Source organism: Galendromus occidentalis, unplaced genomic scaffold (genome assembly GCF_000255335.2).
Source record: "Galendromus occidentalis unplaced genomic scaffold, Mocc_1.1 scf7180000077527, whole genome shotgun sequence".
NCBI classification, from domain to species: Eukaryota; Metazoa; Arthropoda; class Arachnida; order Mesostigmata; family Phytoseiidae; genus Galendromus; species Galendromus occidentalis.
This window is the reverse complement of record NW_003805515.1, coordinates 986,706-1,058,481: the sequence shown is the minus strand read 5'-3', so window position 1 is coordinate 1,058,481 and position 71,776 is coordinate 986,706. Positions and strand designations below refer to the sequence as shown.

At 52.0% G+C, this 71,776-nt stretch overlaps 1 protein-coding gene across 1 annotated transcript; it reads right to left on the bottom strand.

The window, feature by feature from the left end:
- Positions 1–15,769: 15,769 nt before the first annotated feature.
- Duox (dual oxidase) lies at positions 15,770–61,675 on the bottom strand. Its single transcript, XM_003748004.2, has 25 exons — positions 61,556–61,675; positions 35,491–35,589; positions 32,685–32,846; positions 32,233–32,420; positions 31,254–31,455; positions 29,389–29,555; positions 28,183–28,340; positions 27,082–27,257; positions 26,056–26,228; positions 25,309–25,609; positions 24,392–24,529; positions 23,643–23,747; positions 23,160–23,365; positions 22,464–22,567; positions 22,091–22,172; positions 21,518–21,738; positions 19,538–19,812; positions 18,936–19,142; positions 18,550–18,780; positions 18,121–18,425; positions 17,669–17,848; positions 17,142–17,353; positions 16,808–16,931; positions 16,566–16,721; positions 15,770–16,192 (listed from the first exon to the last, which is right to left on the bottom strand). The coding sequence occupies exons 1-25, from the start codon at positions 61,662–61,664 to the stop codon at positions 15,938–15,940; spliced, it is 4,536 nt and encodes a 1,511-aa protein (XP_003748052.1). The 5' UTR covers positions 61,665–61,675; the 3' UTR covers positions 15,770–15,937.
- Between the last annotated feature and the right edge of the window lie 10,101 nt (positions 61,676–71,776).

The window sequence follows — 71,776 nt, the reverse complement described above, 5'->3', positions numbered from 1 at the left end:
CAATTCGAGACGAAGGAATATTGAGGTAAGGGATCTTCTAACGGTACTCCCTCCTTGGACCTGATTAACGACTAACGACTGGAATAGTGAATTGTCAAAGAGCCGACCGGGATTCCACCGGTACCCCCTCTCATTTCTCTCCAGCGAAGGGTCTCCCAAGGGAAGACGGGATCCGTATCTGAAGGTCGCGCGACAGATATAGTTTCGGAGCTCCCGTAATTTTCCTCACGTCTTCTTCTCCGGTACGTCATCCCCGGGAAACCCATATGAGACACAGCGGCTCCGGTACGAATGCGATCCTCATTAGCATATGGATTTCCGACGCTCGCCATGCGACCTCTCGTTCATTTCCCGCCTCGTATGTAAGTACGTGTATATATATTCAGAGATTCGCACGGATAATAATTTACCCCAATGAAATGTTTGCCAGTGAACCTCGCCTTGAGGGCCTTCGACGAGTATCGGAAGTCGCTGTGGCTCAGATAAGGTACGGACTGAACGAATTTGCGAAGGGTTTGTTCTACTCCAGAGTTAGTGAGCTCCAGAGACCTCTGAAGTAACGCATTGCGAGTCATAGGAATTCAAAACATACCCTCCTCTTGAGAGTTCATGTCCACCTCGGCAGGCAGAAGAGCAGCGAGCGTGCCAACGAACGACCAGCCGACCGACCGACCCACCGAACTTACGTCTGACCGACAGAGCGGGCGACCAGGGAATTTACTTTGAGTATATCTCGGTTTTCCTGGAGGAAGCGAGCTCTGGGCGTTCGTTTCTCCATGAAGATAAATTCGGAGTTTGTCGAAGTCTGCTCGGCTGGCCTATGAGCCCTGTTCTATATCATGGAAATCCAGTGGGATCCGCAGCGTTAGGAGCGTGCGGTGAGCGTGAAGAGCTCCGAGCCCTGTACCCACTTCTACCGCTCAAATTCAGTTTTTGGGGAAGAGAGATTATCGGAGCATGCCCCATCGGGATCTGATACCGGAAGATGAAGATGGCGCGTAGGTCATTCGAACCAGGTCTTCAGGAGAACTTTGACTCCAGAAGCGAAACCGTCAGATGTGCTCTGGGGATACAGGTGAGGAGGGAGTTCGATTTCCAAAGTCACCTTTGAAGTTGATACAGCACATCTCGGGTGCCTCATCGCTTTGAATGCGCATTCGCAACGGCGAGGGGACTCGGGTTGGCGCCGTCTATCACCGCGCGGGGAATTGATAGCTCTGAACCGGATCGCGGAGTGGACTTTTCACTTTGCCGCGTACGTGGAATTCGGGAACTCGCGCGCTATCATCGTTGGTTTCAATTACTTTCGACTAATGCAGCGCGAAAGGCATCCGTTCACGGGGTCACCCAGCAACCGATACATTTCCGTGAGGTTCCTAACAAACGATCAATGACTCCTGTGGCGGCCTGGGCCGACTCGATACTCGATATCACAGCATACGCGGTGTATAGCCCCCTCCCCCTCCGCTTTTTCTGGATTTCCATTTCCAGACATCCCCGATCCGCTGTCCGCGGATCTCTCCCGCGATCGATCCTACTCCTCAGCTTTCCGCAAGCTCAGACACCACCACGGATACATGGGCGTCGTATTACATCGCCACAGAGGCGGCCTATAGAGTGGCGGAATTGGAGGGAACCCGCGATACAGGCGCGGAAAACACGACCAGCCACTGGGTCGATGAACCAAAGTTGTTATTCCGTTAATTACTGACTTAGTTGCGACCAGCTTTTCCCTCGCGCCATCTTGGCGGCTCCAGCGGGTTGTTCGCTCCGCTTATTCGCAACAACAGAGCTTCTTCCTGCCATCATCAATTTAGCTGTTCTGTTTGCGGACGCGAATAAAAACCCGAGTGTCTTCGAGTGTGTTCCAAACACACACCCATCGTGCGAAGAACTCGCAAGGAGAGACTTGCTCGCCCGCCGGAAGAAGTTCACGGCAGGGATTTCCGCGGTGGGACGCGCTGTCACCTCGACAGAATCCAGTTACGGTCATCGGAGGAGAAGAAACCAGAGAAGATACTTCCCCTGACGGGAGTTCCGCCAGAATCTCGCAGGTCCCCATCGCGGGAGTTCCGTGAGAATCGAGGGATGACATCGACTCTTTGGAGGCAGAAACGAATCCCTCGGTAAGCAGTACTGCCTCCCGTCCGATATTCGCTCAGACCCTCGGGGCCAGCGAGAGGAGAATCGAATTCGCATGGAACGGGCTCGCTTCGAAAATTCGGATAGTTTGGTCCTGGTTATTGCTGCCATCTCTCCCCATCGCTCCATCTCCGAGTAATTCCGGCTCTCGGAGCCCCACGGAATCGAAAGTCGAAAGAAATTATTCTCTGCCCGGCTCGACGAACTTCCAAATAGGAAGGACTCTCTCATTCCGATCGTGTTTTGTTAAACTCCCGAGCATCGACTGGAATCACCGGGTCGAGACGAGAGAGAGAGAAAACGAAGAAACTCGGACGAGGAGCTGGGCCGCGGCGCGCCGTCTCGGATATCCACAGCAGCAGAACGAGATCTGAATTTGCTAATTTTTCCAATTCGTACATCTAGCTTTCCCAATTTCGTCAGCAGCTCTTTTTTACGTCGAAAACTCGGAGCGAATCCACTGTCTGCCCTGTGGGACATCCTTATTCTCGACGAGTCAGCGGTTCTTCGCGTGGATCGTGAGAGTGATTCCCAGCGTCGCGAGAGTCCGAAATCGCAAGTTTCCCGCCGTTTGTTTCTCGAGGTCTGTGCCCGCGATGCGGAATGCCCGGTCTTTTGATATTCGCATTTATGATCGAGTCGCCTTCTTATTTTTCCATCCCTCGGCCGTTTGGTACACCGCCTGGAATCTTTGGAACACTGTGCGAACAGCTGCGTCGACCATTCTCTGGGAATCATACGCCATCACCGCAACAGGCGAGCCTAATGATTCCAGGAGCGGAGATGCAGCAGCCGTAGCGACTTCAGACGCTCCGGGAGCCTCGTCCGGATGCGCCGCGATGGGATCGCCATCGATGGTTGCGTGTTTGACGTGAGGGTTTCGGCGGTATCATTGGGAAACTTCACCGAATGTCGTCACGGGAGACACGGGAATCGCCATCGAGTTTGCGAGCTAGATACGTAGGCAATCATTTTCAGTTCTGCCGCACGAGCAGAACAGAAAATGCCTCAATCTTCGGATGTACATCCCATTCCGGGAAGAGTCAAGTTTGTTCGACTTTCTGACTCCGTTTTCGATCCGACGATAGGTGACACAAGAGGCAGGAGAAAGAGGCGATCAGATAAAGTAAGGATCAATGTTTACTGATGAGAGAGGCCACGCTATTCCCGAGGGAAATCTTCTTGCATTCGTCCTTCCTCTCAAACTCTGCTCCGATACTCTCCGACTTCCCCCTCCTGCTCTTTTTCCGAACTTCTCCTATGTTCCGGAAGAAGGCAATCGTGTCTTCACACCGAAATTTCCGTGCCACGCTCTCGCGCTTCACGTTCTCTCCTTCCATCCGTTGGTCCGCTTGTCCGTGGAGGGAGAAGGCTCCACGAGCCAAGAGAGCGCACAAGTCATTCGGAGTATTCACTCTTTTGTGGTGAGACTCATTTGGGAGAGAGTCAGCTTCGCTCTTGAAGTTTGTTGACTGCATTGTACGCAAAAGTCCAAAGTTTGAGAAATCAAGTTTCGGTCGGGGGCGGGTCGAAAGCAATAGAGAAGCCCGAGCGATTGTGGGACGAGGATAGCGTACCCACCGCGGCATCGCTCCAGCCGGCACGCTTCATAAATATTCCGCCTCCACGGCTTCATTCAAAGCCCATCTTGACTAGGCCGATTACGATTCCTCTCACTATTAACACAACGAGAGGGAGCCCGGGGACGGAGGCGAGGAGGAGGAAGAGCGTCGAGTCTTTCGTCACATCGCTGTCATGAATCATGAACAACGAGATATCGTGCGGTGTGCGATATGCGTGACTCAGCCGTCCGTCATTCATTCCCCTCGTCCATTCATTCATTTATTCATCAATCAGCTCGGCTCGTGTTCTAATCTCGACCGAGTTGACTTATACATGCAGTTTTCGCCCGCTGGCTCCGCTTTCGCCGGATATCTCTGTCAGTCTCTTAGTTAGTCAGAAATAGTAGTCTTCATTTGCCAACCAAATTAATGCTGATACTCCATCGGGCTCGAGTCCGCCGGAAACATTTGGTGTTGCTGTGTACGATGAGGACCGAATGGTAGGGACGTATTATGAAACACCGTCCGATCGCGGAGGCTTCGAGGCTAATAAATCTAAGTAAGCAGCCGTGACTAGTTCTGGATTGGATATTATAGCATCAATTGTTTAAGAGTCCTCCCACGCCAGGCGTGGAGCACTGATTTGCCCGATGAATGGATTGATGATTGACTGACTGGGTGAGGGCGGCGCGACGGACCTCATGTCGACGCGGAGGCGTGGGATGGTCTAAATGGGAAGCGGGACGAGAGCGTGCCGGATGAGGATGAAAGAGCCCGAACGCCATTCATGAGCCCGTGTTGACGTCAAACAAAAAGGAACGAACAGGAGAAGCCTCACTCGTGGGAATAACAAGGCTGAGAGGAAAAAAGAGGAGGAAAAGAATGAGGAATAAAAGAGGAAACCCGGACGGAGAGGCAAGCGGGCCGCGAGAGCGCCGAGAAGGAGTCATCCAATATCGGTTTATTGATATTAGGGTAAATTACAGACACAGACGAGAATGAAAAGAAGATAGGGCAAAGAGACGGAGGGTGAGGGGATTCGGAAAAACCGGAGGAGCGCCGACACGAGCGGAGAAACGAGCAGCAGAATATCTAGGGACCGATGATGACGCCGGAAAAGACGTGAAACGAGCTGAGCGTCGCCGTGTCCAACAATGTCATTCATGGTAAGCTCCAAGCATCGTCGTCGTGTTTCTCTTTCTGACTTCCGTTTCTCCTCGTCTGTCTGCCTGTCTGTCTACTCGCTCCCTCAACTCGCTAGCGATTCCTCCTCTGCCGGAGCCTTCCAATATCCCAACGATTTAGGGCGAGCTGTCTCCTCACCACTCATTGAGATATATCAGAATGGGGAATAAACCACGGACTGTCATTGCGTCAACGCGAAGCGGACCCGAGCCGACTGGGGAATCGAAAAACCCCGGATCAAAGAACAAAACACAGCTTGGAGTCGCTCCGGATGATAATAAAACTAATCGATCGAGACCGAATATTGGGAATCACGAATCTGAGAACCCACTCCGGAGAGGTTGTCTGTAGCTTCGGAACGACGTTCTTCTGGATCAATTCGCGCACACAAAAGGCTTCATTATGGAGGAAAATGAAGCCATGCTCCCTGATATGAACTCTGTGAGTCTCAAAGGAAAAACTCTGTTGACACAGGGAACACTGATTGGAGCCGAGCTCCACTCCCGATCTAGCTGTTGTCGCAGAGTGTCGTTGAGACCGGATCGTCGGAGTAGGTATTGAGCCTCGGGCACTTCTTCTACATACATACATGTTCCTCATCACGTTCTCTTCCCGGCCGATGCCGGCGCACTCCGCCCCCGGCGCGCATCCAACGAGAATCTCAGTCAAGGTACGGTAGCCCGTGATGTAGATAGCCACATCCATTTCTGATCGGCGGCGGATCATCCTGTCTTATCATCCGTGCTTCGATCCCCATATCCTCCAGGTCCCGAGGAAGCCGGAGACCTGCTGAATATCCGGGATAATCCTCCCTTGGAACTTGGAATTACGTCGTTCCTATCGTTCCTCTCCAACTCCCCTATCTAGTGGAGCCCACTCAAGAGGATGTACAAATGCTTGACGATAATTTATAGGCATCCCAAAGGAATTAGGAGTACGGAACACGAACTTTTACACGCGTCTGGAAAACTGCGCAGTCTACACTTCGCACGATGCAGCTCGGACCGACGCTGAATCTAACAAGGTTTCTCCGCTGTAGCCCCTCTCCTCAGCCTCTGTACCACACTCTATATCCCCTCGAGCTGCTGCCACAACTATCGCTGCTCACTTCTTATGCTTACGATGCGAATATTAATGACAGCGTCTCCCGCTCCGCGTTTTTCTCAAAGACTGCTTCTACGAGCTTTCCCGTCGACACCCGCTCCCGGTTCCACAGACCTCGAACCCCGGAGAAAAAAATCCCCAAGTTAGAATGGAGCGAGCAAACAAACGAAGCAAGAAAGCTGGCTGGCGAGTATCTGTGGAATTTTCCATTTGGCGGAGAAGCTTGACGATACTTTTTTCTGCATGGAAGGCAGGGAAACTCAGCCATCCGGACCTGACAGGTAGCAAGCTTAGGGCTCCGTGCGTCAACGAAAAACCTCCCGCATTCGGGTCTGAGAAGTTCTCGCTTTTATATACGACAAACTTCGAGCTGAGGGTTGCGCGGGAGGAGCCGAGCGGGGAAAGATACTAAGAGATTGGATTGATCGGCGGGCAGCCTTGTCCGACCGTTAAAGTTGCCCTGTGACTGTCACTCTGACCGATTCGAGTCGCTTCAGGGTTCCTGTGCCGCGAAGCAATCGGAGTTGGAGGGGAGGTGCCGATCCCGGACTGGAATTGATGGGAAGGTACATAGAAACCGGACCCGGTGCTTGGAAGAATTATTGGAGACCGTGACCAAGAGAGTCGAGTGGAGGAGCAGCTTTCCCACCAAGATGCAGACGCGGGAGTTCGATAAGAATAAAATCCGACCTACGGGTGGAATCCATCGAATCAAGAATCGTAATCGTCCGGTTCGCCCCCAGATCTTGGGAATAACATGAAAGGGAAATGAACTGCTTCCGGATATGGCGCGCGACGCGAATGACGCGAGCATCGAAGACTCAACGGTTTTGCAATCGCTGGGTACTGGGACGATCCCGTCAATCGCTCGAATCGTTCTGACGACCCACGACCTCCACGGACGCGAGAAAAGACGGATTCTCGTGGACGAAGGCGACGACTTGGGGCGAAGTTCTCGTTTCTGAAGGACTGGAATCCCTCCTATTCAGAGTGGGAACACAGAACTCTCTCAATCGGACGTTTCTGGGGCAAATCAGCTCCTACCAGAAAGAGCGATCGAGACGTGGCATGCGGGAAGCGAACGTGCCTCATAATCGAAGCTCAGCACTCAGGTCGGGCTCTTCTAGAAGTTGCGCTGATTTTCTCTTCTCATCTCGCGCTCGGATCCGCAACTCCTTGGTTAGGGAATCGAAGTCGAGCGAGTTGATGGAGCGTGGAAGAGTGAAGGCAGACGCCGAGAATTTATGGAGACCTCGCTTTGCTGAGCTGCGGAGCCTGTGCCCCATTCGTCTGCCTTGGAGGCTGAGAGTTTGCGCAGCGGCATAAGCAGCTGTGGTCGGTGTCGCAGTGTAGGTGGATGCGCGACGAGAAACGCGTTGGCAGATTCTCGATCCTTCATGATGCTCGTTGGGAATGATTCCTGAACGATTCCGAGCCAGAAGGGAGAGCTGCGAAGCGACTCCCGTGGAAATCATCCATCTGCATTCGATCATTGGCCTTCCCTCCGGTCCCTCCCCAATAGTGAGCATCTTACGCTCGAGTAGCATGTACACGTATCTCGGAGTACAGAGCTTATGGGTGGGAAATGTATGTGTTCTCGCCCACGTGAACGTTGTTTGCTGCTCCCTCAAGACCCGTCCGTTCATGCGGGCGGTGGCTCCGAGGGGGAATTTTGCTTTAAATTTAAGTATCATCTGCTTTGGTATGCACCCCTGTCTGTTGGTTGGTTCGGAGAACCTTCGTTCGTTTGCTCGTTCACTTACTTCACCTCACTCTTCTTCGTTCCTTTTCCCTCTCCCGCTCTTCTCTCTTTCTGTTCCTTTTGTATCATACGACGTCCGCTGCCCGCCGCCTGTCCGTCTTGGTCGCCATCATTCAAGAGATTGTTGCTATGACTATCGCTCATCTTAGAGCGTTTTTCTCTGTGGCATTAGCTCGTCCGGAGTAGTTCGAGACGGCCGACCCTCAGACAATAGCCGTAAATCATTTGTTCGCAATTCCCTCTCCACATTCTGTAAATCTATGGGACCTCCTTCATGGAACAGCACTCACGGGTTCCATACCATCTGGGCGTTGACTTTCGGTCGAGATGGGCGAGGTTGGAATCTACTCGTATCGAAGTTTCGGCAAAGAAGAACTCTCAAGAGCGTCCAAAGCGATCGTTCCATGGCGTCTATCGCAAGGGAAGTCGGATCTTTTCCCAGTCATCACTTCGTCCGGAACCAGGTCCGATGCCCGGGAACTAGGGGCAATCGCTCCTCCCAGCTGATGAATCCAAATCGGAGCTGAATACAACAAGATGTTGCTCGGTGTGCGTAATTCGTTGGGCTCGGTCGACTTGACAGCAAATGACAGGAAGTTCCCGCTGTGTTGGAGGCAGGGTAGTGCTCTGTTAGCAAGACAGAGCCGAGTCTCTCCTGCATCAGCGCATGGGATTGTCCGCCGGCATCTCGATCGCGACAATCGGCAGTGAAAACTTGAAAGATGGGAATGAGATCCTTGTCGTCTCATGCTGATAACGCAGGTCGAAAAACATTACAGACATCCGAAAGGAGCGAAGGAAACAACGTTCTTCGAGGCTACCATCAATAAAAACGATCCGAGGGAGCAACGCGGAAACGCAGGCGCATTCGTACTGCAATCGTATGCAGTGCGCATGTGAAGCACAGAAACGTGGTCAATCTGCTGCCGATGGTGTCATTGGTTGCCGGGGATACGGCACATTGCCAAGACAAACTGTGCCGAGTGAAGCCCGCGCAAAAGTTAATATAAGTCAAACTGCACTGTATTTATGGTATTGACAGCACTGAAGAGGAATAGGGGCGGATCTGAGCGCGGCTCGCCTCCCTCCGCGACGGTGGTGGAGATGGAGTCAGCGGCGGCGGCAGTGGCGGCTTGACAGCGAAATGAAATAAATATGTGTAGATGGTGAGCGTACCGAGCAATGGCGGGCGAACTGAGGAACCGGCTCTCGTAGACGCACAATCGCTACGGAGGAAATGCCACGTCGGCGTCTACGCCCGCGCTCTTTGTGACTCGTTTTCTTGGAGCGAGGAGCAAGATGGGATCGACGCCGACAACGGGTCCAGAGAGGACGATCACACCGGCTGCTCTCGACGGCGTTGAGGAGAGCAGCGCCCCATCTTCTCTCTATGGAACGGGGGGACAGATCCGACATCCGGGCCTGGACAAGTGGATGACTCGCATGAGAAAATCAGAAGACCATATTCATTGTGAAGTGAATTTTGCGAGCCCTAATTGATGGAGCCCACCGACCGGCCAGGGGCGAGGTGGGTGCGGATAACGAACGACGATCGCTTGAGACGGGACGAAACAGAGATTACGACGGGGCGGGGAACAGAGGAAACACGCCCACCGGTGATTAAAATCTCTGGTCATAGTTTTGCTTTGAGATTTCGAGTTTCCGCCACGTTCGACTCTCAGTGAGTGCAAGGGAATAACTTGGCTGGGAACACCGAGGCTGGCTGTTTAGGGCTAGGAGGAGGGTGTCAGAACCAATCTGGCGGAGCGTAGTTGAGACCGTGCGGCTGGGAGGCCGGGATGAAGGGGAGAGCTTTGCCTCCAATTTCTTCGAATGGAGAGAACGATTGAGAGCGTCTCACTCAGAGCAGAGAGTAGATGGTAAATGAACGAAGAGAGGACAATTTATTTTTGCGCGGCGAAAATCTTGTCGCCAGCCATGGGAAACGAGTTTCACTTGCGAGAGGATGGATTCACGCGAGAGATTCAGACGACCGACCGACGAATAAAAAGGGGAAAACGATCTCGGGGTCCCGAAGACCCTCACCGTCGAATACTAGCTAGCCAGCTCGCTAGCTAAGTTGCCAGCGAGCCAGTAAGTCGACCAGGAGCCTGACGGAGTCACTGGACTGGAAGCTCTGAGCCACGACAACCGACTTCGAAGCGACGGCGACGACTTCTCTCCCCATTCCTTCCCCGAGACTCGTAACTACGGGTCGGCTGCCGATTCGTACGGCGATGCTGATGGCAGCGCACTGGGGCAATGCTAGCTCGCCGACCAGTATTCTTTGGGTGGTGCTGTTCCCAAAGACGCAGACGACCGACGGCACGGCGGTGGTGGGAAGCGATGGTAATTTCACATCGAGTTCAATGAGGCTTCGGCGAAGAATCGTTTTCATTCTCGCCGACACTCGAATCATTTTTGATGTCACACGTATGTGGAGCTCCGACCGTCGATCGAGGCTTCCCCATCAACGCGCGACAGTCTTTCAGTAGAGCATCGGATAGTCTGACGCGACGGTCACGGGGAACGCGAATGTGGACCTTGACCGAAAGACCGATGATGCGATCTCGGGAGCGACCTCGACTTTCTCGGGAACAAACTCGAGAAATCGGGAAAATCCCACAATCTTCCCCACAAGGCTTCGCTTTGTAACCGCTAACCACGAATAGAACTCTCGGGCAGGAATTCTATTGCCGGAAACCATCGAAACACGCAATAATCGAAACCCACACCGTGAGAGGACAATGTAGCTCCCGAGCTCCACTAGAAGGCGGCAGCAAACAAACGAGGCGAGGAGCTGGCGAGTCCGATTGAAAAATGACATTGTGCTAGTGCGGTGCAGATTCTCATTTTCGGACGACATCTTCATTGAGGCACAGACATCTGAATAGAGAGCGCCGTGATTCCTGTCGTCGGCATCGGTCTCTGCCGGTTCGTTTGCCCCAAGGCCTGCTCTGCTGTTCTCGTCTGGCACACGGGAAGTACAGGGAAGAGTCGGTGGGTGGTCGGGTGAAATGGTGGGAGAGTCATTGCTTGGATAACAAAATCCATAATTCTCGACACCGCGAGCACTCCTTGTCTGTCAATCACACCGTCGGCGTCGAGAGTCGCCGCATGGCCGTGACTAAGACTGGAACGCCTCCATATTATTTCTTCCGGGGACCCAGCAGAATGAGAAGGGTGGGCGTCTATCGGGCGCACTTCGCGATTTTCCCGTTCGCTCCAGTCCGTTCTCTCCGTCCAAGCGCTAGCAGGGCGAAACGTGCGGACCCGATCCCCGCGCACAAAACCGGACCGATGATAGACAAACGAAAACATGAGCGGATGGATATCTACGCGTCAACTCAACGTTTCCGGCAGATGCTTGCACTACTTCAACCTGCCGTTGACAGCCACGGTCAGCTCGTCGTCCGAAAACACATCTTGCCATAAGCAAAGCGCTGTCGGCCTCAGGCAAGCGCAGCGTGCATCACCTTATTGGTATTTGCCCCTCCCCCGCCGAGCTTAACCAGAGGAACAAGCGGATACACTGTACGAGCGCCAAGTGGGCGGGAGGGAACGGGTGCGGAGCAGCAGGGACATTGTACACAGACCCCGCATTGATTCCAGGGAGGTGCGAGGTTAGCATCAGGAACCCACCTGCGGTCAGAAGGACAGAAGCCCTGTGGCCCTGGAGTTTATTTTCGAAATAATAGCCGACGTAGAGAGGATATGGCGAGTTTACCGAACGTGAATGCATTGAAGCATGCTCAGTGGCATTCTTCCCAACAATGCCGGTGGCAAAGCGATCTTCGTCCCTTTGTTTTCGTTCCTCATATTGGGGTTCCACCCATGTCCTGCATTCCTCCGGATCTTTTCCACTACATCGGACAGGATAGAGATGTTCGCTTGGATCGAGTCGCAGGACAGACGCTGAATATTCCACGGGCAACTTTCGCCCAAGCGATGCGGAGCCGAGAGCTCTCGCTCTCCGGATATCTGGTGGAACGTTCCTCAAGGGTGCACTCGGTCAAATGTTGATGAGCGACGTCGCTGAGCTGAGGAAACCGGCGCGGTCGCCGTCGTCGCAGTCATCGTCTACATGTAGAAATGGAGGGAGGTACGCAGGTCGGCGCTCGCTTAATATGATGGGGTGAGAAAGGCTGAGCCGACATGAGTGGTGCGGAGGAAGCTTCCAAGTAATTCAAGTTTACGGTGCTGGAGCCGAGACGGCTGCTCTCGTCCGTGTCGTCAAGGCTATCTGATGAGCGGGCTACTCCTCATAGCGAGGCTTGGGTGCCATGAAGTGAGGGGTCGGACGAAAAAAAAAACGAGGTCTACGGAGCGTGGGCTATCTACCCTGAAGGTCAGAACAATGTATCCTGGAGAGATACGAACTTTCCGAACCTCGCCGTACCTTGAGCATCGCTGCAAGTGGCCGAAGGAAACCTTCTCGCTCCTCTCGCCGGGGGGTAATTAGGAAGCTCTGACCATCCATTTCTTTCCTTCAGAGGGAAATTAGCGGAGTTGGCACAGGAGGATCCCTCCTAGTGTCCGAGACCCACTCAGTAGCCTTTCTGGTAAATCTAAAAAGCACAATGGACTTGGAAAATGTCTCGACTCGAGACCTTCGCCGATCGGATCCCCCTTGCTCCGAGCTGTCGAGGGGCGACGGTGGCATCGACGTCTCTTTCCTCTTCGTCCCGATCATTATATCCGGCGGGCCTTCCGATGCGGTGGGCACGGCCAGGGAATAAAGTATCCCTCGGTAATTTATTGGACGTTTATTTCTCGCTCGTCAGTCGTAAGCCTTCGGCTCGCTCCAGTTCGATCCGCTTTCAATTCATCGTCACTGTCTTCCCACGCGTTCGCCTCGTTAGGAAAGTCCTTTTATGACTCCTAAAAGACGAAGCGATGTAACGTCGGATCTTCGTCGTCATATGTTGCCTCCCGGAGGCAAACTGGCTTGCTGGTTGCTTTCGTTGTCGTGGGCCCTGTTGTTCTCAGTTCCGTTTTTGGGGTCTAATAAAATTATCCCTCAGGGATATCGCTCGCTTTTCAGCGTCGCGATCGCCCGCGAAAGCCAGAGGGGGTCGCCACTGCCGAGAATCAGTCTGCCGGAGAAGCGAAGAAGTCCGAGGAGTCCAGAATGCTAACCCAAGGACCTCTGCCAGGAGCGAAAAGGCCGGCGCTCCTGTCCCAAACCATCTTTCGACGGTAGGGGACGATTAAGCCGTGCCCGAGAGCGGATCTTAATTATTATTGCCGGTCGCTTTGCGGATGACTTACCGTGACCGGTCACGTCAATTTCTCCTCTCGTGAAAGATTTTCTCTCGCCGGACTTCTCGAGCCATCCCTCTCCCGAGAACAATGAATAGGAAACCTTCGGTCAGGTACATTAGCCCCCCGCACTCGTATTGTATGTAGAAGGCGGACCCGGCATCGGCAGCAGACGCGTCGACTCCCGACTTGGTATCGGCGTAATATGGAGTGAGAAATGGAGGAGCACGACTGGAGTCTACTCCAGCGGCAATGCTTTCTAAAGTTTGTGCTGAAGCCAACTTTTGCACAAAAGCTCTTCGAGGCTGGTCGTCTTCCCGCCGAACTCCTCTTCGAGAAATGACAAGCACTCTATTCTCCCCAAGATATTATTCAACGCACACGAGGATGAATAGAGAATGAAATTGGGGAGACACCCCCGCGACCGAATCAAGGTCGATCGTGGGCAACCCATAAGTCCCGTGGTGGGTATTGACAGTCCGAATGCCGCGCTCGCCGAAGGGGAGTCCCCGGAGTCTCCAGAGGGGCCTCTCGCGCCAGTCATTCCCCACACGACGTCCACGATACGAGTCCACGATAACAACGGGTAGGAGAATACAGTGAGTGTTTTCGCATAGTCCTGGGTGCCCTGGGGTTCACGTCGGCGAAGAAGTAGAGGTTCCGATCAGCCGGTCGCAGAGGACAGTGATTGACATCAGAATCCCATGAAGTTGTGTAGGTTGACAACATACCTCGTTAATTCGGCCTCCTCTATCACACTGTTATCCGGTCATGGAGGTGACTTGTTGGCAGTAGCGTAAAGTTCACCACCCCAGCGAAAACTCTGATTGAAATCAGCGAAACACTTCACGTCACATTAATCGTTCCGACAGGAGGAGATCACTTCGTTTCGGCGGTCACCGCTATCCTGCGGCAAGAGATATAATTATTGGACTAATCCGAGAAGAAAAGTTTCCACGTATCTCGCCAGCCAAGATGCCCAACTTAGGAAGGATGGAGAAGGAGGCGAAGGCTCAGCATTGGGCTCGAGTTGCACTCTGTACCGGAGCGCGAGCCGAACTGCGCTCTGGGCCATGCATCGGTGTTGTGGTCTTGAGCCTGAAGCGAGAGGCCACCGACTCGAGCGTGAGGCTCCCCCTGGTGGCGCTTTGAACCGGAAGATGGAACCTATGAACCGCTTCATCGCGGAACTCCGAGTCGTCCCCGAACTGCTCGAATCAGAAAGAAGACAAAAGAGAGTAGCAGGCTTGTTAGCAGGCGGGAAGGCTTGATTCCGATCGACATGGTCGGGACAGTTCCGGACAGGTCTAATGGCATCGCATTATCGACTAAGCCCTCCGCATAGAGACGCGGGATGGCCCCGAGTTTCCAACGACGAGTTGAACTCTGTCCGTGATATATCAGCGAACTGCTCACGAATAATGACGGAAATGACGAAAATGAGGACCGATAACTCTATCGCGATTGGCCCGTCCCAACCAGCGCTCGAGAATCTCAGCGCTACGACGGTGGCCTCCATCGCGACATCAACTACCTCCCATTTTTGTCACCGAACACCGCAAGGCCAACGTGAGTGTCGATACCGCTGAAGCTGAAAATATAATCAATAATATTGGCTTATTGAATGCCACCGCTACGGATGCTTCTGCGGACGTACCGACCGAGGGTCGAACGGGAGAAACCTGCCGCCCTTCGGTCTTCGGTCAGGCGAGCGAGCGACTCAACGCCGAAAATTGCGGTGTGTGTGATCGCATGGCTTTTCCTTCAAGGAAAACCGCTCCCATTGAGGGCTCGGCATGCCTCGGACAAACTATTACATATTTATCGACAAGGAAATTTCTCTCCCTCTACCGATTGATCAGGAGTTTCGAACGATACCGAAGGATAGTCATTCTGCCTCTATTTCCTCGCCAGCACAGACGCTGCGGATTCCTGGGGGCCTTGATTCAGTTCGAGCTCCGCGAGGTTCTGAGGAGCTGACCTTAGGAAACTTGGAGAAGGTACAAAGAAATCTATTTATGCATCGAGGCCAGGGACAGAGACGTCGACCCGTGACCGGAGATCAATGCGGACAGACTCCCTCTAGAAGTCATCGAGCAGATGGATTCTTTTTGACTTTCGAACGTGGACGTCCTCGATTCCCCCTGCATCCCGAGTTTACACATGTTCTCCAAGGTCCCACCCACATACCGTACGGGCTTCGGTTTACACAAAGCGGAGCCCCGACCCGGGATGAGAGAGGGAGCGGGGACAAGAACCTTACTTGAGGTTATCCTCGAGATCCTATATCAATGGGTGCTTTGTGCATGAAGATGAATTTTTCTCCGACCGAAATCCTTCACCCCACCTTCGGAATTCGCCCAGTCCTGGAAGAGTCGCCTTTTTGCGGAGAGAAGGAGCTTCGCCGATCAGCAAGCTTTTCCCCGGCGGTACAGATCAAGAGTTCGGTCAACAGATAAATTACGTCCGTCGTTTATTTATTTATTCATTCATTTCCTCCGCCCTCCTTCGTGGAGATTCACCTGCGCATGGCATGACAACCTTGAACTGGGCACTTCTTACGGAACATCGTACCCTAGTCCCGAAGCCTCATAAATAGAACATTTCGATGTCGTCTGACATTTACTTCGTTTTTCGTCTTCGAGCGGTCGAAGCCCTCAAATCTCATCGTGGAACTCACAAACAAAATTAGTGTCAATAAGTCTACAATAGATCACTGCTGAGATTCAAACGGAAGCTCCCTATCGTTCTCAAACAGCGCAGCTCCCTTCTCTGGTGTTTTCGAGAGCTAACGTTCCGGGAGGGAACTAGATATTCCTCTGGAACTGAATGAACTAATGTTCCAGACGACTCGGCGACGCGGAGGATATTTAGTGTTTCTGGCAAGACCAGGCCACGAGTCTTACAATTGGTTTTTCGCCTAGAAGTTCTCGTAGTGGTGGATGAAATAGGGTAATTTCCTCGCTGTGTTGACGGTCTCCACCGACGCGTTTATCGTTTTGGTGAGCGCCGTTGGTCCACAAGAGAAAACGCCGACCTTGCTCACATACGCGTGTTGAGTCTGCACGAAACGAAGGAACGCCGTCATGTCGGGTCTGCCGAAATGATTGATAGCCTTCAGTCCGGTGAACATCGAATGATTCGAAATCCGTTGGAAGTGGTTCTCGCAAATGTACTGAAACGGCACAAAAAAAGAGAACGTCTTCGTTAGCATTTCCTAGTGCTCAGCAAGTGCTCACTCTGTTTCCCTCCGGGTGCTCCGAGGGCGGGTGAAGCCTTTCCTTTTTCGTTCGGATATTATTCACCCACTCTAAAATCTACAGGTGTGGCCCTCGAGCAGCTGCTCCGTTCTTTCTACTCGTCCCGTTTCTCCCTCTCCTGCGAATGCTCTCCGAAATAGCCGCTTCCGAGATTCACCATAGAGGAGAGTTTCAGCTGTCCGATAGGACTTCGGAGGTGTTTGCTCGAAAAACAAGCGACGCCCGATTCAAGTTTCGAGCCGCCCCGGGAACACATGCCTCCCGACCGCGGGAGCAGATCGCACTCACCAGCATTGTGGTTCGAAGATCGAACTTGTGGAAGAACTGCGTGATGAAAATATGTATTTCGAGGACGTTCGTGACGTCCTTACGCTCCACGTCCCGTAAAACATCTATGAACCATTCGAAGTGCTTGTGGGACGGACAGATCCAGAGGAAGTAAACCTGAATGAGGAGATGAACGCGTGTCGGAAAAAAGTGAACCTCTCGGGCCTGACTCCGACGATCCGAAGAGCGATGAAGGGTTTTACCTTTTTGCAGGCGACGCCCGAGTATCGATTGGTCGAAGTTCCGAAAACCAAATCGTTGAGGATGGACGCGTACGGGGTCACTCCGATGCCGCCTCCCACCATTACGGCTACCTCAAATTTGTACCTAAACACAGAAAAAGAAGCGTTGATTCGATTAGCGCTCTCTCGGGCATGTGGAGTTTTTCTGCTGTTTTCTTTCTTCGTTCCGTGTCTCCCGCCGCCTGTGCGGATCTGTATGTTTTCCGTCCTGTGGTTGTATGTGCGCCTGTGTTCGGCGGCGGCGGCGCGGCTGTCCGCCTGTTTGCCCGAGGCCAATTGAGGCAGGGAGACTTACCAATCTTGGTTTCCACCTCCAAAGGGCCCCTCGAGACGGATCTTGGGAGCGGCACGCTCGGGCAGGTTGTTTGGATCGAAGTAGTTTCGGAGCTTCCACGTCCATGGGCCCTGGGCCTTAACGTGGACCGAGAGGAAGTTATCGTGCGGCGCTGATGTGAGCGTCAGGGAGTGGTACTCGTTTGACCGGAATCCGGTGCATGATATGCGAACCTGCGGTTCAAGTTACTCGTTAGTTCATTCCTCCCTCCGCCGTGTGCCCGCTCGCGTGCTCCCTCGCTGGAGTTCGGTGTCCGCCACCGGAGGGGTCGACCGTCTGATTTAGGCTATCATCGGTCACCATAATTTAGGCTCGAGTGACGATTCAGTGGGGCCGCAGTCGTTCTCGCGCGTCAAGAGGCGCACATTGGGGCGAGCGAGAAAACGTGAGGCACATCGAAGGGAATAAAGGAGGATCGAGGAATCGGCGTTTGAAGAGCGAAGGCTGTCAGCGGGAGAAATCGTTCCCGAGTTCCCGTACGTACTCACCCATTGACCGGAAAGATATTTAAAGCTCGGGGGCCGCGCAAACTTGACCTTCGTCACATCGCTGGGCAGCAGATCGGTTTTGAGGACCTCGAGCTCCATGAACTTGGTTTGGAGAGAGACGACCTTGTCGAGTACGAAAAAGATTCCTGGGATTATGAAGAAGATCCAGAACCGGGGACTCTGCAAATGGGAAGAACGGGATTAGCTGCGTCAGGTGGCGTCACGGAAACGAACGAGGCGAGAGAGATCAGGCGGGGAAGGTAGCCGCTCTGCGGATCCCCTTCTCCTTCAAATCCCTCCTTCCACATTCCCGGTTCGAAAGACGCTCTCTGCGCTCTAACGAGAGCTGTCATGGAAAGCTGTCGACTGTCAATGCGTTGAAAGGGAAGTAAGAAGAAAGTAAGTGAGTGAGCCGGAGAAGATCGATGCCCGCATACCCGCGTACGACTCACCCCGGTCAACTTGGCTTGTCCGTGGAGAAGGCACAGAATGTAGAATAGATAGTAGAGTTTATGGGTGGACCAGAAGTAGCTGTAGGCTTTCTGACGGATCCTCGGGTGGGCGAACACGTAAATCACGCTTAGCACGACGTAGAGCATGAGTCCGGTCGTCCCGGTTATCGTCTGGAACACCCAGAAGGAGAACTGCGACTTGAAGTCCGAGTCGAATTGCATCTCCTTCGTCATGCACCTCAGGTGCTCCGCCGGCTGGGTCGAGACATGGTAGAAGTTGATGTAGTGGCCGACCGTGTGGATGACTGTGGACGGGGCGAATATTATTCCTCGACGGCTCGCAACCACATTTTTGAAAATAGGATTTAGGTAACTTGCAATAATTCGAAATTCGGTTCTCGACTATTGAGCCGAAGGTGGAGAGCTCACAGGAAAATACCGCTCCGGTGTACGCCACGATCTTGTGGAACTGCACATGCGAGTCGAGCGGTATGTACTGCTGGATCGGTGTTTCTCGAACTCTCGTAATCAGGTTTCTGCACATCGTCAGGAGTAGCACGCTGTAGGCAAATGATAGAGATGCCGCCGAACCTCTGGTAATGGCGATTCCCGCCCCCATAACGTGACGCAGATCCATATGCTCTGCCTGATAGGCGTAATCTGAAAGAATCCCGAGTTTCAGAGCCCGCTCCGGTTCAAATATATCCATTCCGAGTTTTTATCAGCCCGCCGCCGGGAACTCCCCGAGGCAGCCATGCTTCCCCGAAAGAGGAAAAAGACGTTCGTTGTCACGAGGGTCGAAGAAGCAAACTCACAGAAGTAGCGCTCGAAGAATAAAACGAACGTCGTGACGTAGAAAACGAACAGGTAGAATATGTGCTGGCGGTTCTCCTCGAGGAAAGTCGCGATCTCATTCCATTTTTGAACCATCTTCGAAGGTCGCGGCTCATAGTTCTGAGGGATTTGGAAAGAAGTCATACGAGCAACGTTCGTTGATGTGTCCAGGAAGTTTTGGTTGGCTCCTAAAATTGAAAAGTTTCGCAATGTCAAACTCCATGTCAAACTTCGCGGTTGCTCATCGCGCGAAACACCTGGGGAAAGTTTTTCGATGCCACGGCTTCGCGTATCCAGCTCTCGGATATGACATTATCAGGATCGGCGAAACACGAGCTCGCGGACCGACGACGAGTCTACACACATACATATACCTGCTCGAACCCGGAGAGTTCGAGCGAGAATACTCCTTGGGTGGGAAGGATAAGACGACGCTGGACCGACGACGAGAAGCGGGGGTCAGCAATCAATTACCAGCGACGGCGTCGCTCAAAACAATTGAGTTCCAACAGCGCAAGCGTCGGAAGCGGATTATTGACAGCTCGGATTAACCTTATTGACCGTACGAGGGTAATAGCCTCACCCTTGCAGTCGAGTCCGATGGCGATGAAGTCTCCACGATATTCCTTCATGATTGCCTTGAAGTCATCGTAGTCGAGTCGATCCTTATTTTCCAGTCCAGCAGTCGCGAACATGCCCTGGATGATTTCCATGGTCTGGTGTTCCGTCAAGGAATTGGCCTTGGCGATATCGACGAGCGATCTCAGCATCTTCGTGAGCTCCTCTTTGTCGATGACGCCGTTGCCGTCGTTGTCACACATATCGAAGATGATCCGGAATTTATCCTCAGATTTTCCCCTGCAACAGAATAATGCGCATTGACGACTGAATACGCGGGGGAGAGGAATGCTGCGAAAGAGGAGGCTTCGTTCGGTCTAGTCGTCCGGATCCCTTGATCCAATTCCATTCAACTTCTCTGCAGGCATGTTTGAAGCCGTACAAATTCGCTCACTTGCCTCTGGTCGTAATGTCTGTTATCATCAGGCGAGACTTTCTCAATGTACGCTGCGTTAAAGCTTGCTTGCTCTCGTGTGTGTGTGTATGTATGTACATACATATGTGTCTGTTTTGGACGAGGGTTCATCACCGCCGACCACTGGCACCAATGAAAGCCAGACGGAGCTCACCGCCGCGCGTAGTCCTTCCCTCAGCAGAAGCTGTGCAGTCCGCTCTTTATCGAAATTAATTACGATTACCGCCGCGTGGAGGCTGTCGCGGAAAGCTCTGATGTCCGCCCGAGCCCGTCCCGCAATGTTGAACCTCGGCTTAGGTGGGGAGTTCGGATCAGATCCGGCACCGACGGGGAACTTCTCCATCACGCGGCCGCTTGATGGAATAGAAACAAGGAGCGGGTTCGAGAGCGGCGAACCAAGAGGAAAATCCTCGGTTGCCAGGGAAAATCGAAGAGTTGTTGATTCATTTGCTCGTGCGTTCCGCCGCTGCTCGAGCCTCCTCTATCTTTATTGCCAGCGTTGTCGTCGTCTTCGCCGCTGTCGACGTCATCGAGCGAGGGGTTGTTGACATGCCGGCTGTCATTTGCTCCAGACAAAGGAGTGAGTCGCGACTCCTCAGAGGCCATCCTCCGCTACTCCGCACGGTCTCCCTGTGCTCCTTTTAGATAGTTCGCTGAAACTGGCCGTCCGACCGACGTCCGCCGGCTGACTGGTTGCTTGGCAGACAGGCAACGGGAGAAATCTGGCTGGTGCTCTTACCATCGTCGTGCTAGAGGAACGAGCTCCATTCCCCGCTCGGGTTACAAATTACACCACCGCGGATGAAGACACTGTTAGACGAGCAGAGGAACGGGGAGAGGGGAATTCTTGGATCACGAGAGAAGAACGATGCGACAAACGATGCGACACACCATGATAAGGAGGCGCGGCACGAGAAACCGAGGAGAAAACAGCGCTCGCAAGTTACGGCATGCCCGGAGCGTCGAACACATACGCTTGGCCAGACAAGCAAATAATTCCCGAGCTTTTTTGTGCCGAGTCACCTCGCTGTGCATCTCATTGAATGAACCCCCAGTGTTTTTTCCCCGATTGTCACGGCAGGACGGGCTGCGAAACGAGTCACGCCGACTGAGATTCAGCTGGGGCGGAAGGGACGGTTGCCGGGAACGAACGCTCGGGAAAACGGCGTTTTCTACAATAATTTCAGTGGACGAGAACTTTTTTCGGTTTCTACGTAGGGCTGAGCGTCAATGCTCGAGACGGCTCAGATAGAGTTATGTCTCTTGTCGGGAGGAAGGAGGATATCGAGCTGTGAAAGGAATCTCGGGGCTAACGCGCAAAAATACTTCCGCTGAGGCTGTCTGAACGCCCAGCTCCCGGTCGCCCTCCAGAATGCCTCGGGAGAAGTCATACCTCCCAAACGGTCTCGGAGCGACGAATATCGACGACTTCGAAGGCTTCCTCATCTCGTAAGCTCTTCCATCCTTCCAGCGAACTCGATTCGAGACGGGGGATGGGGGAGCAGGTCGAGTTCGACAGCTGTTTCTCACCTTGTGAAGAGTACGACCGTGTCGAGAAACTCTTGGAATGAAATTCGACCGTCCTTGTCCTTGTCGACGCAGTTGAACATTTGTTTGACGAATAGCGAGTCGGGTTTCATGCCCAGGGCCTCCGCGAACTCTCTCTTAGACAACGAGGTCCGCATTACCATGATGACGTCGTTTCCAACTTGTTCAAGTTTGCGTTTCTCGCCAGGTTTGAGTCCGAAGGTCTGAAAAATGCATGAGGAAAGTTTGTCTCGGCAGCCAATCAGCGGACGAATTCGCTCAGTTTACGGGTTCAAGGGATTACGCGAGAAGCCATAGCGAACTGAAGATCGTGTCAGCCAAAACGTCGGAGAACTTTCAAGTTCCGACCGTGCTCGCTGTCAGCAAGATTCGGAGCAACGAGGTGGCTGACTCGCAGATGGGAGTGCACAACCGAGCGAAAGAAGAGTCTGCGTCGCTCCTGCGTTGGGAATCCGCTCGCTCGCTCGCCCACCCGCTTGCCTAATTCATTATGAAACAGAAAACGGGAAAACCGAGTGAAAGGTGGAGGAAGGCAAGTGTAATGCATTCACTCACTAGAGCGTAAGCTTCCCTGAAGAAGTGCTCGAGACGCTTCTGGCGTTTCTCCTTCGTCTCGGCATTGGCCAGCATCAATTCGCTGAAAGAAGGTGAGGCAACCTGTGTTACAATATTCATTATGAGATATTTTTCTCTGCCGTCTCGACACGTGGCGACGTCCGTACTCCATGCAGTTAGTTGGAGTGCATGATCGCTACTCGCATTATTCATCGGGGATGAATAGAATAATACTCTCCTCCGAGGGTGGGCGTCGACGGAAGGTCATCTTGCTAGATAAGCATAAGTCTTTCCCGACGCTCTCCTCCCCGATCATATGGTTTTAATATTTCCTCGCCGATTCAATCCAACGCTCTGACTTCGAGGTACGTACCGGCTCGTGCTCATGCATTCCATGGTCTTCTTGTGATCCACCAAGAATTTCTCCAACTTGCTCAGGAATTTCTTCCGAGAATGCTCCGAGTCGAATTGGAGAACCTGCGAGGGGGAACAAAAAATATAAAAGGCTTTCGGAAACCAGAAACTCGGAGCAGTCGGAGGAGAGCTCTTATTAACAGGACAATGAAATTCAGAGCCATCTGACTCGATTTTCGAAGTGCTCGGTCTTCGTCAGAAGAAGAGAGAACTTCTCAGGAACTCTGTCCTCACGAGATTCGAATTCCCGGAGACTCAGAAAGCGCGGACGAGCTCGGCGAGAGAATTCGCTTCCGGGCGTCGATCGACAGTCGAATTTCATGCCCAAGTCCTCGGCGAGCTCGACTGATCGAGGGAGTGTTCCCTCTGCTCGCCATGAGAATTATTGCGCAGTCATGACGTGAGCTAAACTCGGAAGGCTTAAGCCTGCCTGTGAAACGACGAGGAGATCGAGCGATGGGAAAAAACAGAACTATGGCGAAAATCCGCCTCTGGGCCCCGCATCAGGTGGACGGATCAGAGTTCGGAATCGGTTCCGATCGATACGTATTTCTGCCCATTTCTTTATTATACGATCCGGAAAGGGTATATTTCCTCGCGGGAGTTCTCGGAGGCGATCCCATTGGAGGTCCGGACATACGCAATCGATCCTCACCAAGTCATGATCCATTGGACTCCTGATCAGACACATCGGCTTCCGGGTCGTGTCCGAGGTGACCTGGACGATGAGCTGAGGAACGCTCGAGAACGAGACTTTGCGCAGCACCTCGCCCTTCCGGTTGACAGTATAAACGCTCTCGTCCGGTCCGATCTTGACTTTGACAAATCGCTTGTGGTTCTGGTGCAGCCATTCCTTGACATCTGTTGAAACGAGAAGAAGACCACCACTTAGAGCAGCAGCGATATCAGCACCAAACGAAAATGACAAACCCGACAAATCGGATCGAGCCACCGAGCGGGGAGCGCGGTCTGGGCTTCGAAAAGAACAGCGAAAAGCAGAAGAGAGAAATCTTCGTCCGGGCCAAACTATCCTGGCAGGAAGACCATTCTAATTGCATCGGAGCCTCGACTCGACCGATCGACGCGGAACAGCAAGCGCGAAAATACAGACGCGAAAAAGATGTCAAGTATAACGTACACAGCTTATCCTGGGCTTTTCCTTTCTTGACAATGTCCTTCTTTTTGATGTCCCGTCGACGTTTGTTCTGCAGTTTGATGACACCGTAGCCGGCCATCCCACAAACTGTAACACAAGAAAAAGCGGATTTAGAGTCGACGACCGAGAGAAGCGGACTCTGAATTCTTCCGAGTCGTCGTTCGTTCGTTCCTCGGACGTTTTTCTTCCGTTTCTCCTAAATTTCGTTTCCGGTCCGCTCGCCGCGGCGAAATGTGCGCCGCCGCCTCGCCGGCCGGTTCACTGCCAAACCAGCGAGGCGCGCCGTACTACACCATGCGGCGATAGCGACAGAGTCAGCCAAGTGGAAGCGGACCTGTCACCGCTCATTCGACCAAATGACAATCTCCGACGGTGAAACTTCGGACGCGAGCGTTTGTCGCATCTATTTTTCTGCAATGTGGAGAATATGGAGCCCGATGTGCGGCTGAAGTGTTGCGACCGATTGATCGCCAAGCCAACAAATCGATTCTCCCACGGGGGGAGCCGAAAACTCCTGCACGAACGCTGCTTCATGCGGATGAGTCTCCGGCCAGAAATTCTCCTCCCGATAACGTTCACGCTATCGACAAACAGCTAATCGAGTTTTGAACTCTGGTCTTCAACGGCCGGTCAACGGTGACAGGACACGACAATCACTGAAGTATAGCAGATGGAAACGCCGAGCCACCGTCGGAGCAGGGCTCACGCGGGGTCGGCAGGGAGCAACTCACTAATTGGGATGAAAGCCAAAATTAGGCAGCAGTAGATGTAAACAACTTCGTTTCCTCGGAAGTAATCCCAGCCTTCGAGTATCATGCATGGTTCAAGGACGGTGCTGTTGATCTGCGCTGGCTGAGGGCAAGGATCGCCTGAGGGAAAAGGAGAAAATGAGCGACTAAATACTTTCCATATTGACGGCCCAGGTCAAGACGTCAAGACACTAGTTCTGGGATGGAATAATCATCGCCAGCGCTCAGCATCAAGCAACCTGACGGGCCACAAAGGACATTCTCTATCGTTGGAACCGCATCCTGAGATATTTGACGGATATAAGTATTTCATTGACATCGGCTATTGTCCCAATCAGCGATTATTGAACAGCCGAGATGGGGAAAATCGTTGATAATAACGACTTGGGCGGTCACGCAGGCAGACGGGCGTCGTAACAAGCAAAGATCATGGGGGGTGAATGAGGAGGAGCAGCGGGCGACAACGCCGACAGAGGCAATCATCTTGCCACTTTCGGTACAGGAAGTCTTCCCAGGAGAAATCGACGACGAGATCGGAGGCCTCATCGTCGCCTCCGCTCGCCTCCGGCTCGCTGTTCATACATAGACGACTCGATCCCGCGGCTGCAAACGGTCCCTAAAGGAACATCTTGCCCGGTCATCGGCCAGTTCGGCAGTTGCCAACCGACCACTCACAAGGCAAACCCCGGACCCAGCGAACCGGATAGTTTCACCGATGGGATGGCGGTGCTGCTCCCCTCGGCTCCGGACCCCCAGGCCCCCGCTTCCATCGCCCCTCTCCCCTTCGAAACGTCCCTGAATGGGAGGTATTCCGGCCGCTGCTAGACAGGCAGTTCGGTGCATTGAGGGAGGTAATCTTCCGTTGAATGGTGTCCGCAAGAATCTTTAACGACGCGTACCTTCACCGTGGATGAACACGTTCCTCTGTATGGCTTCGGGAGAAATGTTGTCGGAGGCGTTGACGATGACGTCCCACAACGTGATTTTCCTAATGTTCTCGATTTCTTCCCTCGTAAATAGACCGTTGTTGGTGTTCTCGAACCAGAATCTGTCGGCATCCCGAATCCGCTCGAACTGTTCCTTGATGATCTTCCGGAAGAGCTCTCCCGGTCGACCGCCCTCCGACTCGAGCATCCCGCCGACGAAGAGATCGATATTATTCAAGTTACCCTTGTAGAGCGTGTACAATCGCTCGATGAGCTGCAAGGTCATAGAGAGAACATGGTTAGATCAGAATCCTACTCCTCCTCGTCGTCGTCGTCGTCGTCTTCGTCTTTTTATTGCTTCCACGAACAGAGACGCGGAGCCGCAGGAACGCGTTTCTGAGCAGACTCGGCCAGGCAGAACCGACCGGCTGAGCCGACCAGTAGCACTCCAATCTGCCCCCGTGTGAGAAATGAGTGCGTGAGCACAATTGCGCCATTTGTCCTGAAATTATATCCGCCCTGGGCGACCCTGGACGTCTCTGTACGACTGAGTCCAGCAGGCGAGCGAGCCGCCGGTCGGCCCGCCAAACAGGCTCGAGCTCGCCGGTCGAGGAGCCCCACTCCTCCATTTCGCTAACCAACCATCTACGGGAGTAAAGAAGCGAGCCGAGAGACAGGCGCACGGCCAGGCAGAGCCACGACTCGATAAATTGGACAAACCTCTTGATTTGCAGATTTGAGCTTTCCACCGATGGCTTGCCAGTCCAATACGGGATCGAGATTGAAGTATTTCCGTACGGTGTTGTAGTCCGGTAGACCGCTGTCACGTCCACGCATAATATCCAATGCCGCCAAATCTCTGCGGCTGAATTCCATCGGACCGAACAACTTGTCTGCAATGGAAAATTTGTCAGAAGACGATGGCAAAGTCAATCGGTTTCACTTGAGAATCTCGGGAGTCGTTGACCAAGACAGGAGGCCGCCAACGAGAGGCCTACGGTCCAGGGCAGGGGTTCCAAAATCGTGGTCCGTGGGGCCTCGTATTGTGACCCGGAAGTATCTCTCCACGAACTCGGCGCTAGGTCAATCCCGAGGGCTCTGCGACAGCCAGAGCGCGGAGCATCGTTTATTTCGTTCCACGAAAAGTACTTGAGGAACCTCGGTGCCGAGGGCAGCAGATCATGCATTTTCTCGCTCCTCGCATTCCTCGTTTTGGACAAGACGTCAACTTCTCCATACGGAAGCGAGGCCCACGGGTTCCCCCGGCGCTCATATATGGCCAGCCAAATTTCCAAGTTCGGCACCCCAGGTCTAGGGCATAAGGAGTGACGATCGACATTAAGTAGGTAGCGAGAGCCGCGGCATCGGCGGTGAGCAACGACATAATTGCTCCTCTCCTTTGATGCGGCTCCGAGCCGGAGCTTCTGAACGAGGATGAGACCGAAGGAGAAAAAGAAGGAGGACGGAAGACGCCCCCTTATCTAGCTCGTCGGCCGGCCAGCCAACACGCTGCTTGATTAATGCCTACACTTCGCCCGGCCATCATCCAACTACTTCTACAACTGCTGCTGCTTCTCCGACGTCTTATCGCGAGGACGAGCGATGGGCTAGAGTGAAGCTCGCGAGAGTTGGAGAGCAACCCCACGAGAAACAAAGAAAGCAAGAAAAATAACAGATAAGACAGGCCCCGCCGTCGCTTCTGCTGTTGCCGATGTCGAAGGTAGCGTGGGAGGCGACCCTACTCACCTCGAACATCCGAGCACATGACGTGATCTTCTTTCTCGGCGATTTGTGACGACATTCCCATCAGAAGTTCGTCGATGCCATTTTCGAGAAGCACTTCCTCGGACAGCCACCACGTTGAGCACATTCGCATCGCGCTTCGGCCCGTCCTGGTTTTCGGGAATGTGCAATTAGCGGTCCTGAAAATTGGGATGCAACGATGACAAAACGCTCCCCGGTCTCGTCCGATATCTTCGGAGGCTCTCTGGAAATCTCGGCAGTACAGCGATCATAGCAGCACAGAATGTGCGAGCCGTATTATTCTCACAACTATCGCCGGGTTGGCTAGTTTTTTTTTTTCTCAACATCAATCCGCGTATCACATGACTCTCCGCTCTTGGTTGCGTTCGGCGTGAGATTGCTCCAGGTGGGATTTCGGCTGATGAATGTTAATCCAGAATACAAATGGAATTCCTGACGTTCTAATAAACGTCGGCCGTCGATGACTTCTTTCATCATCGGCACGCCCGGGAGCGAACGGGGAACTTTCCGAGCCGATCAAGCGCTCCGAGAACTTCGAGCTGCCGCAGCAATAAAGCTATTGAGAGCGAATCCATTGACGAACACGAGAACGATCAGACGAACGAATGAGCTCGGAGAGAAAAAGAGCCCGCCAGCTTGAGAATCGAGAACGAGTTGTCAAAGTAGTGCGGGCATCCGCGGGAAGGTGCGGAAACGGTGCTCCCTCCGTCGTCCCTTTGCCTCCCTTGCGAGATTCCTGTCTTTCATGGCGCTCACTTCCATTGCGAAATTCGTTCTCCAAAAATACGAGCCGATCCTTCCGGCTGCCTTCGTCCTCTTTTCGCCAGCCCTCGAGTATAGCTGCTTCTCCCGCTCCTCGTTCCTCTCTGGCCCCGGTACACCTCATCAGGACGTACAGGCGCGCATTAGGATAACGTTCTGATCATCATTCGAAGCCGTGATCAAGCGATCCATCGTGAGGTTTGTGGGAATGATTCGAATAAAGTCTATAGACGATTGAAATCCGTCATTGAGTATGTTGTCCCGCGGACGGCACACAGCTTGCGAGTCTAGAAAAGGTCGAATGATGATAAAGCAGCAAACCTTCGATACAGTCCCGGCGGGATCGAGGTATGACTGAAACGGAACGCAGCAGACTGGAACTCGTGGCTGATCCCTGGATGCACGTCGGGCTTGTAGCCACGGTAAGGAGAAACAGGCTCGTCGAGAAGTGTGGGCACGTATTCGTACATGATGATGTTCTGGAAAGCAAAGGAAGTTTCGCTAACTTAACGGAATCTGTATCGTCCCCACTCGAAACGTGATCGCGCTCCCCGGATATTTCCACTTTTTCCCGCCTTCGAGGTCGTTTATCATTCACCATGACAACTGACTCGATATGCAAGCGTTCGGGAACGAGATTGTCTCGCAGGACATCACGGGGCACCGCTTGAGGTACGCGTTGCGCTGTGAGTGACTTAATGGCTTCTTCTGAAAGACTACCGGAATTCCGCCCTCGCCTCAATCGGCTCCCTCGGTCCCCTTGTGAGGAGCTGTCACCGTTACACCGAGGGAACTGCGCCATACACGAGGGGAGGAGGGTTGCTCGGCTGCTTAGTTGGTTCGTTGGTTGGCTGTCCGGCTGACAGGGCTCCTTATCTGTCACACAATGTGTCATTCATTCCTCCGCCCGCCCGTCCATCCATTCATCTGCTCTCGTTCTTCACTTTGATTCTTGCCTATTGCTACAGCGTTCGGTCGGACGCTGGGGTTGCTCGAACTGATGGAAATCGAGGTATCACCTCGCACGAGATGGAGGCGCTTCAGCACGGTGGTAGCGTGGGGTTGAAGCTTGTTTAGAGACGGGAACAAGGACGAGGTCAGGATGGAAGTTCGTCGCGTTGCTCATTACCCTTCGCCTGAATCGAGCAATTTCGAGAGCGTTCCCTAAGCCCGGAGCTTCCGACGGGCCGACCCATCCCTTTGCTCGCTCGGTCCCGTGACCAGCACCCCCTGTCGACTCGCGCCCTGGCACATCCGACTCTGCCGTCGTCTCCTGGTGCCAACGCAGGCGAACTTTCCAGCTGATTCGCACGAAAAGCGCCGCCACGCTCGCGCATATGCCACATACATGCATGCAGGAGATGAACATAATCAGTGCAAAGCGCCTTCTGGATTCTTTCCATCAGCGACTCTGCGCGCTTTCCCGGCTCGCGGGAAATCCCTCGCAACCCCTCGTGGTGCCTATCGCCGCGAGATGAGGACCCCGGATCCCGGAGGATTGAACGCTATCCTTCCAAAAATGCTCACCTGTAACGACGCGATGACCCAACGTCTTGCGTAGAGGAAGATTTCCTCATCGCTCCAATCGGGATGATCCCTGAACGCTCTCTTGGCGAGAACATTGTGCCAGCGATGGAAAAGTATGCCAAAAGCCAAGATCCCGGGATTCTGATTCGTCCGAGGATCTCCGAGAACTACAGGAATAGAACGTTAATGATTCGTGGCGTTGGAACCGATGGGGGTCGAGTAGACATGGACAGAAGCATGCATGCGACGAGAACAATCGGTTTTAGTTGGACGTCAAATTTTTTTTTTCGTGTGAGTCTGTCATGCACGGAGCGAATCGACTGACATCAATCGAAGGTTAGCTCATTGTTCGGTGTTACTATCCGCATTCGGAGTGTGTTCGGCTCAATCGTGTCCGTGTGCGTACATCGGTGAATCTAGGGGGAGACCTAAGCAAGCCTCATCGCCCTTGATGGTTCTCGGTGAGGACCTATATAAATGTACGCCGCGGAGAACATTCAGACGAATGCTTATCGTCCATGTCCAGCCTAGGCATACATACATACAAACATAAACACAACGAGTCTGCGGGGAATGCCCTGGAACGATCCGCTGAGTCCGAGCTTTCACCTCATGAGTTCGCCCTCACAGGTTGGCCGGAACGACTTATCGCTGAACTAACGATTGGGGCTCCGGTAACGAATCTCTGCGTAGAACCTCCGCCGATCAAGCGACGTCGGGGGAACGGACGGTCTCGCGACGGGCAGATGAACCCGCGGGAGCTTGAGGGAAGGGAGATGAAACTCGATTCACCCGAGCGATGTTCACTCGAGAGATGGACGGCTGTCAATAGACGCGCCGATTCGGACTGCCTCGCCGGTCGTTCTCGATGTACGCTCCACGATATAGCAAGGTATGTCGATGGAACATCTGAGTGATAAGGTCCCCGAGGATGTGAAATTGAAGAGGTTTTCTGCGAAGCGGCATCCCGATCGTCGAAATTATTTCCAGGAGCTCCGAAGCGTACTTCTCGAATATTCATTGAGGAGAACCTGGTGGAATCGTATTATCCTCCACGAGCTGAACATCGAGCGGAGTGAGCTCTAGGAAAATAAGCGCGTCCGGGCAACTATGTATTATTATATCAATATTCAGCTACACACAAGAGGCAGTGCCTCTGAGGCACGCATCCACCGAGAAGCGGTGGCCGTCAACGCGAGCGGGGTACTTTTTCGTCATCACCGCTCCGAGGGTGTAGAACCAAAACAATTAGACCCCCGATCTCTCGAAGGAGCAAAGATCGACTATCCGCCGGCCGGCTGAGCTGGAGGAAGGTCAGGAACTCGTCGGGCGATAGATCGAATTTATTATAAGCGTGGAAAGACTAAATTTCATAAATCAGACATCCCGTTTGGTGGGCCACCGTAGGCGGGTGAGTGAGTGGTCTGTTGGGCTAGTAAGTTAGTGTCAGTTCCTCCGAGTAAGCTGTCCTCCCAAATCCTAAGCTCAACCTGGAGCGCTTCCGCCTCCGCTGCGGGAGACTACTAGAGTGAATTAAGAAGAGGCGAAATAGTCGTGCGACTTTACGCCCAACAGCTATCCTATTTTGAATCATTTGAGTTGATATCGGACTCCCCCTCCTAGGGTCCCGCGGATGCGCCACACTGAAGCCGAACACCAGACAGTGAACAAACCGACCGAGCTCACAAACAACACATGAGAATCAAGCAAACGAAACAACCTCGACAACATCGAAAGCATTCAACTGCTGTCGGACATGCGGCCGATCGCACGCGTAAGAACCGTCCACCAAATGATTGCAGCCATGCTCAGGCACGACGTGGACTACAATTTCCGTCTCAGCAATTTTGCAAATTGGCACTTACTGAACATTCTCTCTGGATTCATAATGCCCAGGTAGCGGGCGGGTGGCGAATTAAACAGTGGAACCCTCTCTCTATTTCGCGGGGGCAACTTGCCTTCGGTTGTACGAAAAGTACCGTTTTTGAACGATCTCATCGTGTTCACCCACGTCTCCGATGTTGAATAAACGAAGCTGCCGTCTATCCACGACGTTCCCATGTTGATCTGGAAATCGGAAAAATTGACACAGCGCCTCAATTGAGCCCGTAGAACTGATTAGCAGACAATCGGTTGTTCCGATAGATCGGGATTCGATTGAGTCGGCAGGATGGAGATCTCCAATGAGCCGAGCGTGTAGCAAAGTCTACGAGAAACACCCCTCTGTGACATTGCGCTACTAGTCAACCCCTGGGAATTTTGCGATGGCGGTCGAGCTCGGCAATACAGGTTTCAGGGGATTGCCGAAGGATTCGTGCTAAGGTAATTGCCGTAGGCTCTTTTTGGCATCCAGACGGGCGCTTCAGCCCTCGGCAACCGAACTTGTTCCGCCACCGGCTGACTGGGAAAATCCCAGCGAATTTCTTGGGTATGCTACACGGCACACGGCTGCGGCGAAGCAAATAAAGGGAAATCCGAATGCATGGGGCAAATACAACTTCGCTCAGGGAAAGGGTACCACGAGGACCTCGAGAAAAGAGAAACAAGAGTAGGTGGTCCCGGCAGTGTTCGGTTTCTTCACGGCGCCACACGGTACTTCGATCTCGTTCGAGGGTGATTCGTTCAATCGTTAAGAGCTCATTTCCGAACGATGAGGCTCCGAGCTTCTCCCCAACCTACAGCGAGGGCTCGACACGACGACGACGATGGCTCGTTCATGAGGATAAAACATGTTTCAATATCGGGACTTTGTCATCATTTGCAAAAAATCGTTCCGGCTTACGACGCGCACGAGATTTTTTATGGGTCTGTGTATGTTCAAATTTCACAATGGATCTCACGTACCTGTTCTCTCGGGTTATTCGGTGACTGACCCGTCTTGGCGTCGTATATGGCTCGATGGAAAGGCATGAACTTCTCGCCGCGGCATTTTTTATCATACATTTCGTCACACCGATTGATTTTTATGCGATGGAACTCAATTGGACAACCAGGCTCGCTGGCCATAAGCACTTCACTAGATATCATTTGGCCTGAAAGACAAAGCTGTGATGTGATCATCGGTCTCCAATGCGAGAATTCGCTCCTCTCGAGGGGATGTGCGAATTCTAGACCCCTTCCAGCTGTTTTGTCATCAGTCATCATTACATGAACCTAAAGTACAGATATACCGGATGGTCTCCGACTTCTTAAATGGACCCACGCGGCAAGGGCCGGCTGAGTTCCTCTCATCAATACTATGGACATATATCATATATGTACGCTTCGCTTAACGAAGCCAAGACTCCCGAACTTACCGAAGAAAACGAAGAGAACAGTTAGATTACGCACTGAGGGCAAACCATCCTCGCCTTTCATCAGTGCCTGACTTAGAATCCGAGGACTGGGCCGGTCCTCGCCGGCAATCATGTAAACTCCGTCTGCGTACGAAGATGGAGCCTTCCGCACCAGTTGACTCTCTGTAAGAAATTCTACCTTCAGAACAAGTTTCTCTCGTGACTCGTGAGCGCGCCTCGATGTTCATCGGCATCCAGAGATTCCCTGGGTGTCCGCAGACGGTTCTCCGGCAAGTCCCAGGCAATGAGCAACTGCGACAAACGATTCCCTGTGCAAACAAGATGTGCGAAATATTTATACGTCGATTTCCTCTCGAGTATGTGAAATTCCAGTTTGATCAGATCCGCGCCGGCATCATTGGAACATCGCTCGGCTCTCCTCCGGGGAACCATCCACGAGACCGATCTTCCGGAAGAAATGGGTTTCAGGTATTTTTCTCGGAGAAGCTCCTCTAAAATCGTGCGGAGATTCTCGGGATTTGTTGCTGGCTGTGGTCCAAGTGAATTCGCGGCCGATGCTGCGGTGGTCCATCGAAGCTTACGCTCGTCGGTGGACCGAGCCGGCCGGCCGGCCGGCACCGCCATTTACTGCGCTCCCAGTAGCGGAATGTTTCTCGGAGGATCAGCAGTTCCGAGGTCTCGTGGCCTCAGCGGGGATAATCACAACTTCCTCGTACTGGGCCACCTGATGTAGGTTAGAAATCTCTCCTCTACTTCGCGAAGCCGCTACGAGCGGCGAAGGAGGGGTAGAATGAGGAGTATTCTTCGGGAAACAGTAAGCGGGAGGTCCGTGGGAACCGCGGTTTCAGACTGCGAAGATCCGTAGGCGCGGACGTCGCGAAACTCGATCAGTAGTTCATTCGGTCCCTGTGGGCTCTCCCGTTGGGAGTGGATGCTCCACTCGAACTATTAGTATTGACGGTGACAGCCTGATTCGAAATTCTAACGCAACCGCGATTGCTGCACGGAACACGGATCAAACATGAAGCGCTTTGACGATCTTGAGCGTCGGTCCCTCGGACCTCATCGCGGATACTCAGGAGAAGAGACCCACTTTGTGGACCTACCATGTCCGATGATTGACTGGGTAAGACACCGTCCGAAAAGCGGACCTGCGGCCGTGGAAGGGCCGGCGGTATAAAAAGTGTCTATATGGAATCTTCTCCGATGATTACATCAAGGATTGGTCTTTCTGGTGGACCGCTAGTTGCATAAATGGCAGACAAACAAGCCAAGTGGTAAGCCAACCGTAACGATGCCGCAGTTGCAATGAGATCCGATCTCATTCCAGACGTTTCGCGATATGGGCGCGAGAAAGCGAACGAGAAGGCTTCTTTGTGACTCGCGTGCTGTCTTGCTTTGGTGATGGGCGTTGGCGGTCGATATCATGCGATTAATCGAAAACATTTCATCAAGGGACCCTTGCCAACTCGGGCTCGCGAATTCGATTGCCGTGGAAGAAGCCGGGCATCGCTGTCGATCCAAGTAGAACAGCCTGTCCGGTCGCTCACACCATGGACGGCGATATGAACGATGACTCCGATGTGCTCCTCGCTATTTCATAAGTCGGCGTCGCCGCTGCCTTATCCGACACAGTCTACACCGTGCAGAAAGCAATCGTATCGTTCTCCACTTGCGGTCTCTGGACGCTCGTCCGTGTAGGAAGGATAATTTTTATCCTTACCAGGTACTTATCACAATATATGTATTCCCTCTGGATGCCAACCGTGTTTTTCTTTGCATGTTCGAATCAGTGTCCGCGAACCTACTACGGTGTTCTACTTGGCCAGGGTCACGATTCTTTGACAGATCATCCTGTGGGCCTGACGGCGATCGATTCCTTGTCATCCTGTAACTCTGCCAGGGATGGATCGAGTCATCGCTTGGACATCGACATGGTAAGCGAGTACACACGAATCGGTCTCGTCCGAGCAGTTGTCACATCCATTCTTCTTCTGCAACTTCCAGACTATCCTAATTGACCGCTGTACAGAGGACACACTGGATGCATGGGGGACGAAGGGATGAATTTCGCAATGATTCCCCGCTGAGCCAAGAAGGGATGGATAGATCCTCTGTGGGCAAGGTAACACCCTCGGGAGACTCCGTTGAATACTCTATCGAGAGAATATCGACAGCTTTCGATGAACCATGAATTCTTTGATATAATACGATAATAATCAGCGGCCCGGAATGTCGAGAAAACTCCTGGGAACGTGAGAGCATTCCAATCATCTTTGAATGGGGAGCAAAGGAACCCCGGAACCCGACGACCAAGCGCGAAGGCATCTGACTACCAGTTGGAGCTGTTTCCAATAATATCAAGAATGGTATCCCCGAAACATGCAAAGTTCGTCTGTGGTCCTTCCCATTTTGAATGGGACCGAGAAGTCTCGTCAGGTCATGCCGTGAAGAGGACAATGGTTTCCTCTGTCTTCTATCATTCCCCCCTGTCCTCCTGTCTCTTTGAAGGAATATTGCAGAGAACAAGATAAGAAAGTTCAGAATTTATGGTGGTTCGCATGGTATACTTTTCGAGGCAACAGCTCCTTTAAAGTCAGCGCAAACAGAGCGAGCTGTATATATCGTCTTAGCTGGCGAATTTCAAGATAAACGGATTCGACCCCGGGATGTCTCTGCGCTCGACTACGGCAGAGTCCGTGGGTCTCTTCCTCGGTGGCTCCATCGCCTCTGTCACGTCACGAGATGGCGGATTAAAGGGCCGGCTTAAATCGTTCTAACAAATCTCGACTTCGCATGGACTTACCGACGGCTCCCCAATCCTGGTGCGCGAGATTGTTATACCATCCGTCATACCTCTGTTTCTCGGTGTGAACTGTGTGCCGTACAGGCGAATACTGTTTTGCTGCAATGAAAAGAAAAAGTCACGTTTAGTCAATTATCAGAATTTCCCTGTAGCGATGTTTTCTTTCCTCATCCCATGAACAACTCGGACTGACACGCCAAGACTCTATCACCGAGAACAATCGCGGCAGAAGAAACCATTTCGAGACGGAGCGTGAATGTCTCATGGCTCGAAAACGCTCGGATACCGGGAATTTTAATGAGTCTCTCGAGCTTCAAGCTCCTTGCCTCGGAGGACATCTTCGAGGAAGCCGAGAGGAGTCGAATCCATAATGTGCCCCGCGAACGACGCGAAATCCCTCGCTGACTGAACTTCCATTGTGGGTAGTTCGGTTGTAAAATAAATCCGTTGACGGGCCGAGCTGCGTAGCGTCCACAATGATTCGTTTCATAAATCGTTTTCCCCGCTCGTAATTCACGCTATCTATGTAAACGCTAGATGTTGACCGAGCCCCGAACCGCTTATGTCCTCTCCATCGCTACGCGAGAGAGCGATTCAATCCTTGTTCTGATAGCAAGTCGGAAAGATTATCGTGGGAGTCAACCTCTCGTCCTCTCGGAATATCGCCGAGCATGCCCTTCAAGTGACCGACAAGCCGATTGATTCACCCCCCGAAATGATCGTCCTCGTCGGTTCGAATATCAATTTGGCGACGGACCCCAGATTTGAATTCTCCCTCATCAGATTGAATCAGACGCCTCGAGAAATATACATACAATCATTATGATGTGAGATATGAACATAAATAATTCATATCCCTGTCCATATTTAGATACATAGTATGTCACGAGATTTACTTGTATATACTTATATTTCCTCACTCCATGGACACTCGAGTCGGGAGCTTGGGACTTCCTTCTGAACATGACTACGGATCCTCCCCGGAACTCCTCGATTTGTACCTCTACCAGAACCTCTTCCAGGATGAGCTCGCCGCCCTCAACTGCAGGAGGAGGGGAAACTGATGCGTCGAAATGGATCGCGCTAGCCATATTCCATCCCAGCTTGTCCCACGCATATCCTTCCGCGAATCGCCCTCGGAGCCAACATGAGGACGCTTTCTTTGAAGACCCTCATGAGACCTTACGAGAAGCTTCTGACGATTCCTCAAAAATGGCTTCGTCCAATGAAGTCGAAGGGGAGACGAGAGTGAAAGGACCCGAGACTATTTTTTTCTTCATCATCCCGGTCATCTCGAGTTTCACGATCTTCGGCTCAAGCGCTCGGAGTTCCATTCCATCTATTTCTGTCATATCGGTGGACCGGGATCTCTTCCGGGGAAAATTCGGAGTGATGAACTCTTTTGCGATCTGGACGGAGAGTGCCGCGCGCCGCGCGGGTCATTGACGAGGAGAAGTTTTCAATGCTCGTGGCTGTCCTTCGACTTGTCGAATTCTCCCGCCCGTACCGAGAGGGGATCATTTTCTTTTCGACTCGCATTATGAGATGATTCGTTTCGACGCGGAATCATGATAGTATCTGTCCTGCTTTCTATGTATTCGACTTCTCAATACGCCACACGGTACCGACGGCCGACTGGAGCGAATCGGCGATCTTTCCGAGCAGCTCACAGATAGAGAGACCTCCTTACCACTAATCACCCAGAGCCAGAGAATGATGAACAAGCAACGGCTCACCAGGCACTGTACTCCGACTACCTAGGCGCGGGACTCTCGAATTTTCCTTCGACGGCCTTTCATCCCGTTGTGCCTCCGGCTCGAATCTCCTAAGACTCGTAAAAATGCAGCACTTCTCCAGATTTGTCCACAGTTCAGCGAACGTCGAGTTATATCTCGCCCTGGGGATTTGCGCGCAGTCAATGCCGAGCGACTCGACTGCGTTCCCGCGCCGACTAAGCGACTTCGTGGAAATAACCTGGGTGAAAAATGACTTGAAGCAGTCTCGGGAAGCATATTGAAGCACCAACAAGTGACTGCGGAGGAGGGCGATTCTGGGGGAAATGATATGATCGGCTCCAGAGGTTCTAAATGCCGGGTCGGCTTTTCCAGATTCCCCTCACTCCCGTGACTATCGACTAATTCCCTTGAAGTGTGTGCCATCTCAGAGAGACTGAGTGTCTATGATGTGATCGCAGCGGATCATTGGGACGTCCATCTGCATCCCTCGCAGATTCGATACCGTGTTGTTCAGGCGGGGTCGAAAATGGAGGAGAAATAGACGATCGATAGTCCGTTGAAGAGAAGTACCGGTAACTCTGCGCCTGGGGAATGTATCAGAAAAGATCGGGAACCGGTATAGCGATGCAACCGGAGCAATAGTTCCGGTTATCGGAATCTCTCTGATTGTAGCAATTAATCTACAGGGCGCCATCTCGTTTTCTACATTTCTAGTTCTTTCCGATAGCCCACGAACTCGTTCTCGACTCTATTGTCAAATAAGATTCACGACGTCCTTGCATCGGAGATTCCTCTCCCAAGTCTCCGTTCAGGATCATCATCGATGCCGAATGTCGCAAGGACCAAAGCCCATGCCGATTTGGGGACGCGAACTGAGGAGCGGTCACGAGAAAACTAAAATCCGAGTTCTTAATTCCTCCCTGCTATCGCATAAATACCCGGGAAGTCGGCGCGCGAGAACAAGCTTGTTGCTCTCGCATTTTCTGCAATTATAGACTGTACCGACAACAGCTCAGAGTAGAAGATGGTGCGTCGATAGAAGGTGCCAATGACCTGATCACGAAGATCGATCAGTTTGGCGCCCTCGAAGGCCTCGGTGGGCGTTTCTATCGCCGGGATACCGATTCAGCACAGAACGAACACGCGAAGACAGGAGGGGAAAATCGCAGGTTTTTGTGAAAAGAGCCATACATCAACATCCGTTCGAAAAAACTATGACCACGAATCGGTGAAATGAGCTCGGTAGCAAGAAAGTAATCTACCGGAGCACTTCGCTTGTGTATGCGCTTACTTCTGTCCTGGCCTACCAGGGACATGGTCATCCGTGTGGACGATTGATCACATCCGTTCATGACGCCTATGTGACGAGGAGACACAGTTATGATTTCACTCCATGAGCGCTACCGTTGGCTCCGCAAGGCTGCGTCGAACGATCGAAAGGAGGTCTTAATGAACAAGAAGCGCCGCGATGACGGGTCACCGCCGACTCGTTCCGTCTTGCATCTTAACGATGTCGATGTTTATGGTATTAGCATAGCACGATCCCTGTTGTTAATTTGTTGTCGAAACCACACCCATCGGATGTTGCGGATTCATTAGAGCGAATGATGGACATTCTCACGAACGGATCGAACGGTTCGATTGATTGGTCCGTCTCAAATCCGTCTCTCGACGGTCAGTCGGTCGACGAAACGAGCTCATCCCCTCTACGCAACCCCAGTCATGACCCAGACCATGCGAATCAGCACGGAAAGTACCTCGGAAGTTCCGCGCTAATCCAGCCTGGCGAGCATGACAGCAGTAATACAAAGAATTCCTCCAGGATACAAGCTCGAATCGTTGGAAGGATATATTTTCTATCACATGTCTGCTAAAGTCGCGCGTGAGTGCAGCGAGAAAATTCTCTCTCAGCAAGTCTGAAGGCCAGCGCGGATAACGGTCGACTAGGTGGAACTTCCTGGAATGGTGGGCGAAATCTCCGGCACTTAGAAATGAACGCTTTTGTGCATCGATTCGTTCACCGCCCGGATACCGCTGGCATGTCGACTCACCAACATCACCAGATTGATTGTGAGTCCCGCCTTGATGGTCTGTTGGGATGCTAGATCGTCTTCCCGAATCCCCCGGTAGACCGTTTTTTGACTCGGTCCTGTTCCCGGCGAAAGTTTCTAAGTATGATGACTGTCCTGCTGTTGCCCGCTAATCGTGATTACATGACACGCGACCGCGACTAGGAAGCTTCCCTGCCGGCCATGCAGTGTAGAGCTTGAGGTTTCCAGAAAAGCGGTCGCTCAGCCTCCCTGCGTACACAGAGATCAGGACCCGATGTCTGGACTCTCACGCACGGATAGTTTACTGGAGACCGCATTCATGCAAGGAATCACAGAGTCTTGGTAATGATTCGCTAGAGATGAGCCCCTCCCTCAACGGAATCGAAAGAGGAATGCATGACTTCTGTCACTAGGATACTCCGTCCCTCCGTTTTCGTGCCCGAAAATCACGGTCGAGGATTTCCGGTATGCGGTTGGTGTCCTGACAGCCGTGGCGGTTCCGTCAGGGTCGGTGTTCGTTCGTCTAGCGGGTCCTCCTTCCTCATTTTAATATTTCTTCTCTTCGTCCGTTCTCTGACTCCGCACCGCCCAAAAGTTGAGTAGCGGTTCCCGTGTTGGAAGCATCATGACAATTGTGAAGTTTGATCTCTGTGAAAATTTCAGTAGACGAAAAATGAGCGGCGCCACGTCAACGTTTCGGAGACGAAGACAGTTCCGGCGACGACATCAACTGTCGCTTGAATCCAACTAATGACAGAGCGACACAAAAATGTTCTCGCTGTCGTGTTCGGGACCACCATCAGAGCTTGTAGCCTGAGGGGCAGATGGATTGAAGTTGCTTGTCCACTCGGCCTGTTCGTGATGAGCCACTAAATCTTGGTGGAGTTTTTCTTATATGGGATTTTGGTCGCGTGGAGGGCTAGGGAGCGGCGCGTGCAGAGCCCTGTATGTATCTAAGTATCCCGGAGCGGTCGTCTCCCCCCGCAAATGGCAAGTTCGACCCGATCCCCACCTTGACAAGAACGGCCCGACGAGAGGAAGACAAGCGATGAATATCCATGACCTTCCGATTGAGTATTGTACAATGTGTCAGAACCCGTCAGAATTTCGTTCTGAGGGAGGGAAACGATGGGAAGACTTGACCCCGTCGCGATTGATGATGGCTATTCCCCTCCTCCTCTATGTCCATTCTCGGTTTTGGTCCCGAGGATGGAGGAGAGCATGTTCCGAATGACTCGTCCGTCCGGGGTAGAGCCAGTCCCCCCTCCCGAATTCCTACATTCACGACTTCTCCGCGAAAAATGGAGTAGACGTGGATATGTAGAAGAAAGTTCAATGACCCGTGCAGATGCTTCGGGAGGATATCGGTTATGCATAGAACATAGAGTCCATAAGGAGCTCGAATTATATGCCTCGCTCCGATGGAGAGCAGGAGCATCTCTATTATGCAAGATTGCCTCGAAAGATCATGTACCAGCGTCGTTCCTTGGCGCTCCTTATTCCGAATTCCAATCGCCGCGGTATCAACTTTCCTCGCGGAGCAAGGTAGCCTCCAGAGCAGCTCGCTCTCTCCGAGTGTGTTGGAAATATGTGGAATCAAGCATGACTCAGGATAAGCGAGAACATCCACCTTGGCTCCTCGGGAATCGCATCGCAGTAGGCCTTCGGACGAATCGCTCACGACAAGAGTGGCCGAGTCCTCTTGCTCATGTACATCTTCGCGCATTGGCTGTATCGGATATCGCGAACTCATCGCGAACGTGTTCGGCTTGGCATGGAGAAACGTGCCAGAGTGGAATATCGACGCCGACGATGCAGTAGCGCATTTCGTACAATTCGGATGAACACGCGTTCCGCCATTCGACTTCAATGTCCGGAGGATTGCTCCAATTCCATAGACTCCGCATCTAGATCACTTCGGGGGACTCCGGGGTTCGAGATCAGCCACTGATCTCTTTCCCCTATCAAGAGTCTGCCTCCTGAGGCAATCTAGAAAGGCATCGAATCAGAGAAAGGGCACTCCCCTCAATCTCGACTTCGAATTTTATTAAGCGATTGTACCTATCTATGTAGTTGCCTCTCTCTCATCGAAGCAAACACCCTGTCCTTGGATGGATCGATTAGATTCAATGTCGCCCCCTGCTGATTCTCTTTTCCCGAAGAAGGACTCCCGCCTCTGACCGCGAAGTGGAGTTGACTGCGAACAATGGGAAACATCAGAATTATTAGAATTAGCGAGGTACTTCTACGAGTCGCCAGGGCGGAATAGCCGCAAACAATGATTGTCGATTGTATGCGGGTCTGATGGCGAATCATCGTCGAGATTTTGTTCGATAGATGCGCTTGCATTTTGTGTTCAGTGAATGGCAGTAAGCAGCTCCCTTGTTCGCTTCGAATCATTGTCTCCTGAACAGGAACTTCTAGAAGCAGGACTGCGAGACTAGTAGATCTCGGAGCCCGAAGTTTTTCGCATGTCGAGAGACTCGAGCGAAAACATCGTGAGTGAAGCATATAACTACGTTCAGGGATGCGAGTTCAGGATGAATCATTGAATACCGCCCTCGATCTACGACGGATTCTGCCTTGGAAACTTCTGACCATTCTGCATCGGTGAACTTCTGGCCAGTCGACGGCGAACCCCCCACTCTTAGCCGGCGCGACGGAACGGCACGGCATCAACTCTACTGAACGGTTCATGCATCGAGTTGAGAGCAAGCAAGCGAGCGAGTCCATTCTATGGTCCGTTGCCGCGCTAATAGTGAGTAGGAATTAGGGCGCTGAGGAGATCCCTGCATACGCGGCTTACTCCTTGGAAATTCTTACGACTCCTCGGGGTTAGGCTAAACGCGAGATAAACCATCCAGACGCAGCATGAATATTGTCGATAGCTCCAGCTGGAAGGATGACAGAGTCTGCTGCGGAAAGAGCAATCGTCACCGGGACTCGGTATGCGGAAAAGCTCTAGCGTTTGTCACAATGGCCGGAGCGCGCGAATTGAAGCGTCGCTTCATCAAAAATGTCCCAACATGAACCGTAAGCTTGGGAGGCTTATTATAATTACTGATGATGCAATTTCTGGCCGAATCGTGACGCCTTTGGTAGAAACGAAGAAAAGCCACATTAAATTCCAGCAACACTGAGACATGGCGACGGAGTTATTTCTGTCGGTTTACCGGCGACTGAAAAAAGTGTTGTTCAACATCCTCATTTCCCACTTGAGGGAAGAGCGCGCCGGGCCACCAGTCGGTAGACGAGCGATAATGCCGTGCTGCATCATATCAGACTCAGTCGAGACTCTACGATAGCATCGTCCACGTTTGACCCTAGGTCGAGAATTGTCTCGGTACAGAGTTTTTACAACGCAATTAAGGACGGAGCCGACGACAGAACATTCTCAAGCACCGCCGCGAACATTGGCGACTGAGTGCGGAACTCAGACGGTCGGAAATCGAATCGATTCCCAGAAATCGGCGCATCATCGATTTTCTACCTGGAGTCGGTCCCCCGCATATCTCGTCCAGGATGTGCGTGGAGAATTCTCGATCGCGGCAGTGGGCTGCCGCTTGAAATTCCTTTGGATCCGAAGCAAATCGGCCTTTTCGGTTTGTTGCCTCCGAAGTTGAAGGCTGCCGCCGCCGTGGTTGTCATCATCATCAGCGGCGGCGGCTTGTGTTGCCTCAGACGAAAATAGTCTTTTTTCTAAGAATTCACTTTCCGAATCGTAAATACATTGTTGGTGGGCGGTGTTCCTCATGCGTTTCGTCGTAACCGATATGACCTTAAGCAGTAATTCCTAGTCTACAACGCTGACTTGGTTCCCTGTCGGTATCTGGGGGAATATCTGCTGCCGCCTGCACTAGAGAAACTATCCCTCTTCCGGTGACCATTTGTGCGTACCGATCAGAGCTCGTTAGACCGATTGATGATTCCCCGTCGGGCAAGTGCTCAGCGATTAGACCGAGCGAGAATTACACGCTTCAAAAAAATTGCTGGAGCGATGATCGGTCTTGCTTTCCTCTAGGTGTGGCATGCAAATAGGTGCGTGGCCTTGCCCTCCGAGCGGACTTTTCGCAGGATCAATCAACGGCAATTCGCCGCGCCGGAGACAAAAAACGAGCACGAACTTCAGATATTGATCGATACAAGTGGGCTCCCTCGCACGTTCCGGAAATGGAGCAGCAAAGGAGATTCTGCTGTGTCTGTTGCTGCACAAGGCTGATCGATACTTCCCCCGATTCGAGCTCCCGAGCGGCCTCCGCGTCAAGAGTCAGGTCAATCTCCCATGTGATCCAATTAGGTATGTTGAAAGTGAACCTACGCGCGAGCCAATGTCCGCGCGAAGTCCAGTCCAGTCGGAGTCTGGGCCCGAATTCGATGGCGTGTATCGGCCGGCTAGCGTGAGATTGTACGCTGATGTCTTTGTCTGAATAGCATAATATTGGACTCTGTTCTTCGTCGACGTGGTCGGCGAGCGATCCGTTTCCGAACAAACAAATCACGGTCTGTGGAAGAACTACATATCTCCGGGTTTGTCACGACACATAGCACTTGATCATTTTTCGTAGTTTATCTCTCCGGCACAGCTTCATCAATGACAGACTAGTCGACGCGGAGCTGCTACAATACCCGCTCTATGACTCGTTGTCGACGACGAGGACCACTATCGTCAGTCCGTTCGGGTCGGTCTTTTTCCGCTCCGCTATCCATACGATTTTTGTCTTCAAACAAATACCGGTTTAGTCGAAAGAGCGCACAGACTGGATGATAGTTCTTAAAACGTCGGAGCAAGGATCAGTTGATTGATTCTTTCAAGCGAGAACAGTCTCATCCGATCGGATGATTCCTCCTAGACGGATCTTTCCCCTCCGCAGAGCGTCGACAAGCATTCATTATCACGTTCAACAGGAGGCCTGTGATAAAGATCTCTGTGTAGTACGACCATGTTCGCTATCGGAACGATGATACATCCTACCGGCTCTACACTCGCGACGAAATGTCCGGAAAACTCGACCGACTTCGTTCCCCTATAGAATGAACACATGGCGTTGCAAACGCGACCGACTCGAGCCGTTTACGTACTCCCGAGCCGGTACTGAGTCCAGACGGGAGATGGGGACAATGATGACCGCGAGTGCATGAGAGAGGCAAAGCTCGAGTAGATTTCGGACGCATTAACGATGAGTGAGCGAGAGCTCGGTGGTATTTCTCTGCGCTTTTTCTCATACGGCGTGAGCGTTTCCTCTCCTAAGGCACTTCTGTTCAGTCGATTTGGGGGCAACGGTGCGAGACCGAAAAGTTGTGAAAGTAACGAGACGACCGCGGCGGGCTGCCAAACTTCTTCTCCGCATACGAGAGACACGCGCTAGCTGAGCGGATAAGTCCGAACTGCGGATATGCACGATGATAGAAGATTTTTCCTCAATTCAGACGATGTAAACAGCCGGGTCTCCACGACTGGGGTCAGAATTTCCCTGGGAACTCTCCCAGGAATCCAGACAGGCAGCTAGAGCTCGATCCAACGCCGCACAGATCGTTCCCGTTCCCCTCTATTCGTTGACGGCTAATCGGTAATGGATGAGCCCTGATCGCAGATTCTCGAAACGCGGAGACATCTGATTCGATAATCTTGAATTTCAGAGGACGTGAGCCCCGGGACGGAATTTCCGGAGAATGCCGAGGATGCGAACAGTGGTGTCACAGGCTCATCCTGAGGGGTCTCTCTTGTGCTTCGTGTGTTTGTCTTCGATCATTGATTGTCGCGGATCTCCATAGAGAGAAGAGAACGAGCCCGAGGAGGGTTCGGGATGAAAAGCGGATAAAAAAATAATAACTCTGCTCGGCAAACATCCCAAAACTCATCACGGTCGGACTTACGCCGGTGAGCAATGCGGCGAGCAAGCGAAGTATTCGCTCAGCTTGATGCGGACCGACGGCTGGACATTGAAAATGTCGCAGCTCGTGCAGATCCGGAATAATAACAGAAACTGGATCCCAGAAAGTCGCAGTAGCTTTACATATGCCATTTTGGGGTGCGCCAACTTTTCTTCCCTCGTCTGCTTGGCAATTTCCAAAGAGACGCCCACCGAACATCCATTTGTTTTTCCTGTATACACGAGGCGATGCTGACTGTAGATTCAATTTCGGGTTCGGGAGTGGCGATAAATCCGAACAGCATGAGTTCATTATTTCATCGTCATTACGAATAATCCGTTGTACGCTTGAAAATTCAATTCGCAATTAACGTGGCATCGCCTGGTAAGATTCCATCATATCAGAAGGAGCTCTGAGATTGAATCGAGTCAATTTTTTTCAATTCCAGTGACTCGATGACCATCCGACGACATCAGACGATTGGAGCTGCCGAGCTGCTACCTCCACCAAGACTAGAACGCCTTCTTCGGAGAACGTACTATAATCCAACTGATTGCTGTCCAATCTATGTCCGAAGTTTCCTCTGTTAGCTCTTTCGTCGGTGCATATTGTTGCCGCTATTTTGATGAATGTCGATTCGTGACGGCGTGATTATAAAGCTCATCGACGTTGGTCGTTTGCGAAGAGAGAAGGACGAACCGAATGCAAGTCGTCGGCGCCTATCGTTATTTGTTCCCTCATCACTCAGAAGACGTCGAAGCAGCATCAGCGTCAGGTCAACACCGAAAGTCCTTCCTGACGATCGAATGTTTCTCCGACAATTACTCCGAGCGAGAAGATCCTTGTGGCTGCGTTAAAACACAGACGGAACTATTGAGAGACGCATTGAAGATGGAAGCCATAAAGTGTGACCGATGTCTTCAGCTCACCGGCCTTGCTCGTTTCGAATTCACTGGCATCGGTCAGAGATCGAGGAACTTGTTGGACACGACGGGCTCGTCGAGCGTTTTCCGGAAACGATTCTCCACAAATGAAACAAAAACACTTTCATGAATTATTTCAAGTGTAAAGCCTTTCGAATCGGAAAACGTGTAGGAGGGCCCCCAGCTTTCTGAAGCGATCCAATCGTCAAATTTCGCTACTGTTTGTTCTTGAGAATGACGATAGTGACGGCAAGACTAATGTAAGAGCCACGACAACGACTCAATATGTACAAGGGCACCGCGTCGTTGAACATCTGATTCGATACGTTCTCAAGCCGTAAGGGCGGAGCAGGGCCGCGGTGGCCTCACAGTTTTTTTCCACGATAGATAGATGCAAGAGCGACAGCTTCTTTCAACTTGAAAACTTCTGTAAGTTCCGCATTCCTGAGCCACTCCGAATCATTTGCGGGTATTTACTCTCGTGGCTTCCGTGGATTAGTCATGTAGAAGGCTTCGCTCGTCTCCAGACCGAGAAGAACGAGAACGCTCCCAAAATATTCGAGGCGATCGAATTAGAAGCCTGAGGAAAGGATCTCCGGATTCCCTCCCGGAACTTTTCCTCGAGCAGCGGACAAACGATAGAAGAACTTCGGAGCTGCTCGCACCAATTCAGGCAGTCATCCGCTACGGTCGTTCTGGCAACGCCCGTTCCGCTGGAAGAGTAGTGTCCCTGTGATCCGATTATTATCGGCGAAATCCAATAAACACGGGTTTCGATACATGAGAAGAAAATCGAGACTTTTCTGGCATTCTCTCGGAGGCTGAATTCATGTACGATGCAGCAAGATTCTGGTTGTATCAAGCGAGAACAGGAAAGGGTGTCTCCTCTCCTTGACGGAGTTACATCGATTAGCCGACAGGCCGGCGGACGCGTAACCGTCAGGAATACCGCGGTGTGTGGCTATCGCGGCGAGAACTCTTCTCTGGCCCTGATGTTCGTTCCAAGTGTATCAGAGTAATTTTCGCGCTAGATTCTCTCCCGACAGTTAATCGGAGGGAGAGTCCGTGGGTGGGAATATGTCTCAGTGATGCGAATGCAGTCGCTGCTGTTGTTGCACAGCTTGCATACGGACGTTTACATAAAAACGAGCGTAAGTGCGCGTGCTATGCACGGGTCATGCATTACAAAACAGCGTACCCAAGCGATGGACGTTTCCCCAAGAGCACGACAGCAGGTGGGCGTTGACACCGTGCCTGGGCATGCGATCCATCTTAGGAAATTCACATTGCTCTCACGCTCCGACAATTGTTTGAGCAACACTCTATACGCGGTCTGGCACTCGAATTCCGTCTCCGATGCGCGATCCGAAAGGGGTTGCAAAAGTCACGCTGCCCGATGTTAAGGAATACCTTCTCCAGTTGAGACTTCTCCCCCGCGCTGTTCCCTCTATTAGATCCCCATCCGTGGTTTTCCCCGTGCTTGGAGCACCCCAGATCACAATCTGGAGAGACTGAGTTCTAAGTCAGCTGAGAGAAGCCACTGAGGGTGTTTCGAGCGATATCGAAGACGCGCCGCCGACAGCGTTGGACGGCAGGGATACGGTGCGACTAGTGCTCCCTGAAGGGCACGAGTCCGTCTGCTCGAAGCTCGAACTAAGCAGTACACATCGTTCACGAGCAAACGATATCAGGACGTTGATGAAGGATGCATTGGGGATGAATCATTATCAGAAAAAAAACCCACGTCATAAACGAGATATATAGCTACGATTGGAGCGGAACGAGATTCGACCGCCTGGAAACCTCGTCGAACGAGCAACGAGTGGCGCTGGCTCTGAGGAACAACTGATCCAACAGGTACTTTTTGACGTGAAAACGTCTTTAAGTTCATCGCGCATACAGACCAAGGGTACTTCGTCCTCAGCGTCACGAAAGTGATCCGCTTTTGACGCTTCTTAACTTTGTTCCCCGAACACCTAGATCTTCGCGGTGTGTGCCATAGTATCGAAAATTTACGGCACGAGCTTCCACGCGATTTTGGAGCCGATTGGAGTCCTCAGAGCTCCCGTTCAGCGTGATTCGTGCAACCCTCTGAGATACCTCGATTCTTGCATAAATAATCGCTTTTCTCAGTGCTCAGACGCTGGATTGATCGGAATTGCTTGCCCGGCAAAGGCGACGATGTGTGCCGTCACCGACGCTACTTATATCATTTTGAGGAGCCGTCGCGAAAGAGATTTTCAGGTAAATTCAGGCGATCATCAGAACTCATCAAATCCTATGCGAGCTTCGTTATCCAGCGATATCCCTTTTGATCATCGCGGTGTCTGCGTTCGCATACTGATCTACTTTGATTAAGCGACCGTCCAGATGAGGCCGAAAAATGCTAGTAGGAGGCGTCTCAAGCGAAAAGCCCAAAGTTCGGCTTGTGGGCCAGCCAAGAAGCCAAAGAGCGCAGCTGAGCGATCTGCTCTGTATCGGAAGCGACGTCGGGAGGCTTCATTGCTACATTCTCAAGCTACAAACCATGCTCGCAATGGGGAGAATGGGAGTCTCGGATCTGTTGAGGACATAAGCCACGGCGCTTCACATGAAATGGAGCCGGAGATAGTGCGATGGTCCAGGTATGAGCAGGTATGGGGGCGCGCGACACAACACTTCCGACACATGTTTCTCGATAATTAATCCGATTAGGTAGGGGATTCAACGGAGGAGATCTTTGGAATGATCACGGTTGGACAATGCTACAAGATAAATGCATACAAGGTCGAAGCCGTGAATCCCCAGTACCGAGCGACAGAACATGAATGCAAGCTTCAGCTCACGAAGGTATTCAACGTATCATTGGTCAGATGAAATCATGAATAACAATCGCAGGGCAAAAATCATCATAGGCCAATAGAAAATTCGGGATTCAATCGAAATCTCTATTTCAAGCTGAGTAAACTCGTTCCGATCGCGGGAAACGATCTCCCGAAGACTCAGGCGCAAACCACAGTTCTCATTCAACTGCTATCAAAGCCCGTGAACACGACGGTCGATATCCTCGTGGTGGTATTCGACGTTGAGGCTACCACAAACTTTCAACAGTCGAGACTGGTATCAACCGCGAAAAACAACGGTTACTGTACTCGACGACAGTATGAAAATGGTGAATCTTGGCCTCTGGTCGGAGTTTGTCGGCAAATTAGATGGAAAGAAGGTGATGCAGTCATTCTACAGAACCTCCAAGTGCGAGATTACAACGGCACAAGACAACTGTCAACAACCACAAACACAATCATACGTGAAGCGGCAGGCGATGCCGAAGCAGAAAGGCTTCAAAAATCACAGATCCGCATAAATCACATTAGATCACCGCGAGTTTATTTCTTCAGAAGCAACACAATTATTCCGCAGATTTCCAAGAGTTTGTTGCGTAACCGGGACGTTTTCACGCCCCACCAACGGTAGTGCTTGAGCACTACCTCTTCAGGAGTTTTTTTTAGCGGCAGAGTCGCGGTATCGTTTCCGGACAGCGCCGATGAACCCGAGGAAAGATCCATCTACGCGGCTCTACGGCGCACTACATACAGCGCGCCCAGTCGTTCATACAATCACACCGGTCCTGAGACGAATTCGGCCGGGCTGGTGCTGAGGTTTTGACCCTGGGAAAGCGCATGAACCTATTCTTTGTAGTTCCGAAGCGTGTTCAGAGGATTGCTCGAGAAAGATTTCGCAATCGGAGACGATGGAAATCTCTCCTTGCATTACATTAAAGCCCGGCGGGACATCGAAGAAACCTGGTCGACGGACTCTTTGGCTTCAAGATTGTACAACTAGTTTGGCTAGCTCCCAAAATGCAACAACAAGGCGGTTCGTTGACGGTCTCCCGAGAAGAAGAATGAACCAGAGAGAGAAAGCGGTCGCTGTGCAAGCGAATATTCCGATTTCTTCGACGAAAATTTCATCTTCGAGATATTCTAATCGCGATTCTCCTCTCCGACTCGCTTGAACGAGAGTACGCGAATTCGTGCAACGGCACCGAGCGACTCCCAAACTCATTTCTCGGGATCGGGAGAGAGTATTTTCCGCTGGAAAATTCTGTGATATTGATCAATGCGATCGGAGACGGGAACTTCATCGAGCGCATGGAATCAGAAATCCGATATTGATGATTTCCTCGAAGTACAAGCACAACGTGCCCGGAGTTCGTGCCTCGCTCTCAGCTAGGCGCTTTTCTACCTCGGTGAATTATCTACAATGCACACGTGCCGGTCCTAGCTTCGGGTTTCAGGAAGCTGTCGTCGTTTTTGCGTCTGAGCCGGGAACAAATCTTTACGTTGCAGAAAATGAGTCTGCTGCTGCTAAACTCATATCTGCTACCTCGGTGGCTCGCTACAAGACCCGATTGGGGCAAGCGAAGGTCGTCCTTAGCAATTGAAGTGAAGAGCTCAATCAAAGGCCGGCACTACCGTTGTCGCTTATTCCGGTTTTGTAGATCCGCGTCGCTTGTTACATTGAGTTTTTCAAGGGACGGCGAGTCTCATGTGGATATTGAGTTATCGTGCCGAGGGATTTCTTTTCTGTCGAAAGCCATGATCAAAGCTCGCACAACCCTTTGAATGTCGATATCGGGGGGTTTCTGATTCGCTCATGACTCAGATAGATAGACCGATTGGCCGACAGACAGGCGCACAAACATACCGACCGGGGCCTGAACATTCAAGTACAGGCAAGCTCCACTCCCGTGAGTTTATCCGAGGAGGTTACACCTACATACTTATCTCGAGAGGGTTACCGGAAGCGGAGTCAACAATTGTTCTGGGTCATCAAGCATCGGGAAGGATGCGGCGGAGAATTAGACCGCTCTTCACAGACGATCATTCTCGCAGCCTCAATTCAACGAGCTCGGAAACTTCGGCGGCCATCCGGTCGCGAGTCTTGTTCGAATACTGTGAAAGACCGCTCGTCGTCTTCAGACAGCAGCGAGAAATCTTGTCTTCTTTGGTGAGTGCGCATATGACCAGTCAAACAGGTACGATGGGATTTGAAGAAAATATAGCGATATACGAATAAATCACACAAATCAGCTCGGGAGCATCGATCGCCATCAATGGTGGAGATTCTTTTCCGGAAAAGACCGACATCCGAGAAATGGTCACACCGTCGGCGACAGCACCTCGCTTGCTGACCGTAGCGGAGAGGACTCGCGGGTTCCGAGTTCCGAAATCAAGGTCAAGATCGTCATCCATCCTTTGGCGACTCTTCTGATCAACGCTTGTTTTCCGAAGTCCGGACCGAGTGCCGAACCCACAGTTTGCCCTCACAGGGTCACGCGGAGTCGTCTCGGAGTCTGTCAGTCTGATAACAGTCCGTCAGCATGAATGCCGCTAGAAGTTTCGTTTATCCATGTGTAGTTGGATCGAACGGCTCATGGGGTAATGCCAGCCGACAGCAAGACTCAGCTTATATCGGCGGTTATCCGTCGAGATTGCACCAGAGAGATGGATTCCCAATAACAAATCCAGCCTCCAGTCCCGAAATTGACTCAGCAGAAAAGAGGGTCGTTGCAACGGATCGGAACGTAAACACGGAAGACTTACGGCACGACAAACAATGTCAATTGGAGACTTATGGATATATCAATGGACTACGTGAGAGGAAATGGAATCCGAGGATTAGCATTAACACACCGCGGCCGCTTCGCGTTAACCTTCCCGCTGTTGTGGGAACGTAGATCCACAATGTCTCCTGCAATCGTGGACGCAGCCGCCGCCGCGCCGTCGCCACCAACGGGGTGTGCGTGTGAGTGCTACTTTCGCCAGCTATCAAAAAGAACGCTTCGAGCCAATTTGGCGCGGCTGCTGTCGGAACTGCCGACAGAGCGCTTGGTTATCGGCAAATAAATACTAAAACAGCCATGAGATATGACGGAGTCCCCTTTCGAGTAATGATGGTCGCAGCAAATAATAAAGCTCTTATCTCGCCTGAGACTGAGAAAAATGTAATCGAGCTTCAACGTTCCTCCCAAGCACGTTCAACTCACCCCTGATGCATTGAGGGGAGAGAGTGAATCACGGCTGTGTCGACACGACTCGATCGATAACTTCATTATAATATGATGTGGGCACGTCCACTTGAATTCTGGCTATTTATCTCGATAGCTAGAAGCTAGAACGTTCTGTTTGCGGACGGAGCGATTTCCCTTCCGCTACGCCAAACCTCTCTTTGTCATTGAATTGTTTGAGGACTCACGAAGTACTGCAGAGGAGTTGAAGGATTCTGTGATCCGGGAGAGTAACCAGTCGTCGTACTTTGAGTTTCTCTCGATCGTTCCCTCAGCGATTGGGACGCTTCCATAAGGGGTCTACACACGACTCACGTCTGTGTTTTGTTTTTCCGAGAAGTATCAGGAATAAGTCTGCATAAAAGGATCACATCCCGAAATTCTGGAAAATCCCCGACTGACTTTTGAAGAGCGATTTCCAGCTCCTTGTTTCGGTGGCCATAGGACGACTGTTCGGGCGATCGACGATCGTGGCGCACGATTCTGAAGGATTCATACGCGAGCAGGAAGAAAACACAAGGAGAAAGTTTGCCTCTACCCGGATATAGGTACATGGAGCCGCGATCGATTATTCATTATGGAGGTGAAGTCAGATACCGACACTTGCAGTGCGCGGTACCGCTTGGCATCCGTTCATGAGGGCGCTATCTTCGATGAACACAGGGAGCCGTTTCAAATGAGAATAATCGGCGCAATGATTCAAGTGGACGATGGCGAAAATTGCGGTCGCGATCACGATCAACAATCGGATGGTCTGCTTGATTACCTAGCGCTGCCGCCGCCCTAGCGGCATTACCCGCGAATTCCGCCTCCTTCATTTCATCAGGAGAGAATTCATCACCCATGACTTCATAGATGGCTGCCAGATGGATTTGATTTGGAAAATTGAAGTCGAATATTATGTATCACTGATCCGAGGATGGTTATCGTTTCCCGACAGATTCGCGGAATTTTCGCCGGACCCACCTCCGATAGATAAGACAGCCGATCGAGCTCCCGGACAAGAGCCCATCATGAGGCCGAGATTTGCCAAGGGCTATCGCCTAATTGTCGACCTTCACACTGCAATGGAACTGGTCGTTCCGTCGTTATTCGCCTGATCCAGTCGAGTCTACCAAGACTGCTCCCAAGAATGGCTTATCGCACTAGGATTTGATCGGACGATGGCAAACTCCCGGGCCATGTCTCGAGGATACTTGTGTGCCCTCGGCCAGCTTGTCTGATCCGATTGGCGGCTTCGCTGAGCGAGCCATATGATTCCCCCGGGGCGACAAATTCCAGCCTGGCTCGAGAGCAAGGTCATTCCGCTGATTGATCTTTGCTCGCTTTTACTGCGCCTACAGCTACCAGAAGTGATTGTAGCAAACGCCACTAGCGTCGTTCGAGACGTGTTTTTTTGCTTTGCTTCTTCTCTGGTTTTTCTGGCGGATTCACTTTTCTCAGTGGTTTCCTGAAGCAACACGTCTCAAAGCGATGCGAGTCGCACCAGTTTCACGCTCGTTTTCGGTTGGGAACCGTGCGCTGTCTCGGAGTTTTTTGTGGTTGGGTAGAGATCTGCAGCTTGGGAGAAGAAAATGAATAGTCTCCCTTTCTGCATGACCAGTCTCCGAATCGGTTCGAAATCATTCACGGCTATGAAGATGTCGTCGGCGATCGAATGAAACCACCAAACGGCAGTTCGGTAGCGAGCCAATGGCTCCATGAATGTCGGCGAAGGGAAGACAAGATAAAAACGAAAATCGATCGGATCCAAGAAATTAAATGCACACGATAAATACTTTCCAGAGTCTAATGAACCTCGTGCGGCATCTACATTTTCATTCATGGTATGATTTTACCAAGGGACCGGTTCCAAAAAGGCTCCTCACGACGATATTCGAACGTCGGATCGACTTCAGCTTTCGCGTAGGTTCGCTGAGCTGCCGAACTGGAGAGGATCGCAGCGCTTCGTGTCCTCAAGAATTCTTCGAACCTCTTCTTGATCCGAGTGAGCTCCCTCTCAGCAGATCAACAGGGTGGGAAAGCCTCGAGGTTTCCGGATATTCTCTACATCGTCAAATTATCCATTTAGAATGAGTGAAAGGCCCGGCGCTGGACAATCAGGTCCGCCGAGTTCGGTTCTATTTTAATATGAGAGACTCGAGTGGTTTCCATTCGAGAGCCCTCCGTGACCATTAATCGCGGCCTAACTTCTTCCCGGCTGTCATTCTCTGGGCTTCTCGTAGATTAAGTTCCCGGATTTATGACCCTCATACGTAATTCGTGGAAGGAGCAGCCATGGAGAGCCGAACATATTTCAGAGGAGGTCGACTCCACTCGGAGCTCCCCACTGTCCGCGGCCGCTGTCAACCTATGAGAGCTCGAAGGCACTAATTGCTTCTTGCGCAAGGCGGCGTGAGCGCGTTGACCATAGAGAGAAGAAAACTTTCCCGATGGCTTCTTACAATCAGCCTTGGAAGGGAATTTCGTCCACTCTTCGTCTACTGGTGCGTCATGGGCTCACTTGTATCAACGCGTGTACGAGTACAAAAACGACTCCAGAAACTCTTTCGATTTTTCTCAGAATATCCGATGGGCCAGAATCAGCAGACGACCGCGCACGGATATGGGATGAAAAAAGCGTTCCACGCCAATCGGAACCGTAAGAGCTATTTCGCTCTAGAGTCCACGGCTCGCTTCCGTCCCTACCAGCGGTGGGCTCACGAAGGATCTACCCACCGATGGCAAACGCGTCGAGCCAAATTGAACGATCTTTGGAACCAGACAAACTGCTAATCATTCCAATAATCGGATAATTCCCTTCGGAGGGATAAAGACACTCGTGTTTCAATTTCTTCCCCTTCGAGATCGACACATCTTCCCGCTGATTTGGACTCTGGGGACTGTTCTCGGCATCTGACCGCTCCAGTTCTTCAATTTGAGCATCATCGGAAAACACTCTCTTGCGCTCTTTCAGGCAATCGCAGCATTCGTCCTCCACATCGAAGCCCGACCCCTATAGGTGAACGGAATGAGAAACTCCCTCGGGTACCTATGAATTTCCTCTAATTATAGGTTCCGCCGTCAGGATTGGTTTCGCGACAGACGTGTGCGACATCTTCCGCTAGTTCCAGCGGAGTCCCAACCGGAAAACAGCTCGCTCTGAATGGATGCGACGACCAAGCAATGGTTGCCTGGTTCTCATTGTGTGGCTTTCACTGACGCCGGGTCGGCTTTTGTCGACGAATTTACAACTCTATGGGGGAATACTGCTGGCTCGTGTCAAAGCTCAGATGCCAGCGTTACCCGCCCAAGCGAAAGACAAGCGCGACAAGGATCAGCACCGGCAGGGCAGAGAAGCAGACAATCGGTTTCCTGAGATTGAACTATTATACACGGCTAGGTTCCTTTCACTCAAGAACCGACGAACGAGCGACGTGTCCGGACGATTCGCAACTCGACTCGAGTCGGGATGAATCATTGCAACTTGACAGGAGTTCGGATGGAACAGGTCGCCCACGATTTCCTTGCAGAGCACTATCGGTGTTCTAGGGTCAAAAATGTGGCGACTCTCCGAGGGATATCCACAACCTGTTCGGGGGACTCGAAAATCGAAGTCCGCCTCTGCTATGCCTTCTCGGCGTCACAACCGTAGCGTGAGACTGATGTGGAACGCGTCATCCAGCTATACGACTTCCGGATTCCGGCGATCGGGAATGAGATCCGTTTTGCACAGAAATTGACTCATGAAGGAGGTGGAGGGAGAACACAAGAGACAAAGCGCAGGGCGAAAGGGTTAGCGAGCTGAAGAGGACGCTTGATAACAATCATCATCTGGATTTGTCTCTCGGAGGGATCTCTCCGCCCATTTTCCGTCTGTTTCTTGGTAAAGCTCTCTCGTAGCCTGCGCGAGGCCGGTCCTCCATGTCTCCCTCGGGGAACAAATCTCTCTATTATCTCATGATGAGATCCATCCCGACCGATTTCTCAACCGCAGGCTCAAGACTGGAGTGAACTTGGTCACGCACATGGCCAGGCAGCTCGCGAGCTCGATTACGATGATGCACAACATCTTGTTGCGCTTCGACAGGCAGGCCCGAGCACGCATCCCTTCATCTGTCTATCTAAGCATTTATCGTCGTCGTCTTCGGAACCCCTGTTCTGCCCCCCCCCCGCCCCTTCGCTTTCGCCCGCAGATCGTTCGCGATCCGCCCGGAGAACAGAGGACGAATCCGCCTCGAGCATCGCAAGTCGCAAACGGCGGCGTCCTCACGGACTGGTTACGAGCAAGGTCGTCGGGGCTGCTGCAGCCAACGTCGGTCGTCTTAAAATACCACTGGTCCGCCAGACCGCGATTTTATTGGCCTCAGGTGGGAAAGTCAACGTCCTTCAAGTATCGCCGCGACTGTTTTGGCTCGAACAGATTTGCTCTGCCACAGACGTATGTACCCTCGTGTTAAGCGACCGTTTGGTCAAACCCCACGACCACGCGTCGGTGTCGTTTTTGAGCTCGATGTTGCTCCTGGAGCGGGAGCCTCTGTGCTCTTTTTTTGCGTTAAGCGGCTATCGTTGCTTTTGCCCCTTCTGACGCCTGATACTGACGACTTCTTTTTTACACTATTCCTGTAACAGCAGTACTCGCGGAGCTGTCATAGGTGACGCCATGAGAGGAAATTGCGCGTGCTTAGAAAAAATAAAAGACAGTGTTTGTTCCGCCTCAGTTGCATCGGGTCTCTTCAAACCGTTGGGCAAGGTCGCTCTTCCGGACAGAAATTGGAGGAGTGAGAGGATCAACATCGATTTTCATGCATAGCTCAATTTTTCGTTCGGATCGTAATTATAAAATCATAATAAACAAAGCGCGCACCTCATGGACTCGTGGAAATGATTCGCGAGGACGGAACGCTCCGTGATGGAGCTCGCAAGCGTGAGTCTTCCCTTTCGGTCGCTGTCGTTCGCTGATTACGGCTTTCACGCCTTGCCCGAACAATCGATACGTTCGTCCAGCCGCTCAGAGCGGAGAAATTAGCTGCGCCATCGCTGGAGTCCAAGAGAAATGAAAATTCTACGTCGACGACGAGGGGATGCGGCGAAGTTCCGCTCACGAGCGGCCCGGCGGCAACACGCTCAGGGCGCTCGTAATGATTTTCTAGCGAATGCTCCTAAATTCTGTGTTACACAAGGTCTGCGTTCGGCTATTTCTGGATATGTTTCGGTATATTCCGTGAAGCATCCGATTTCTCGGAAACAGCATCGAGCGACATGTGTCCGAGATGGCGCACATGAGCTCTACGAAAGGGATCCGAGCCGAACCCGGATGATCCCGGACCCAAATTCCCGCCAGGGGTTCCGAGTCTACCCACAGTGTTTGGTCGCGTGTTGAAGTGGTTCCCGACGGCAGCTACCCTGATTGTAAGATGTCGACTTTTTCATGGGGTGTCACGGAAAAAAACAGCCAGCAATATAAGCAGCGGAAAGGGAATGCGAGAAGATGCTACTTGATAATTGACTCGCTTGAAACGTCGGTTGAGAATTTCCCGCTGTATAAATAACTCTGTGTGACATGTTTTCTTCTGCAGCTGAGAACTTATAGCGTGCGTAGGACATCGTTACCTGGCGATGACCTGTATCGCTGGCGGTGGTTCTCACCCCACAGTGTCCCGTGTGTTTCTCCCATGGTGGGCACCGTCGGCGTCGCAGGCGAGCATGTATTTGGTTTTTCTTTCATCTTTTCTTCCCATCCTGTCCAGCCCGGCCCTTCGACTTCGGGAAGAGGAGTCTGCGTGTCAACTTCTGTCCCCCTGTCTGTCATCATCCTTGTCCGAGGGAGTCGGGTGCAAAGTGAGCTCTTCTCGGTTCTCTGATAGGTTTACTAAACAAGCTTGCCTCCGAACATGTTGTGAGCCAAGGGCGCGCGGGACGAGCTCCTAGGCGAGAGTCTTAACTTCCATCCCGCGCTAGGAATTTCGGAGTCAAGAGACACCCATCGTCTCGGTGATGGGCTCGAGGAGAGCGTTCTTACGTCTCGTCATGTGAAGCACGAGTCGATTTTCGCTTTCTCAGTCATCGCCTAGCATCAATGATGGACGGCGTACCCACGGATTCCGGGCTGCAGGCTACATCACAAGTTCAGACAGCTACTATCATTATCATAGATATTGGCCACGATAAAGAAAGAGACGGCTGTTTACTTTCTCGGCGTTCGAGCACATACCACTGGCAAACAGCTGCAGAAAATGAGGAGGAGAAGGGAATCTTTCGGCCAAGGGATGGCCATGCCAGCCTCCCCGACGCCCAAAGCCCTCCGAGCCCCACTGACGAGTACACTGGGCCTAGTTCCATGGCTGCTCGGTGAGCTTCAGTCATTACCAAGCCTTTGCAGTGGGAAACTTTGCTCTGATCGAGCAGTCGGGAACCTTCATCGCTTGTTGATTCAACTCTCGCATTTTGGGATCTTGGAGCACATCGCCCATATCTCCGCGGTCAGCCGTCGCACCTCCAGCAGCAAATAATGCCTAACCTGTGACGTTTTCCAGCACGCTCCGTAGAACTTCCAACACCTTGTATATCGCGCATGGAAATCATAATCTATCTGTGCTGGAAACCTCGTGAGTTTGGTAGTTACGAGAATGTCGAGGCTTCCACATACCGCCAAAAATGTTCTCACATTCAGCGTCGGCAGCTCATCAACTCAGGCATCGATCCGTTCTACGATCGGCTGTTTGATCGCTCAGCTGGGTTCTCTCGTCTCATTTTCCACGGGATTGGCAAACTACCAAACGCAATTTTCGGACGGGGACTCAGCGCAACCTGCGCAGGAATCGCATTATTCCAGCAAGCTGGTGAACTCCTTGCGCCGGGGACGGGAGACGAGGAACAGTAATTGGCTGCTTGCCGAGGAAGCGGTTTTAGAGTTTGGGCTTATCCAGCAGACTTCCGGAGCGTCCAGCGATATCGAGACGGTTTCTGCTTGATCAATTTCGGTGGGAAGCTGTGGAGACGAATTCCACGATGAGGGCCAGTTCCTTCCCGCTGTTCCTCTGGCGGGGGAGGGGGGGATGGAGTATCGAGTTCTGACTCGTGACAAAATCGGCGTTCTCGGTCGGACACGGGAGTCGCGACGCCTCGGGGTGGTTTTCGGGGATTCGAGCGAAGTCACAGTGAATCAATGCGCTCTCAAAGTTTCAGGAGACAGCCTTTTCAAAAACGTATCAGGAAAGTTCAAGTTTCCCCCCACGACCCTCTTTGGCAAAGGAACCGCTCAATCCTGGGCAGCTGCCTAGCTGAAGCACACTCGCTCTCAGGCTTCAGAAATTCTTCAATGGTTCGAAGACGGGGCTGAAAGTTTCCGCTCGCGGGCGACGCTCAGCGCTCGCTCCGATCATAGCCGCCCTCAAGGCGTTCCGAGATCCGCCTTTTCCCATGGACTTATTGATACTGTGTCCTCTGCCTGACAGTCAGTGGGCTCTCGAATCTTTGCAAGTTACGCGAATGCTTGGTGGACTTGAGAAACACCTTAGAGAAGAGTAGATTCCGTCCGCTGGGGCCCATGGAGAATAGAGGGGAGAGGGCCTCCTGCTGCTGAGTGACTCAATCAGGGCGAATACGGACACGCACATCAATGCATTGAATCGGGAGCATTGAAGCGAGAAAGAACCGTAAGGTTGCGTGAGCTTCTCCGCTCGGAGATGCCGGGACGCAGAGCCCGGGAGAAGACAGAAGAGTTCTCCTTCGCGAGCCAGCGCTGTCCTGCAGAACTTTTCCGATTAGCTTCTCATTTCGGTGGCGGATACCAGCAGGTCCCTGTTGTCCGATGAGCGAGCCAGCTCCTCGCGGTGTCGATTCCAATCGCGAATCACGCTGGTGCATCGGACGATGATGTCGGTGCCGAGTCGATAATATTCGATATACGTATGTTAGGCTGACAGTTAAAATTCCAAAGAAGCTCGTCCAAATTCGCACGGAGTACGACATGACGTTCGTTGAGGCTCGCGCCGCAGCGAGATAATTCTACCACCGCATTTCAGACACGAACGAGACACGTGGACTCGTTATACAGCGACAATATGCTGCCGTATACGTGTCTCGCAATGACGGGGGCAGGGAACAGACAGGGACTTCAAGACGGAGCATAAGTTTATGACACGGTTTTGGGCTACACGTATTCGGCTCGGAGCTGTAATGGTTTTCGGCTGCTCTGGCCCTAGCGGGCCCAACTCACGTTCAGCTCGTGCGAAGAGTTCCTGAGCCGGAGCCGAGCGGAGGCCCTCCGCCCTGCCGGACAAGTTCAAACTCTCGACGGACCGAGAAGAAAATTGAGGGGTCATGATATATGCACTGTTCGGAGAAGGGTCGACGCTTCTGGTTTTCCAAATGCCGGAAAGACTTCTGAGTACCCGAAGCGTTCAAAAATGCCCGCGGACTACCGCAAAAACTTGCTTGCTCGCTGATGCGCGACTGTGTGGAAAACGCAAAAACCAATGAAGAGAGATGAATACTGAAGGTGGTCGTTATCTCGAGCAGGAAGTATCGCTTGTGTTGTCTTGACAAAAAGTGTTGTATAACTTCCAAGTGATCCATCAGAAGTTTTCATCACGTTCCCAAAACCTCAACAACAGGCCAAATACCGAAGATCATGGTTGAGGAACGAAACGGAATGAAACTCAGCGAGCAGACCCAGAGCGCACACCTCTACGGTCGTGCGGGAATGGCAAGAAATAGAAGATGGCTGCACCGTCGGGAAGCTCGGCCATGAGGACTTGGGGTTCGATGCGGTGCGGCTCCCTCTGCCGTTACACGTATTATGTATTCATAGACCTCTCGTTCAGCTTGACTCGTATCCCGCTCTTCTGCACTTGATAGAGTGCTTCTCGGATCGCAGGACTCCGTTTCGTCCCTCATTTCCTCGCCCCTGCTCCCACCTACGGGAACCTCATCCACCAATCCTCTACGATCGAGCCTTTCGTAGACAAGACGGGGAGAAGCCCCGGCTGGAGGAAGTGCACGCCTGGCCGAACGGAAGGCTCTCAACCTCTAGGGGCCCGACCGGAACTTGCCGGGTAATCAGGTGGGGAATTGCTTGTTGTTCCTGCTTCCGCGTCTATTATTCCGATTACAGGCTGTTAAGGCTCGCGAACACCTGACCAGAGCTTGTCAACAACAACAGCGACGACGTCGAGCCGGAGTTCCCGTTATCGAGGACGAAATAGCGTCACCGATATTCTCCGCCGGCTCGCTTCGAGGGACCAATAGAGCTTTTGAATTGACATGCCCCTGGTACCTTTTTCTTCGGGTGCTGCAAAGGTTCACACCCGATTCGGTCTTGTGACCTACTCGTTCTAAAGGAGAATGCCCGAGACTCGAGCTGAGCCCGAGCTCGGCACCCGATTCATAACCTGAGAGTGAATAACAGCCTGAAAGAGAACGTTCGACGAATCGATAGAGGAGAGTACTCACTGTCTAAGTTGTGCTGAGATATACTCTGTGCGGCCGCAAGTCCAATAGCCAGGGTCAGAGTGAGCCCTAGATGCAGGGCCCTCCATAGGGCCCTGTGATATCCGTTCATCCTTCGGCGGTTATCCGTTAGCTTCGCGCACTCATTCTTCGGAGATCAGTCTTGGCACCTCCTCACTGTGCTGGAGCTCGGTGGTGACTCACTTCACAGGCGTAACCTCGCTCCTCAATCACTGAGAGCTCCCAGAGAGACGAACCCACAGCACTCAGATCACCGACACTTTCGAACGACGCTTCTCCGGACAAACACTGAAATTCCAACGACAGACGGTACTGTAAAATACATGTTGCTCATTGGCTCCTGGACGGCTTCTATCCATTCACGGTAAAGCCTCCGAATCACTCAGGATTCCGGGACGAGCTAAAAATCGGGCATCGAAGAAGAGCTAGACTCTCGAGTGCATATTCAAAAGGGTCGTCACGAGATTACTTTCCTGATGGGATATCGTCGGCTGGAGGGAACCTTTCAACGGGTCAATCATCAAAATCTCACAGACCAGACGGGGAGTGTTCGATTCGAGGATCACCTTCGGCCTCAGGAGCGCGCATTTTTCGGAGCTATTTCATAAGTCGTTCGAACAGCGCGGATTTTGACACAGAAATGGCCCATTCTGCCAGGAACTCAACTGTGACCACCGCAGAGATCAGAACAACAAGGACAGGATCGCCTTGACAGAACCGAGTCCCCTGAGCGGCAAGCGTCCTTCTGATGCTGGCACGCTGCCGTCTCTAACAACCTGATTGTACTATTGCTACCGTTCTGAATCTACGAGAACGACCCACCGAGTGTTCTGCACAAATCTTATGCTTGCGATGCGAGGAAGGTTCTGCCAGTAGATGTCGTTCGAAAAACCGAACAACCCACATGGTCAAATTTTCGCAGCGTACCGAGAAAAAGTTCTGTTTCCTGGACGTATGGCGCTCCACCAAAAATTCCGTATACAGTCCAGTGTGGTCAACGACGCCGACATCTGCTCGAACGGCAACTTGGGAGTTGCTCTCTCACCCGAGTCGGAGTTTGAGGTTGTCAGAATTATTTACAGCTCGTCGCACAATCCCAGAATCCTAACGGATAAGTTATGAGGCCAGGATTCGCATCTGTCAATTACATGCACGGCGCAACCGGTGATACCGCGATCTCGCACTCGTCTGCACTCGTGTCCATCGCGAATAACGGGAACCGAGGACGAGAGAGTCTTCAAATGCCGCCGATCCGGAGAAAATCGAGATCGGCGAGAAGATAATCGCAACCCTCGCTCATACGGCGCCATCCGACTCTCCGAGTTCGGGCTCGATTAGATTTCGCGTGGAAGACTTTCCCGCTCGAGACCGAGCGGGAAAATTATGGTACTTTTCTTCGTCTCGGTTTCGGTCTAGCTCTGTAGAAGAAATCGAGAAGCCGAGATCTGGATTGTCGCCAAATATTTTCTCCGAAGTCGGAGTCTTCTCGCTTCGGTTTCGGTAGTCAAGGATAGCGGATCGACACGCCAACACGCGACAAACTCTACTAACCGATGAGAAAGTTATCCGAGAGCACTAACACCACGTTATTCCAGTAGGATCGTCACAAAAGAGAAAGCACAGAAATTAATTCCGGGATGTTTGGGTATCGCTGTCCGGCAAACTTGTACCGGTGTCAGAAGTCGAATGGAGGCGAAATCGGCGCTTGGCCAAGACCAGGTTCTTCTGCGGAGACGGTGGCAGCAGCGGCTCCAACGACCGAAATTTTCCCTTACCCTTGCTTGTCGACGCCAGTCACACAGACTACGGCAGAATTCGCTTCAATCCTTCTCACCCAAGTTTGCCGCTCTTTCCTCATTCCTCGTCGTCGCCGTCGTCCCGATCTTACCAAGACCGTCATCATCAGCAGCAGCGACCGACCCACGGCAGTGGTAACAGCAACAGAACTGGCGTCATCGTCTGCTCCGAAAAGGATCGCGGTAAATCCCCTGACGAAGTTTCGCTCGTACGCGATCTCCGCAGGAGGAGAGCGCTTGCGCTGCCAGCATTCAGACATGGACTTCCCGCGATCCGGTCCCGCGCGCTCTAGAGCGCCGACTCCGACAAGGCGGTGGGAACCCCCGCGACGCATGAGTCACATCCGCAGGGAAAATTACGGCCCATTGACAGAATATGACGCGATTCGATGAGCGGGCCTCTATTTTCGTTCCCGGACGCTGCCCTCACGAATCCGGAAGAGAATCCTAACAGCGAAGACCCGCCCCGCATTTCGCGACCTTCAACGCTCAGAATAATCATCGATCCCATACACCGTTGGCTTTCTCGATGTCGTGATCGGGAATCAGTCCACGAACCCAAGGAGAATATTCTCGATCAGCTGAATTCCCGCATGCACTCGACTTCTTCAGACCTGGGACAGTAATAACCCGACTGAGCTGAATTTCAGGAGCTTCTAGCCGAGCTTCTATGAATGCCTTCCTTTCCCGCACCTCATCATTCCTGATTTCTCCCGAGCCGCCGGTTCTTCGATACAGCGTAAGATGGAATCAGAGGCCGATTAAACCTCCGTACGCAAACCTCATGACTTATTGCAATAAATTTTCGGAGGTCCACTTCATTTCAAGCGAGGCAGGCGATGCGAAGTCCGCAGGTCAAGATCGGCTGGGCGCTTCGGAATCCGATCTCCAGGATGTTGACGCAATGAGCGCTCTGCTCGGTCTTAGTGACTGGTCCCCGAGCGTGCATATAATCGCTGCTTGCCTGAAAATAGAGCTGGAGAATTTCCAGATTTATCGGCTGCCATCAAGACGAAGAGACTATGGCTCAGATATATTCATTTGGTTTCATTATCGAGTGCACCTGCTTCTGTTCACTGCGTCGGGAACTCGCGATAATCTCTCGCGTAGCTTGGAGTTGACGTCATGCATGGAGCTGACGCCGCCAGGAAGCGTCTGCGCGTTTATAGCCTCCTATCAGGAACGTCAAATTCACTTCAAAGTACTCCGCTCTCGGTCCGAGGATGTACCCTATGACAACGCTCCGAGGAGTCGATCCATGACCTTATACCGTGACTTGACTTTCCTTTCTGGAACGAGGCATCGTGGAGCGGGCAGTCCACTCTTAGCGGGAATTTCTATGGTCGCCCGTGACCATTACTGGCGTAAAAAATCATGAATCGAGATTTGGTGAACTTCAATAGGCTCGACACTTACATTGGACGATTCTCGAGTTGACGTAGACAGGCTCGGACGGCGCTCTTCGATTTGATGTGAGGCCGTCTCATCGATCGCTAATGAATTTCGAGAATCTCATGCTGATCGGGCGTATACCCGAAGAAGAGATTCGTAACCTTAGCACCCCCGCTTGGATCCCATCGATTTGTATTTCCACGATTTTTCCTAGTGGAGCAATGATCCATGGTTCGATGTATCCGCCGGGGACCTCCCATCAAAGGAACTCGGAACGGCGGATTTCGTGAAAAAAAAATTGCATATCACACCGCTCACGGATGCGGCTCCCACTGGATTCCCGGGCAATCATGACGACAACGTGCTTGTCAAGTGAATACGTTCAGCCTACGACACTCTCAAAGGCAGCAACGTTGCAGCGCCTGTGAGACCAATAAATTACCCCATTCACTGGCCACGGCTGATTGGCTCATGCCTAGTTGCATGGCATCCTTAATAACAATGACTTCGCATCGAGGGAGGATTCTCGCTCGGAGTATTGCCGGAGGCAAGATGGGCTTTTCGCTCGCGACATGGGAGCGGCTAGTGCATGAGCCCAGTGCCAGGTCACGGCACACTGGTGGTCCCCCAACGAGGGGAAAAGCGCCCTGTCGGTGCTCTACCAGGCCAGGCGAATGGGTGTTCTCTTGAAGAAGGAGCGCTGACCCTTGGAGTGATTCTCCAAGTGGCCAACGAATGGCTTTCCAAATTGCTTCATAGGCGTAAAGAGTTTCAGGGAACGAATTATCGAGCGCTGAGCTCGTGGAGCCTCGTCTACGGAATACTGGAGACAGCTGTTGCCTACCGGCAGCAAGCCGGGGCGCTTCTGCGCGCCCGTCTTGACCCAGCTGAGGGCATAGTGGAGGACGGGTCAGAGTAGGTGGTCTGGGCGCCGCCGGTCCGCCGGAGAAAAAACGCTACTGCCAAAACTTTCTTTTTTGCTTGCATAGAGGCTCCTAATAAGATACTGCACCATCGATTTCCGCTGTTGTTCCGATGCAGGATATATTTTCTTTGGACAGCATTAACGCGGTGCGGCGGTCGCCGAACACTTGGTGGAAAACCGGCGTTATACCCCCCGTTCTTTTCGATAGAAAGCTCATACGTCGTCGGAACGTGAAGAATCGAGATCGAAATGCGAGTCTACCGTGTTCCTCCGACTCCGGTGCCACCAATTTCCGGGACCTCCCGCGGAGGAGTTCCCTTGGTTGCCGGTTTTTAGAAAGCTCTCCCTCCGGAATTCATTCAAGAGGAGGATTGGCACCGACATCGATCCGCAGCAATTCGCCTCGGCAGCGGATATTTTCCCTCGTGTATACAGTAAAAGCTCGTTACTACGAACACGTGGGGACCGACGAAACTGGTTCGTTGTACCGAGTGTTCGCAGTAGCGAATGCCGCTCAGCACTATCCGTATGACGAGCTGGCCAAAGGAGGAGAAATTCCTTGTTCGTTATACTGAGAAATTCGTTGTAATGGGGTTCGTTGTAACGAGCTTTTACTGTACTTCTCGTCCATCTACCGAATTCACTTCGTCTTCACCGAATCCACTCCGTGGTCTCTTAATTTTGGAGCTCCCATTCCTCGTCTGCTCGCAAGGAACCATGTTGGCTAAAGATGAGTTCTCGAGAACGACTGAACTTGGTCGACAATATGAAGCCCACTTCTGCGAGTTATGCTCCGCTCTGTTTGCACCATTTTCCCCGTAAGCCCCTCCGGCAATGGATAAACTCAATCAGTATTCTCTTATGGACTCGTAGCGTCGACGTTTCTGCTGATTGACATATCCGAAGAGGAGACGAAGGGGTCGAAAAAAATACCGCCTTGTCATGCCGTGCTTCCCCGAGCGGAAGCTTCGAAAGCGAGAGGACCTATACATTCACAGCTTCGGATCGAATTTCTCCGCCGAGCGCGAGCTCTGGGATCTCCTCACGGTATGCGGACACCGCACCGCCGTATGTCAACTCGGCTCGTTCTCTCGCGAACGAAGAGACAACAAAGACGACATCGGAGAGTTCTAGGGTAACTTGCGCGTATATTTCGAGCAGGGAGACGAATGATCTGATTTTCTTTGCGCGGAATAACCGGGATAAGCATCGATGAGCTCGCATCAGAAGTGTCCTTGCACCGAAAGTAGAACTTCTCATCGCCTCCTCAGACGGATTATATTCCGAAGATCAGACCTTTTCGCAAACCGAATCAGATCTGATCAAATTATTCGTACGAGCCTAATGAGGCAGATTCACTCAGTCAGGGGAGCGAGAGCCCTGAATATGGAGCGCCAGCAGCCCTAACATAATGATTGAACGCTTGATGAGTGCGTTTTTTTTCTGCTTTCGTCGGTTGACGGCAGAATGGTCGAGAAGAAAAAAACAAACCGCTGCGACGCTAAATGACAAACAATCAATGGAAAGACGGCGCCTGCAACCCCGACGGGGAATCTCGAAACTTCAAGATCATTCCGAGGGACAATCCCCCGGAGAAAAAGTTCATCGTTCGAGCGGAGCGCTGTCTCAATCTGATGTGATCAAACATTCAAATACAATCGAAGTAATCGTCCCTCAGAAGAATGGAACTCAGAATCGAGCAGCAGAAAGAGAAGAATTGTCAGACTTCGGGGCGGCAACTCGTGATTGGACCGGAGGAAGAGAAAAAGCCGCGTCACGCAGACGTCATCGATTTCTGGAGGTTCCTTCTGTGTTTCACTCAAGGCCTCTGTTACGAATATGTGCACTTCTGATCCAACAGAGCGATTTTGAGTAATCGGGAACGTGAGCTGGACGACCGGACTTCATGCTTGGCCCTGTGCTTTAACTTGCTTATCCGACCGGCACCTCCCCTGCCCAGCGTATCCGACCGAAAGGAGCGGACGAGAGCTTGTCTGGCGAAGAAGAGTAACCGACCCGCGAGTATTCCAAACGCCAAAGCGGATCTCGAATCATCGTTTATCGAATGTACAAAAACTTGACACTAGAAGAGCCAAACCGTAAATCGTAAATGATGCCGACTGAATGATGAAGCAGACAAATGGGATGAGCCGTCTCGGGCTACGTCGCAGTGGTAGGCAAGCCGGTCCTGTCGCTGTCCGGGAGGACTGGAAACGAGGGAAAATAGGAGCGGGACTGCGGCATACCAGAGAGTGGCATAATCGAGTTCGAAGCCTCTCAGCCAAGTGAGCTGAATAGTCTTCATTACTCTTAGGGATGACGTATAATGTCGCGAGTGCCTTTTTCCGCTGAACGACCGTTTGAGTGCTCGTCATTCGCTCTTTAGGGAGCTTGGGCGAAGAGCGAGAGTTGCAAGAATTCATCAATAGGGGAAGCTCTCGATAAAGGCTTAGCGCTATGCGAAGTTTTTTCCCCATATGAGAACAACTCTGCCTCATCGATAAAGGAGACCGCGGTATCAACATCAGCGCGGGGAATCACAAAGCACGAGAGATTTTTCTCGCGAAAAAAAAGATAATATATCATGCAAGAATGTCAGACAGGCACGTAAACGCTCAGAGCCGCTGATGAATTGCTGCTTTGGCTTGCTCAAATTGTTTCCGATTCGTAGCAAGAGCTGCGCCAGCGGCTGCTGCTACCGAGCTTCGTCTCGGAAGACGAGAGGAAGGTCTCGCCGGCGCAATATCAAGGACTTTCCATCCCCGTAGGCTCAAATCGCCATGGCCTGGGGCGCACCTGTGAAAAGAAAAAGCCGATGTGATCCTTTTTTCTGGAATGGACCGGAACCATTTTTTCGGTTGGCGTCTCCCTGCGATACAATCGCATTACCTGGATACTTGATACAGTGGGAAGAAATTATGACGACCACAACAACCGTGAGCATCTGACTCCCTCGGCGGCCTTCGAAGGGACCGTTAGATTCGTCGTTCACGAAGGATCGAGTTTCATGTTTGCGGAATATTTTTCGAGGGAGCTCAGTTCCCGCAGGATACTTCTACCAATCTAGGTTCAGGTGACATCTCGGAAACGACGATTGTTTTCGTCATATGTGTACCTCATTGAGTTGAGGACCACTCGAGCTTCTTGAACAAGCTCGTACAATCCGAGAATACTGATTGGTCCGCAGCGTCCAGAGATTCCTCGAGAAGAAATACCCTCTCTCAAACGCACTGTTGACCCGGGGGCTCATCCGGAGAAGAGTATTGTACTCGCGTGCAGTGCCTTCGGGCATTTTCTCCAAGAGGACTTGGCGTCCCATAAAAGTTTTTGAGTGGTCCGACGACAGACTGAGGTCCGCCGAATCGGGACGAAGGGAGGAGAAGCAAAGGATATCCTCAGTCGATGGGTTCCGGCAGCATGCTCCAAAACTTGGTCGGGTTTAATGTCCCCAGACGCAGAGTATGCCGAGGCCCGCGAGCGTCGTTGAGGGCCCGGTATCCTGAGAATTCTGTTCTCGTCGACGCTCGGTCGACTGATCCTCCCAGCCGTCGAATGATCTCTGTGGAAAGTACATTCGCCGCTCGGAAGACTCTGCGACCGCGTATTAAAAACTGCAGCAGCTCGAATCCCATTCAGAAAATCCCCTCGAACGTCAGCAGCGGCTTTATTGATTCGATTTTACTGCCCTCCCACCGCTGCTTCCCGCGCTCGACGGAGCTCTGAGGAAATCACAGAAAATCGACGGGAGACTCAGGAAGAAATCGAGCAGTCCCTCCGATCACGAGCGGAACCTCGGATATTCGAAGCATGGTCAGAGGAAATGTTCGGGATTTCATATCTGGAAATCACAACCTGAATTCATTCGGGGGGAAATAGCCAATACGGACCAGACTGGAAAAGTACCTTGCCGAGGGCGTACCGGAATTCTTTCCCAGATGGGCTACCTTTCATTAAATATTCTTATCCTCCTTCATCTCAATGCATTTTGACGTAGGTCGCAGGAGGGGCGGGCACCTGAAATGCACTCGATTACGCGTGGAACTTTTATGCTGACGACGTGAGATGGAATACGCAGCGCTGCTTCAGTAATTATAACACCAACGAAGGAGGTAATTTCTCAAAAGCCGCGTCATTTTTGACAGCAACTCGGACACATGGCCCTCGCCATTTTCCGGACAGATAGACCGGCAACGAAATCGCTTTGATTCCTCTCAGATTGTATTTGGAGTCCCATCCGATGGAAAATCCTGAAAACGTTGAGCTCCGCCTTCGATGTCTGGAAGAGATAAATCATGTCATCCTCGCAAGCACTCTCTCCTCGTCGCCGTCATCGGCGGTCAGAGCTTCGCTCTATAATCTTATCGAGACAGATATTCCTCCGACGAGAGTCATCTTCGTTGGCCCCCGAACTTCTATGGAAATCGTGAAGGCTGAGGATCTCAGGCAGCAGCTCTTAATTGTATCGCAAGGCGAGCTGCCTGTCTGCCCGCAAGTTTCGTGTGTTGGCATCGCTGAGCTTTCGCTCGGCGCCCAATCTCCTAAACGGTCTTTTGGAGTTTTTCTTGAATCTATGCTTAAAAATGTGTTAATTTACCGTCTGTCTCGCTCCACGGATTCGCAGCGGCTGTGGTACGCGGCGGCGACTAGCCACAAGTGACCTTTGGAAGTGTTGTCTGAGTGAGCTGAAGCGCCATTATTAGTAGGACTAAAGTTGATTCGGAGTCTATTCGGCCGACTCACTAATTGACTGAAACTTCTGTTGTCTGGGCTTAGCGTTGTTCCTTCATGTTGTTCCGTATTCGTTCGAAGCCGGCTGTGAGCTTCCCATTTGTATCGCCACATCGCATGAAAGCAGCTTCAGGAAGTTTGTTCCGCGCTTCACGGCGGGGCACTGCGTTTAGTAAAATGTATCCGGTGATAATCTATTTTCGACTAAATCGCTACCGATCAGCGATCGACGACAGACAATGGCTCAATTATTTCTTCAGAAAATTCCCGATCAAGGCTTGTTGTGAAACTGATTGATTTGTTTCACGCTTTAATCCACGCTGCTCACCGCTTCTCAAGACCAACCCGTCGGAAACGACCATATAAGCATGATGCCTTGTTGGAGGCTTGTCTTCTAATGTCTTCGCCTCCGGTCAAAGATAAACTCGGGAGTGGTCACTCGACAGGTGCGAGTTTTTTCTCAGTCATATGATGTACTGGATCGGCGCAAACGGTCATAACCGAAAGCCAATAGTTTTTGTGCGTTGACCTCTGTGTACTGCCCTCGCTATGGGTAGAGCCCCGATAAGAGAGTCTGTTTGTTGGGGATTCTCGATTTCTGAATCTATACGGAGCTCGTGGCGCATCGTACCATGACACTATCTGAACCAGAAGCGGGGAGAGTGCGTCGAGTGATTAGTTTCCGCGACTTCGAAACTGGGTATCGGAGCCATTAGGATCTTTCTCATCTTTTGCAAATCTCGGTTGCCGACAATGGAGCTCGAAATCGTTATAAAATCAGACAATTCCAAGTGTTGCAGCTAACCGAGGAAGGAATCGTTCGAATGGGCAATCCGCACGCCCGGACTTGCCCGTCGTCGGCTTCTGTGTTTCTGTCAATTACTCATTCTGCTCTGTGTATTCGCCATTTCGCCTGAACGTGTTCATGACATCATATGTATTTTATTCGCGTCAGACGGGGCTTTTCGACACCACTTTGCGGCGCAGACTTGATATCGTCGCTATCGATCGATCGAATTACCTGTTGATTCACGCCTACCGAATGTCAGCCCAATGAGGACTCGCATCGTTTTCGAGTCGATGCTCGACACGCCTCCCAATAAATGCTCCGTCTCGAAGAGATCAGCCACGGAAAAGAGCTCCCCGTGTCGTATTTCGAGTAGCTCTTTGCAAACCATCCGAAATTTTACCGATTTCTCACATGATTGCCGATTAAACGGGTCTTCTGTCCTCCTGGATGCGCTTGAGGTGCACCGTGAGGATTCGAAACTAGGCTCGCGTGAATCCACTGTGAAGAAGAATCTACTAATCTACTGATTTAAAACGAAGCACATCCGCGTTATCTAAGGGTGATCCAGCGAC

Coding starts and splice junctions, on each gene's coding strand:
- Duox (XM_003748004.2), bottom strand. CDS start 61,664: ATGAACGGATATCACAGGGCCCTATGGAGGGCCCTGCATCTAGGGCTC. Junction 22,568..23,159: donor GTCCAATGGATCATGACTTG/GTGAGGATCGAT, acceptor TCCCCCTCGCAG/GTTCTCCAATTCGACTCGGA. Junction 17,354..17,668: donor AATATCTTTCCGGTCAATGG/GTGAGTACGTAC, acceptor CTTGAACCGCAG/GTTCGCATATCATGCACCGG.